Source organism: Anabas testudineus, chromosome 2 (genome assembly GCF_900324465.2).
Source record: "Anabas testudineus chromosome 2, fAnaTes1.2, whole genome shotgun sequence".
Taxonomy (NCBI): Eukaryota; Metazoa; Chordata; class Actinopteri; order Anabantiformes; family Anabantidae; genus Anabas; species Anabas testudineus.
The window spans coordinates 31,212,599-31,282,215 of NC_046611.1; the positions used below are offsets into that span (position 1 = coordinate 31,212,599).

Sequence of the window (69,617 nt, forward strand, 5' to 3'; positions counted from 1 at the left end):
ATCTCCTATACTTGGACATGTATGCTCAGTATTGTCTAAAATACATTGTACTGTTTTTTACAATGTGGAGTATATATACTTTTTAGTGTATGTATGTATGTGTATGTGCTGTGACTTGTTCAAGTTGGAGCTGAGAAGGCCTCAGTACTGTGGGGACTTCTGCTGCCTGCAGCACAGCCTTAATTAATGGCCCATCGAGGGGAGGCCACGCCCCCTCGCACCTGCTCGGTGTCCAGCTCACTGTGTCTGACTGAGCAGAGTCGAGTGGAGCACATGGAGAAGAGACTGGAGCGATTTAAACAGCGACTGGAGCGATTGAAAAGCGACTGGAGCGATTGAAAAGTCACCACAACAGGTGTGAACAGCGTTTTTCTCTACAGGTAAGGCTATTAAAAATGTTCTATTTTTTCATTTGAGCTGTCTGTGAAATAATTATATTTAGCCATGCTAAATTTTGCACTTTAGACTATTGTCAGGAATAGTTAAAGTTATAGGAACTAAATGCATTCTAATTTTAAAGTAGTATTATAGCCCTGCATTTTGCACGACCAAGTGTCTTTAATATAATACTAACAAATGCAGTGTTTGTGTTAAAGGTCAAGCTAACGTTACGTTAGCCGTTAGCTAAATTCGTACGGGTGGGGCACTATAGGTAGGAGACGTGTCAATGTTAATCACAAACGGTTAATAAAGTTATTCTGGAGCTTTACACTAGAACTACTGACTTTTCTGGCAGTGTGGTCAAATGACCAGCTCACTGTAGCTGGTCCCTGTAAACAGCTGCTTTTATTATGTAAAGGTCGTGTGCCGGTAACGACCGTCTTTACATAATAAAAGCAGCTGTTTACAGGGGCCAGGTGGTCATTTGACCACACTACTGCTAGTGTTAAAAGTTTTACATAACTTTTACACAGTGTCATCCATTTTGTGTAAAAAGCAGCCGAGGCTGCATCAGGTGTTCAGGGAAAGGAAAGAAGGAAGGAAGGTGTTTGTTGTTGTTTTTTTGTTAGAGCGGCCATCTCCAAGTGAGGGTATGATTCTGTCAAATGTAACTGTTTGTGAATGTAAAAGTCAAAGAAAGCTAAAGCAGGTTAGACTGCAGTAAAGCCTTCCTATCTAAGTAGATAGATGGAATTGGTCAATGTATTTTTCCTCATCTGCTCTGTGCATGAAACATCAATCAGATTAAATACCTAAATACCAATATATAACCATGGCAATCAAGTTATTATAGCTAATACTTTGTAACCAGATTAATATTATGAACTATTTCAGCAGTTTTAACTGGTAAAATATCTACTATAAAATGTATGTTAAATGTAGATGTTCGCCTTGTCAAATTGAAATTTGCTGTAATTAATCAATAATTTTGCAAGGAGAAAACATTACCAGTTATACCGGTAAAGTAGCATTATTTCTACTATTATATAGTAGTTACTGTTATATACATACTGCTGTGAAGTTGGGTGCCCACTTTACACATAACCAGAAGTCCATGGTCTGGTAAAAACACAAATTAAAGTATTACCTGTAAATCTATTTTAGTGGACTTGCAGGGGTATAACTAAAAATGACTGAATGCTTCATACAAGTCAAAGAGCAGGAAAAGATTGTACACTTTTTTTCTAATGAATGCAAAATAGATCATTATCTTTATTTTCTCTGGATGAGAATTAAATGTAATATAAAATGTTTAAAAGTATACTTCTCTTTATAGTGTTGAAGACATAACGTGGAATTATTTCTTTGTGGTGTCAGGTCCAGGAAGAGATGGATTTGAGGCTAACGCAGGTATGTGCCTTTGTGCAAAGTTTATACTGTCATGCCTTTTAAAATTTGATAGTAGTTATAACGAAGGATTAATGCAGAATTTTGTGAAATCGAAATGTTAATGGATTGGTTTAATTGCAAGTTGCATGTAGGTTCAAATGCATGTGCACTATAGCTAGAGTATGTCGAGGTGAGTTACACTCAAGTAGACATGAAACGGTAGTTTTAGACCTTAAATAGAACGAAATTATAGCCATGATGATTTGTTTGTTTATAAATATGTTTTGGCTCAACTAAAGACCTATATTTGAGTTGAATTTAAATTTAAGAAAGGACATGCTTTCTTAGTTCTATGATCAAGACTGTTGTTCACAGCATTACCATTCACATTAAATTTAAATTAGTATTTTATAGTACAGAACATGACAAATCGATAACGTGTAACTAATTTCCCTTGCAGAAAAAGCTTGCATTAAAAAAAACGCTTACAGGTGTATAAAGTTCACATTAATCAAGTGCAAATGCCTAGAAAAAACACTCCACTACAAGTATCGTACATTTTATACTCAAGTACTTAATTTTACTTAAAATACAAAAGTAGAAGTACTCTAAACAGTGTAGAATTTGCTGCTGTCGATAACATAAATGTAGAGTCTGTTCCAGATCAGTTAAAATGTTACAGTAACTAGTAACTATTGATGGTAAAATGTGATGTTACTTACAGACAGGAACAGGAACAGCAGTGAGTAACTGTGGAGCTGATGTAGTGACAGTTAATCCATAAATGATACATTTATATTGTACATTATAGTGCTTAGTAGCTTTTAGTACTTTACGAAGCTTTTATACCTGCAAAAAAGTACCTATTAACTAATGCTGTATAAGTAATGTAATGGGGTTAAAGTAACATAAAATGGCAATAGCTTAAGTACAAGTACCTTAAAATTGCATTTCACTATTGTACTTGAATAAATATACCACCTGCCACATGATGCGTCTTTGGTAAAACAGTTATCAGTTTCTTACAAGAATATAACGGTGTTTTGGAATGTACAGTAAACTTATGTAAAAATGTAAATGTATATTAACGTTATTAACTTGCTATACAACTTTCATTTGACTTGAGTTTCTTTTAAAAAGTATTAGTTTAAAGTGTCTCACAGCTTTGCATGATTATGCTTTGTTTACAGATGGACAACATCTTTCAGGATTCTGATAGTTCTGAAATTAGCAGCAATTCAGGATCAGATGGTTTATACATTCCACTTGAAACTTATACAGTCTCAAGTGATGAATATGTAGAAACCTCAGATGCACAGGAAAGTAACAGTGAAGATGAACATCAAGAAATTTTAAGTGAAAATAATCACAAAAACAAAGGCATGTCTATTGGTAGCAAAAGAAAGAAGCTGACAACGTATTCATTATTTACCTTGCAGATATTGTTTTGGAATGTTTGCAAAGAGAAATTTGTGGAGACATCAATCTTCATGTAAAAAATTGTGTGTGGCAGATGACAATGTAAAGTCTAGATCATCAGTTCAGAGTTGTGCTGTGCGGCTGCTTTCAATAGCAGCTTCTTCCAGTGGATGTCAGGATATCATAAACAACATGAGACAGTATGGCGTGGCCTTGTACATCAGAACTGATTCTTTGATTCTTCATTTCAGAGTCCAGGAGTGAACTTGGGCAAGAGACCTTTGCAGAAAAAGAAAACTGGAAAACAGTTGAAAATGATGAAAGCAGGAGGTAAGTTATGACAATGACTCTTTAATATCAGTACTTTACTGTCTCTGTGTGGGCACAGTTACATGCTACGAATATGTTTTCCTTTTGGGGGGGAGATCCTCCCTCAAGTGGAGGAGTTTAAGTATCTCGGGGTCTTGTTCACGAGTGAGGGAAATAGGGAGCGTGAGATTGACAGACGGATTGGTGCATCGGCAGCAGTAATACGGTCGGTGTACCGGTCCGTCGTGGTGAAAAAGGAGCTGAGCCGAAAGGCAAAGCTCTCGATTTACCGGTCAGTCTACGTTCCTACCCTCACCTCTGGTCATGAGCTTTGGGTCATGACCGAAAGGACAAGGTCGCGGATACAAGCGGCCGAAATGAGTTTCCTCCGCAGAGTGGCTGGGCGCACCCTTAGAGATAGGGTGAGGAGCTCAGTCACCCGGGAGGAGCTCGGAGTAGAGCCGCTGCTCCTCTGCATCGAGAGGGGCCAGTTGAGGTGGCTTGGGCATCTGTTTCGGATGCCCCCGGGACGCCTCGTAGGGGAGGTTTTCCGGTCCTGTCCCACCGGGAGGAGGCCCCGGGGAAGACCCAGGACACGTTGGAGGGACTATGTCTCTCGGCTGGCCTGGGAACGCCTCGGTGTCCCCCCGGAAGAGCTGGAGGAGGTGTCTAGGGAGAGGGAAGTCTGGGCATCTCTGCTAAAGCTGCTCCCCCCGCGACCCGGCCCCGGATAAGCGGAAGAAAATGGATGGATGGATGTTTTTCTTTTGTACACAATATATGTTTGTCAGATTTGTTTTGGTTCTTGTTTTTCAGATGAGGGTTCTGATCTCTGCTCCCCCAAAAGCAAATCTCACGGCCATGGTGATGGCATTTATGATGCAGATGGTTAGTTTTGTTGTGTTTTATATTTTACATAATCGCTTGTCTTTTGGTAAATGACTATACATTTTCATACCACTACCAATCAGTCAAACATACAGTACTACTTAACTCTGAAGTGTGTACATTATAATAAAGGTTAAAATCATTTCCTTTTCTTATAGTACAATGTGAGCAGTTTGAATATGTTTTTCTTTTGTACACAATATATGTTTGTGTGTCACATTTGTTTTGGTTCTTGTTTTTCAGATCAGGGTTCTGATCTCTGCTCCCCCAAAAACAAATCTCACCGTCAAGATGATGATGATGGCATGATGGGACCATCTGATACAGATGGTTAGTAAATGTTTTGTTTTTGCATTTGAATTTTATAGAATCTCCTGTCTTAAGCACAGTACTAGTAACTTTCATGTGTGTACATTATAGTAAAGGTAAAAATCACTACCTTTTCTTATAGTACACTGTGAGCAGTTCAGACTGCTTTTGAGATACTGATATTTGTGTCTTTTGCTATTGTAGACCAGAGTCCAGAAGTAAAATTGGGCAAGAGACCCTTGCAGAAAAAGAAAACTGGAAAACGGATGAAAATGATGAAAGCAGGAGGTAAATTATGACAATAACTCTGAAGTATCAGTACTTTACTGTGGGCAGAGTTACATGCTTTGAATATGTTTTTCTTTTGTACACAATATATGTTTGTGTGTCATATTTGTTTTGGTTCTTTTTTTTCAGATGAGGGTTCTGATCTCTGCTCCCCCAAAAGCAAATCTCACGGCCATAATGCTGGGACTTATGATACAGATGGTTAGTTTTGTTGTGTTTTTATATTTTACATATTTTACATAATTGCTTGTCTTTTGGTAAATTACTATACTATTTCATACCACTACCACTACTACTATCAGTTAAACGTACAGTACTACTCAACTCTGAAGTGTGTACATTATAATAAAGGTTAAAATCATTTCCTTTTCTTATAGTAAAATGTGAGCAGTTCAAAATGCTTTTGAGACACTAATATTGGTTTCTTTTTTAGACCAGAGTCCAGGAATGGTGGAGAGACACTTGCTGAAAAAGAAAAAAAAAATTGGAAAGCAGTCGAAAATGGCGAAATCAGAAGGTAAGGTTGTTAACTCTATAAGGCCAATGGTATCATATTTGATACACAAAAATCTTTTGATTAAATAATTATCATAAACTTCTGATGTATCAAACATAATACATGAAAAATCTTACATTTTGAAATAATGTCATAAAATGTTTTTTCAACAAAGTGTGCAATACACACTCCATTTAAAAAAAAAAAAATAGGATGTTGTAACTACTATTTACTGGACTGGGCTTTAAAGGGTTTACACACTATATCTCTCATAAAACCCATGCAGTCATCTCCTTAAGTACTGGAAAGACGAGGCTGATTTGTTAGTTTACTGTTATACACTGAAGACATTTGGGTTTAAGATGGATGTCAGATGGTAGTTCTAAATTTCTTCTCCTTCATTTTTCTCAAATGTTAAACTCTCTCTCTCTCACTTCTCCTCCAGTGTGACTTTTAACATTAGTTTAATGGCACTAGTCAGGTTGACTTCACTAACTGTGTGCCTGAAGTACTTTTCCTGATTGGCTGCACAAAGACCACAAAGTATGAATGCCAGAAATGTAAAATAAGTCTTCTCTCTCATTTATAGAGAAAAAATCATCAGCAAAGGGTAAAAGACCGTGGACTGAACCTGAAAGAAGAGCGGTTAAGAAGCACCTTGGAAGATTTATTGCTGAGGGAAGGGTACCAGGAAAGGAGCAGTGCATAACATGCCTAACTGAAGAAGAGGTGTTGGGGCAACGATCGTGGAAGGATGTGAAAAACTTTGTCAATAATAGAATTGTCACCCTAAATAAAAGGTCTGCTTCACAGCAATTGCAGTTATAAGTTAGCAGCTCTAGGAAGTGCGCAGCTTAGCAGTTCCAGGAATCATGAAACTTCCCAGTTTGAGGAGGCGCGCAGCTTCGCAGTTTCAGAAAGCACCTGCATCGTTACAGTTTCAAGAAAAATATGCGGTGTAGCACCAGAAAAGCAAACATTTGGTTGCAGTCAGGACAGTTACAGAAAAATTGCTTTGCAATTACACTATTTGTAAAAGGGGCAGTGTAAATAAAGGTATTTGTGGATACTATTTGCACTCTCATGCAGTTTTGTGTTTGGCTAAAGTGTACATTTATTAGGTGCATTTATTACAAACACTGTGGTGACCTGGACTTGTAGTCAACAAAATATACACAAGCAAAAAAGATAATAAAATTGATAGTGTGAAAGCTCACCTGCAAGCTAATGAAAATAGGAACAGTAGTCAAAATTATCTAGCCAGAAATGTGCTCGATGGATTGCTTTCAAAAAGGTCCTCACTAAAGTGGTGAAATTCAAACTTAAATGCTGTGAATTTTCCAAAAGCTGAGGTGACAACTGAAATTAGGGAGCCACCTAGTGTTGTAATATAATATGCATTTGTTTCAAAGTGCAGCAGAAATGGTGGCCCTCACTTCCAATGCACAGTGTCCTGGAGCTCACTCTGCTGGCCATACAGGAATGTGTGTGTGTGTGTGTGTGTGTGTGCGCGTGTGTGCGTGCGCGTGCAGAACGTGCATGTGCTACCACGTCCAACATAACAATGTTTCTTAGGTGTGACTTCAGCGCATAGGTGAGAAAAGTGTTTAGTACGGATAAATGGGCAGAGCAGAGGAATGCTGACCGTCCTGCTGATCAGCATTGCTGTGGCAAATGTTAGAAATGTAATACCTCAAACGCATTACAGTAGAGCACAGTAAGACTGGGTGTGTGCTTGTTAAATGTCATTCCTTTAAGAGGAAGTATTTATTGACATTTTATTGATGAGATGCTATTAGTTTTTGCAATCTTATAACAATAAAATGAAGCAAATTTTAGTTTACTTGTTTATAGTGTTTTTAGCTTGTTCATTCTAATGCAAGTAAATTCTTGACTTTTGAAACCTAACACTTTCAATTTGTCCCCAACAAACCAGTATCACTAATCTTTTTCCTTATCTCAGTATCAGACATTGCACAAATCACCACTTTGTGTTTATTTAATGATTCCCAAACAAGTAAAGGGTCCACTGCATATCACTAAGAGTATTGGAAACATATCTATTCTACATTGCCATTTCTGATGTTCATAACACACCCAGCAATAACAACAGTATTGCATACTTATACAGTAATTTAATTTGTAACTAATATGTAATCAAAGAGGTTCTATAGTCATTAGATCATAATTCATACTGTATGTTGGGTAACTGTAATTTAATTGCGCAGCCTGAAGTTCAGTCTATAGTTAAATGTAATCCAAACTAGTTCCTAATGGTTTTTGTGTCTTCTCTCTGTTTTGCCAGTTTTATTGAACCACAGGGAGGTGAGACTGAGGACAGCAGTTGTCAGGTAAGGACCATGATCCTTTCTTAATTGTATTAATTGAAGTGGGACACTGGTGTACAATGTAAAAAATATGCCTAATTTAAGGCAGCCGCTTCAGAGCCACTGATACTCCTTGGGAACCACTTAAACCATCACAACATAGCATGTGACACTGCATACTCTTGATTATCGTTTTAAGAGGTAGATAGGAACAGGGTGTGTGTGTCCTTGGAAATATCTTGTGCCTTTCCAAATAACCAGTTTTTCAAGGCTATAGTCTCTTATATAGACACACCATGGGAACTAAAGCTTTAGCAAAGCTCTGGTTTCTACAAGCGAACCATTCATAATTTTGATAGCAGGATGCCACTGTTGCATAGTTGGTGTAAAAGCCAGGAAGTATTTTACTTTGCTGTGCATAGAATTTGCATTGGTGTGATGCAATTGGCTGAATTGAGTTATGCTTTAATTATGTTGACTGTAGAGTGTAACAGTACTGACCTCCATCTGGTTATTAATTATTACAAAGCAAGTGTTTATAAATTCTAAAAATGAAATGTACATTTATTTTATTTCAAATCAATATGTGTAACTTGTTGCAGTTGCTAATTAGTATACATCATCTGATTGTCTGCAGTAATTTTTCTTCTTGTAACAGTTCAACAGAAAAACATCACCATATGACATCTCTGTAGAAACAGCAAGTGCCTATCCCGAATCAGAGAGATTACCATTTCAAACCAAGAAAGAACAAGACATTATTGCAGTTGTTTGCAATGAATTGGAGACAACCGGGGACTTAAGTATAAATCCCATCTTCTCAAATGGTGATTTGGGATCTCACCAGTTCAATGGCCTGAAAAGAATTCAATGTGGGTCAAAAAGAAATAGCTCTGGATCAGTAGCGTTGGAAGAGGATATAACGGACAGTAACGAGCTTGGGAAACATAACAATCTTGATGAACTGACTAATCCTAACCCTACTGTAACCATGTTGTCTTCCACTGTGGTAACAGTTCTTGCTCCGAACTGGAGTGGCCGTTTGCGACGGAACAAAAGATGTGAGGGAACTAGCACTTCAGAAGCCCAAGGGAATCCACATGATGTGTCCAACACGGCACTAAACCATGCAGAATACTTTCAGGAGACTCAAAACCAACATCATGTTGAGAGGCTGTTAACAGATAGACCACAAGCCCAACTGAGGGGCCCATTTCTGGGAACCAGGAGCAATACAGTGGACTGGTCAAGTAAGAGTGGCCCTGCGAGCTTGGACTATGAATATAAGAGGAAAATGATACAGACTATCTCTTTGGATGTAAACTCTGGAAGGCTGGACAAGAAGAGAGTTGAGGCAAGAGATATAAGCCCAGTAGACACATCATCTCCATTGTCTTCCCTGTCCCTTAACCCAAATGAACAAAGAACTCCTCAAACTGTTCGCCAAGGACTCTCAGCTCTGAGCTCTCAACCAACAGCCAGCAGTATGCTCCTGTCTTTGAGAAGAATGAACTCTAATAGCAGGAGTTCTAATGCAACTTCCACCCTCACTGAGGGAAAGCATTTTCCTCCCAGCAGTGATGGAGATGGAAAATTATCCACAACACACCTCTCTCAAACCTTTTTTAATAATGAACAAGAGAAGTCAAAATCCCTCTCTCTATCTTCAATTTCTTACAGGACACCTGAAACCAGGCCGGTCCTGTCTGCATTATCCTCCAGTCAGAGAGAAATGTACATATCTGAAAAACCTTTTTTTACTTCTGCTCCCATAAACAATGATGCAGAAGACAGACTAGTTACTCAACAACCTCAAACAGTAACTAGGAGCCAGTCCAGTCTTACATGTTCCAAACATTCATTTCTAAGTAGAAAACCATCTGAGATGCAACACACAAATACAAACCTATTCTCAGCTAACTCGGTCTCCTCTCCCACACATTCTAGATATGATCACTCTGCCCTTGTAAAAACCCACTCCTTTCCTGTAAGGACCACCAGATCCTTGTGTAACCAAGTTACCCAGGAAACCAGTTCCCCTCTAACCACCAATGAAAGAACCAACATCAAGGAGAAGCAAGACACACTCATAGTTCAACCCTGTGATGATTATAGCTACTTGGACTCTCCATGTTCAACTGACAAGAAAAGATTTAGCAGTCAAACCTCCAATAACAGAGACAACAATAACATAGCAGGGTCAGTTTGCAAAGGTAATACGAACCTTGCTGTTAAGACACAGGCAGGAACTCACAATGTCAGTCAAAAAAATACAGAGGATTCACCTGATCACGAGTCAGACAAGCTTGAACTGTGGTATGGCTCCAATTTAAACAACTGTACAGAACCACTAGAGCGTCATAGTTTGCCCAGTACATTGTCTTGCTCTAAAATTAGTACAACTACAGTGCAAACAACACTGAGTCACCCTAAAGATCTCAACAAGCTTGTTGAAAGTAATGGTTCCTTTACAGAAAATGTACCACCTACTTTACTTAACCCCAGGAGCTCAAATACACCCACTGAGAGCAGCAGCAAATTTAATAATAGTTATTGCTCAGCCAGATCTAACAGCATCCCCACATCACCTTACAACAAGGATTTTGAAAAGTTAGCTAAACAGCCTCTTTCACATGCTACCACTATGACTGTCAGTAGTCAAACTCTTGCCTCTAAAACTACCTCTGTTCTTCCCCCAACCCCTAACACCAAAACTAGTTTCTCTTTTCATTCCCATCCAGTTCCGTCTCAGACTAATTTGCATACTTCATCAAATACTGGCTCTTTTTTCCAAACACCCAAATTCATCAACACGGCCAATCCCACACCTCTTGGCTTTGAGAGGAGTTATGCCTCTGTTCCTAAACCTTTCTGCAATAAAACAGTGTCTACCCTGATTCCCACACTCAGTTGTTCCTCTAAAACAAACTGCAGCTCTGTATCCACTGCATCCATCTCATTATCTACCACTGGCAGCCATCCCGCAGCTACAGCAGTCTCCAGTCTATACTTCACTTCAACTCCTCCTGTCCCTTCTGCCATTAAATCTTCTCCCACCACTGTCATTATCTCCTCTCTCCTAACCCCTCCTGCAACCCCAGTCATCACCAGCCACAGTTACTCAGAAACTTCCAGCCCTAATGAAGTGTCAAAGCTTTCTGGCAGTCCAGAAAGAGACTCAAAGAAACTGTGGGTAGAGGGAAAGAGAGTCAGACGAGTAACATGGAAGGACTCTGTGGATAGGCAGTGTTTAGAGCCCATCACAGTAGAGAAACTGAATCCATCTCAAGTCCAAACAAACCCTCTATCTCCCTCCAGGTCCCCCCGAAGCATTAGAACACCATCCATCTTCAATTTTCTAAGATCAAACAGTCCAACCAAAAGTGCATCTCCTGTTTGCTCACCTACCCCCAAAATCTCCAGCATTCAGGTAGGGAATGGAGGGAAGCTTCGATCCTTATCATCGGATTCTGCTGATTTGAAATTCAGGGAGCAAGTAAGACATAGTGACACTATGATATCTGATCAGGGAAGACGGGCCTTAACTACATCTAGGCAAGAGAGGACACAGTCAGTGGAGTCTGCCATAGTCCAGTCCCGTTCTTCTGCCCCTCTGTCCCTCCCTCCTGATTTTTCAAATGGTTATAAGCTTCGTTACAGCTCACCACCTTACTCCAGTCTTATGTCTAGCAGATCAACACAAGAAGAAACGAAGCCAAGGACACTGAGATCACCCCTCTTCAAACAAACCTCTCAGTCAGTTTATAACCTACACCCTTCTGAAAATACAGACTCAGCTGCTGTGAAGAACTTAACCACTTCCAAATCTCATGCTTTATATTTACCTTTCGAAAACAAAACTGCCAAGTGTGAGGTTTCCCAAACCGATCAAATCAACAATAATCACCGAAAAAATAGCAGCCACAGTCTCCAGAATGGTCAGATATTACTTGTTGATAACAGAATTAATATCAGCTCACAGTCTCTGCAGGGTGATAGAGCACACAGCTCCTTATCTACATGTGTAACTGAGACACTGGTTTACAGCATCAAATCTAAAGTAGCTACAGCTTCACTTGCCCCAGTGAACACCACACCCAAACCTTTGCAACATTCAGCAAACACAACAGTTTCGGTGAAGACCAAGTTAAGTGAACAGCCATACACAGTGCAAAGTAAGGAAAAGGCAGGTAAGCCACATAGCCATTTGGATCAGAACTCTAGTGGAAGCAGCTCAACAGAAAGTCAGTCGTGGGCTGAAGATGGCAGCAACAGAAAAATTAAGGCTAGTGTGCTGAGTAAAAGCAGCTTTTTTTCAGTGGAGAGCCCAAATGTACAAATGCCAAAGAGAAGCCGGTTTGCACTGAAGAAAAGTGTCAGTACCCCAAACCCCAGTTTATCAAGGTCAAACTCAGAGCGGACCAACAAGACCAACAACAAAATGGACCAGGTCCTTAATAAACTGAAACAAAAATTCAGCAATAAACGGTCTGATGAGGATCCATCGTTTCCATGGAAATGGAAAAGAGCCTCCCATACACCTTCTGTTAGTGGATCAAGTGATGTAAGCAGTGTTAGTGATAACACTGTGGAGAGCACCAAAACACTAGATGAGCAAGAGACAGGGGTGGAGCTGACGGACAAAGGAACAGAGGCATCAAATAGATGGACACAAAACAAATATACTATCACACCAGTTTCACCTGACAGAAGACCAGCGGCAGGAGATCAATTCTCAGTTTGGTCAGATGAGTCAACTCATGAGACTGATGAGCACGAGGATGAGCACAATGCTTTTGGAGAGAACACATCTGATTGTAACCCCCAAGTTCATCTGACAGTAAACACTCCAAGAGTGCACCAGTTGGACATTTACAAAGACAGTAGGACAGATTATAAACCAACAAACCAGTTTCTCTTTTGTAGAGATTTAAGTCCTGAAAGAAGCCCTAACAAATCTGGTGGTTATATTACTCAGCCCAGGAAGTCCACGCCCAGTCCCAGGAGTCCCTTCTCCCCCTTTTCCTCTCTTTCACCACTTTCACCATTTTCCTCACCTGATGTAACAGATGACAGCGTCTTTTACAGCCCAAAGTTGCAGCGTCACAGGGAATCCTCTTCACCATGTGAACCAGGGGAGGGAATCAGCCTGGGGGCTTCAAGAAGAAGCCGTGCATCCACAGGTCTTCCAAGAGCAGGTCCAATACAAGACAAGGAGTGCTTAGCATCTTCCTATGCAGACTTAAAGTATGGCATTGAGCCTGGGAAGTCATTTTCTGTGAGTTCAGTACTTTCAAGCCGACCCTCTGGGCCTGGGCGCATCTCAACTGGATCCAGATTCATGAGTGTTGGTGACCTCTCTGAATCTTCCTTGGCTTGTGGAGGTACTAGCACAAACTTGGATCCATGGTCTCTCACACCTGATTGGACCACATGGCATGATTGCAGGCCCACAGTCAAGTGTAAAGAGTCATATTTCCCCAGTGACCCTGGTAAAATTAGATCAAGATCACTTCCTCGATCACTAACCTTGGCAAATTGGAGCTCAGGTGTATCCATTTCTCAAACTGAAACAACCACAACTTCAACACCAGCCTGCCGTTGGAGCCCTAACATGAACACTTGTCACTTTACATGGGATGCAGAGGGTCCCCCAACACCTCCTCCAACACCTCCACTGTCTCCAGTGTCCAGACGCATGTCCAAACCTTCTAGCCTGTCCTCCCCTACCTTTCCCACCTCACCAGGATCGCCACAGACAGTGGACAGCCAGTCATCCAGAGGACACTTGCCCTCTAGAGGTTATGTCTCCAGTCTTAGCACCTTTGAGGAGTCTTCAGACAGTAGCTCAGATACAACAACTGATGATGAGTATTACTTAGAGACAGGTGAAGCTGAAGAAAAAGAGACAGAGTTGTGATAGCATAACAACAAATGCTTGTAAAGCCTACTTTTTCTCTCAAGTCTTTAACCCTGGACTTCATAATATAAAAAGGAGAAACATCCACAAGTATCATCATGTACAGTGATCTCCTCTGATTGTCTCCTGTATTGGATATCCTAATTTAATCTGTTAATGTGAGAAAGGAGGCCTGGTAGTAGAGACAGTTGATTGCATGCTTGATTCGCTTTTCAAAAGTGGTGGTTGTTGTCATGTCAAAAATACGTGAAAAGAGCAAGCATGATGTTACTGGCTTAGTTTTAAATATTTAAGTAAGATCAAATGTATGTACAGTATATTACAGTATATGACAGCAGATTTGCAGTGCAGGGATAACAAATAAGCAGTTTTCAGCATTTACAGCTTGGACTGTTTCATGGCTATAGTAAGGGATGTACTTCTGTGTAGTTCTGGACAGAAGTCTAATTTTTAGGTTTGCATTTCATCCTGCTATTTAACAGTAAGTGCTGAGGTAATGTGGATAAATGTGCTTTCAGATATTTCATCATCTGTGTTCTTCTGTGTGAAGATTGAAAATAATTGTGGTAAATGGTGTCCGCACAATGCAGATACAGTACAAGTTATTATCTTTTTTATGTCTACTTTTTGTAAAGGAGTGTTGCTCAAAAAGTTTTTTCCTACTGTGGGAAGAAATACTTTCATGTTATGATTAACATTTGTTATCAGAACATTGTAAAGTGCTCTATACAGTGCCTGCTCTTATTTGCTATATTTGCACAATGATAAAGTCTTAATATATGTATTTTCATAAATAAATGTAATATTTCCCCCCAAAAATAGTGTTTGTGGACTTTGACTGATGTGGTTACGTTAAATTATCCAGCCTTATACAGCGTGATTTGTGAATGTGTAATTTATTGTACTGTTTTTCCCACCACAGTATTTACATGCCATAATAAGCTAAAAGGTATGTTGAGTATTGGCAAGACAAACAAGATTTAGAGCCTGAGGCTACCTTCTAGTCTGAGGGGAGTTTTTCAGTGGCCATATTAGTCACACCACTTGGGTGGATGTTATCTACTTTAAATAGTGTCTGGTGTAGGTGGAGGTGATAGCAATATCACATAATTCAAGTGGGTGTTTCCTTTTGGTTCTGTGGTAACAGTCAGACTGTTATGGTGATGATTAGATAGAACATCCATTAGCCTGGGTGTAAAATTGTTCCTTTTTGTGCTTGTATGCTGCAAATGTCTTCATGTGCTTTCGCTCTCTGACTTTCACTTCTATGTGTAATTTTCGAGAGAGTCATTCACAGTGACACGGTACAATCTGCATCACATTATTACCCATGACATCATCTGGGAAAGGCATGGGTGCTTCACAATATGCGTCATAGTCACAGCAGTGACTTTGAATCTGTTTTTTCCATCTTACATCATTATAAGATGGAATGCTCACACAATGCTCTATGCTAATGCTCAGTTAACTGAACAACTAAAATCAACAGGGCTTCAAATCAAAGGAGAACTGGCCCTGGACTCAATGATGGAGCCCCGTTATTTGAAAAACAGAAAATTAGAAAGAAAAACAAATTTGCTTTTCCTGGCATGAGTCAAAAAAGAAATTCTGATATGTGTCTGCTTCCACATGTCCAATGCACAGACATATAAGGATTAGGTGAAAAATAAAGTAAGATTCTTATAATCCCTCTGTCTTGACTGGTTGGGGTGAGTGGAAAAAGAAGAGAGAAATGAAGAGCAACAAGACGTAAGAGACAAATAATTGTGATCAGGAGCATCTCAAACAACTGCACATACTGTAACAGCAGGACCACATAACCTCCTTTCCACTATGAAGATGTGGAAAAAGGACAGAATACTTAAGGGAGAGGGTAGAAGAGAGGAAGAGGCACAGCCGAGATGCTTATGGGCTTGTGAGAGAAAAGGGAGGGTTCGAGAGATTTTCAGAACAGGACCAACAACATGAATGAGATCATGTGAGAGGATTGTTCCAGATTGTTTGGATGTTGTCCTTTGCATGAAGCATGTTTCAGCTCTTTGAACATTCACTTCTATGGTCCAGTGCAGACTTAACGTTGTGGTAAACAACTAGTTTGATCCAGCTAACTATTCTGGGCTTAACTGGACAAGGCTCAAAGCAAAACTGAAAATCAAGCACTATTCTGGTTCTGTGTAAAGCACTGCCTGAGATATGAATGTTAGTGTTTTTTTATTTTTCAATTTATTTTGAAAAGTCTCTGTTTACTTACATAAGACCTAAACTCCAAATTAACTGTGGAACAAATTATAACTGTTCAGTGCATCCCAGCATTACGTTGCTGTTGCCAACCACCTACAGATGAAGGAAAAAACATCAGATATCAGATCCTTTGCCAGCAACACCTTTTTTTAGCGTCTAGCTCAGATCCCATGCTAACACACCAAACTGTTAGATACCCACTATTGTTACTGTAAAAGCATTTCCCAGATTTCTTCTTCGACTCAGAGATCCAACTTTGATAAAGTAGGCCTGATATGTGTTGTCCCTCCAGACTCCAGTTCTTTTTATTGTGTATATGTTTGTAACATATCAGTGTTATCCATAAGTGTGAGAGTGTTCCTCTCCTAAGCAGAAACTTAATCCTGTATATAATTGTACGTACCCCCAGTAGGCAGCAGGACTATTGTAACACTTTTCTTTCTGGTTGCTATTGTTGAGTTACAGATTGTACAGAACACAGCAGCATGTGTTGTGACAAAGACCAAACAGATGTCACGCTACTGGAGGTGTTACTGTTACTGTATTTGTTCTTGTTTAAATGCCATCATTCTTTTATTTTATGTCAACCTCTTTGTGTTGCCTCTCCTTCATGTGCTAACGAAATACAGTTAATTATTTAATATTGCATAAATGTGTTACACTGCAGGTTTTACAGCATGCGTGGTAAAAATCACCTTTCACCCAACAAACAGCCTTTTTTTTCTTGAAGAGCTGCATCACAGCCTGGGAGGTGATCACTCTGTATGTTTATAAAGAGAGGTTTCATTTGTGTATTTCAAATAATATTTGAGTTTATTTGCACATCTTGTGCTTTGTAAGCATAAAACAATGTGTAATTATTTCCCTTAAATCTAGATTCAGTAACACATGGTAAACATGTAAAAACGTGTATTAAAACATTTTATATATTTCTTATCTAAAACTGAACATTTTGAATCCATTTGCAAACATGTTTAAACTGTTTTGTTTTCACTTGACTCTAATAGCAAAATGAATTTGACCCATGTACACAGTGTTTGTGCGTGCGTTTGTACGTTAAAAGCAGAAAATTCAATCAGTGTTTTCCAGTCTTCTCTCCTGTCCACGTTGTTGCTTCATACAGCTCACGTGCAGATCACGCTCGGACATGTTTCTGAACTGACTTTTCCACTTTTGCATGAATGATTTTTCAACCACCACTCAACATGTTAGTGTTACATTTTTGTCTGAGTTGTAGGTAAGACTGACCACGATTGTCCACATAGTAAATGCTTGATCTTTTGTATCCATGGTGACAAATAAACATAGTTTCTTCCATCTTCAGAAGTTCTCTAATGACTGTTGTAGGATGTATTCAGGGTTGAGACGTCACAGAGTACCAGAGAGTGGTGCACAGTTTGTGGACTGGTGTGGACTAAACCATCTTCAACTCAGCATTACTATAACAAAGGAGCTGGTGATGGAGTTTAGGAAACGTGGGAGTCCTGTCATCCCTCTCTCTATACAGGTGGAGGAGGTGGAGTACAAATACCTGGGAGTGTACTTTGACAAAAAACTGGACTGGACTAAGAATTTAGCAGCACTGTACAAAAAGGCTCAGAGGAATATCTACTTCCTGAGGAGACTCAGGTCCTTCAACAGTCTGCAGCACCATGCTGAGGATGTTTTATGAGTCTGTGGTTCCAGTGTCATCTTCTATGCTGTGGTCTGCAGGGCAGCAACATGAAGGTGTCAGACACTAACAGACTGAACAAACTGATTAGGAGGGCTGGCTCTGTTCTGGGGGTGGAGCTGGACCCTCTACATGTTGTAGCTGAAAGGAGGATGCTGTCTAAACTCTTCTCAATCCTGGACAATCCCTCCCACCCACTACACAGTGTGTTGACTGGACAGAGGAGCACGTTCAGCCAAAGATTTATTAACATTAAATGTTCCACAGAGAACCACAGGAGGTCCTTTCTACCTGTGGTCATCAATCTTTCCAATTCCTCCCCCTCTGTAAGGGGAGGGGCAACTGACAATTTCTTGTCTTGTTTCTTATGATTCATACACATTAACTTTTTCTTTGGTTGTTTAAAGCTACTTTGTGACAATGTCAATTGTAAAAAGCGCTATACAAATAAAATTGAATTGAATTGTCATATATCTGTTGTTATTCCACCCTGGACTATAATTATTGACCTATTTTCATCCAGTTCACATATTGTATATATATATTTATACTCTATATAGAGATAATTTTCCGTATTGATGTTATTTTGTGTTTGTGTTGATGTGGGTCTTTTCTGGTCGTGGTTCCCTTTTCTGTCTGAGTTGAGAGCGTAACGACCCAAAACCACTTCCCACTGGGACTAATAAAATAATAAAATGAATAAAGTCTTTTGAATCCTGTGTCTCAAATTGAATCTTTTTTGAAGTTGAAGTTACACAAACTAAGCAAACAGTTGTTCATTATCTTGCTGACATCTTTACCTTGTAGCAGCCTCCCACAGAAGCCAGCAGTTCTTATTTCCAGCAGGGCTCTTTGGCCATCTAATGGTGGATAAGTGTAGTTCACTGATCTATACAGTCAGTCAACTAGTTTTGTATGCTGACATTCGCCTTTTCTATGCTATATTTACAGTATAAAGAACAATATTAACAGACTAACGGACATTAGTGAGATTAACTTTATACAGTGAAATAATGTCAGGAGCTTCTTCTAGTCAGATGAGAGCTAATAACTACTATTCTGCCTGGTTGGACCTTTTCCAACACAGAACCTTTATTGCTACGTTAGTGAGTCATCACGCTGTATAATGAGTTTCATCAGTGGCTGTTGGAGCTTGACCTTTCGTTTTTCAGAATTTATATTCAGCCAACCAAGGAGCAAAGGTTGAACTCTCCTGTTCTCGTGTCAAAACACAAAAGCATCTGCGTTGCCAGTTTATGGTTGGATACTGTTGTCAGGAGGAGCTGTGTGAGTGTTCATTACAGTTCATTTTCTCTACTCTTAATTAGTCTTTGTGGTGTAGTGATTCACCTCTTAGTCACCGTTCGAAGTCTTTACTCCAGGTCTGATTGTGTAAAAGACGGGACAGAGAATAGTGGTGTATTTGAAACTCATTTATTCTTCATTCCACTCATGTTGCATGGAGAATAAAGAAACTAAAATACTACAGGTGTCTACTTCATTCTTGAAGATCCAGTAAAGGCCTCACTCTTCTTCTTTCTGTACAAACAAAATGAAAAGGTAAAAAAAAGAATCCAATACTGCTTAAATGTAGCACTGTTCTGCATCATTACTGACCTTAGCGCTGGAGTCTCGGCTCTTTGCCCTCATCTTGTTCACCTGGGACTCTGCGATATCAGCCCGCTCCTCTGCTTCCTCAAGCTCGTGCTGCAACTTGCGCAACTTGCCTAGATTTGAATTGGACTGTTCCTCCTAAAAAAACAAGGTTAGTGTATTAAAAACTGTTTGTCTTTAAGTCTTGAAAAGACAAATAAACCCCATTATATGAAATTAATGTGCAGTTTTCTAGCGTACAGCCTCTTCTGCAGCCCTCTTATAGGCCTTGACTTTGAGTTGAAGTTTATCCACCAGGTCCTGCAGTCGGTTCAGATTCTTTTTGTCCTCCTCTGTCTGTTCAATAAATTTACAGGATATTCTTATTTGCTCATCAACACATAAACTTTGTGTCTTCTGCTGAGTTGTTATCACAGTAAATGTGCATATTAATATGTATACCTGGTAAGTGAGCTCTTTGATGCGCCTCTCATACTTGCGGATGCCTTTCACAGATTCACTGCTTTTCCTTTGCTCCATATCCACCTCATTCTCCAGCTCTCTCACCTTGACAACAACACATGTGGATGCAGCTTTTTAAATTGTATTAAAGCCAGAGAACCCTGTATTGTACAACAGTCACTTAATGCAACATAGTGGGAATTAGAAGTACCCTGGCCTCCAGCTTCTGGACCTGCTTCTTGCCACCTTTCATGGCTATTTGCTCGGCTTCATCCAGACGGTGCTGCAGGTCTTTGATGGTTTGCTCCATGTTCTTCTTCATACGCTCCAGGTGAGCGCTGGTGTCTTGCTCTTTCTTCAGCTCCTCTGCCATCATAGCAGCATCAGTAATGGCCTTCTTCGCTTTCTCCTCAGCATTTCTGCACTCCTGCACGGCCTCCTCCACTTCATTCTGCAGCTGGGCAGTGTCTCCCTCCAGCTTCTTCTTCTGGTTCAGGAGGCTGGTGTTCTGTATGGGTAGGGGGTGGGGGACATTAGAGTGAAATATTACCTCACTTGGCTACATTGACAACCTGTGACCTGGGCATTTTGGCAGTTTTTAACATACCTGGGAGTGCAACAGCTGAACTCTCTCACTGACATCCAGCAGTTCCTGCTCAGCCAGTTTGCGACCTCTCTCCGTCTGCTCCACCAGAGACCTGAGCTCATCCAGTTCAGCCTGCAGCAGGTTGTTACGTCTCTCCACAATAGCAGTGTTTTCCTTCAGATCATCATTGGCACGGAGAGCATCATCCAGCTGCAGCTGTGCATCCTGTTAGGAAAGAAAAACAAAATCTTTCAGTGATTAATAGGACAATGATAACAATTAAATACATCATTTGAACTTGTGGACTTTCCTTCAGATGAGCATGGACTCCCTTGAGCTGCTTCTGAGCTTCTGCTGCCTGCCTGTTGGCCTGGCTCAGCTGGATCTCCATCTCATTGAGATCCCCTTCCATCTTTTTCTTGAGCCTGAGAGCTTCATTCCTGCTGCGAGTCTCAGCCTCCAGGGAGCTCTGTAGAGTGTCCACCACTCTCTGATGGTTTCGCTTGGCCTGCTCCATCTCCTCGTCCTTCTCCGTCAGCTTGCGCTCGATGTCGGCCTTCATCTGGTTGAACTCAAGCTGAGCTCGGAGGATCTTGCCCTCCTCATGCTCGAGGGAGCCCTGTTCAAAACACCAGAAAGATGCAGTAAATCAGAAAATATAATGATCAATAAAAAAATGGCATATACATGAAACCACATTGATTTTGTTTACCTCGGCTTCTTCCAGAGCAGTTTGTATCTCTGCCTTCTCCTGATCCAGCTGTTTACGGATCTTCTCCAGCTCATGGATACTCTTTCCTGCCTCACCAAGTTGCTCAGTCAGGTCAGAAATTTCCTCTGTCATGAAAAGAACGTCATATATGTTAAAATGATAAGATATTAGCCCAACAATGGACACATCTGGATCACAAAATCCACGAGAGACATGATTTGTCCCCACAAACCTTGGAGATTCTTGTTCTCTCTCTTCATGTTCTCCAGGTGATCCAGAGATTCTTCATAGGAGTTCTTCAGTTTGAAGAGCTCCGTGCTGAGAGAACGAGCCTCTTTCTGGGAACTTTCCAGCTCCGTCTGGGACTCCTCATACTTCTGTTTCCACTCAGCAAGAACCTGTTTATATATAGAAATATTCATGATCAGATTGCTCTGCATTACTTAAAGCATTCCCAATCCTTTCAAATTCAGTTTTCTCTTTCTCTCATCACCTTGTCAAAGTTTCTTTGCTTCTTGTCAAGTGCTGCAGCAGCAGCATTAGATCTCTCCACATCCACCATGAGATCTTCAATCTCACCCTGGAGCCTGTGTTTGGTTTTCTCCAGGGAGGAACATTTAGCATTAGCAGCCTCAACAGCTTCTTCAGCGTCCTGCAGACGCTGAGCCAGCTTTTTCCTGAGGGCCAAAGTGAAACATATAAAATGAGAATAACAGAATAGAAGAGACGGAGTACTCCTATGTTGCTCGACAAATCCCTGAGTCCTTACTTCGCTTCTTCCAGCTCTTCTGTTCTATGGATGGCATCAGTTTCATACTTAGTTCTCCACTGAGCCACCTCAGAGTTGGCCTTGGACATGCTGCGCTGGAGCTCGGCTTTGGCCTCCTGCTCCTCCTCAAACTGCTCCCTCAATAAATCACAGTCATGGCGAAGAGACTGCACTGCATGGGCAAGTGCATTCTTGGCCTACAAAGTGATAAAGTACAAGATGTGATAAACACACTGTCTATCTACAAATGAATGAATCTATGGAGATTGAAGATACCTTGACTTCCTCCTCTAGCTGTCTCTTTAGGTCTTCAATCTGTTGAGTGTAAGACTGCTTCCCTCTGGTCAACTGGGAGACCAAGGAGTCCTTCTCCTCCAGTAGCCTGGTTAGCTCACCTGAAAGAAAGAAAGAAAGAAAGAAAGAAAGAAAGAAAGAAAGAAAAGGGTTCTTAAGCTGCCACCTCAACCAGTGATTGACTATTAAAATATATGGGCACTTGTGAGTGATACAGTGATTACCATTTTCAGTTTGAAACTTTGCTTTTTGCATGGTGAAGTCATTGATGGTACGTTGGGCCTCCTCTGATTGCGTCCTGTGTTCCATTAATTGATCCTCCAGGGTGCGGCACATTTTTTCCAGGTTGGTCTGAATAAAATGGTGCAATAATATTTCAGCTACATAATGTGTGTGTGTGTGTGTGTGTGTGTGTGTGTGTGTGTGTGTGCGTGCGTGTGAAAATATTTGACTATGGAAAGTGCCTAAAGATGGGACTGCTGGTATTAATCTTAATAGCTAACGCTCAGCAAGGGGATGGTTGTATTTTCTAAATGAGATCTTCTATATGTTCAAACATGTTTAGTTCTTCTTACTTTAACTTTGAAGGTGTGTTCCATGTTGGAGACCACATCGTCCAGCTCCAGCCTCAGCTCGCTTTTCTCTTTCTCCAGCTTCTGTTTGACTCTTTGCAGGTTGTCGATCTGCTCTCCGAGTTCGGCCACGCTGTCTGCATGCTTTTTTCTCAGCGCAGCAGCAGTGGCTTCATGCTGCAGAGTGGCCTCTTCAAGGTCTCTGCGCATCTTCTGAAACTCGGCCTCCCTCTTCTTGTTCATCTCAATCTGAGCGGTGGTGGCTCCTCCGGCCTCCTCCAGCCTCTCACTGATCTCCTCCAGCTCTCTGGCTAAGTCGGCCCTTTGTTTCTCCACTTTGGCTCGGGCAGCTCGCTCGGCCTCCAGCTCTTCCTCTAGCTCTTCAATGCGGGCCTTCGTGAAATTCAGTAGATGATTGTACATTTTAAATAGGAAAAGACATAATAAAGAAACAGAAAGATAAACTTATTTGTGCTGTACCTGTAACTCCTTCAGTTTTTTCTGGAGTTGGGCACTCATAGACTGCTCATCCTCAATTTTACTGAGTTGCTGGCTTATTTCAAAGTCTTTCCTACATTTAATGAGAAAATGGTTCACCTTAGTAACTTGTCATAATAAATATTCTGTTTATTGTAAAAGATTAGTTTTACTTTTTGAGTTTCTCCTCCAGCTGCTGCTTGTCGTTCTCCAGATCCATCACATTTTCTTGAGTTAGCTTTAAGTCCCCTTCTAACTTTCGCTTGGCTCTTTCCAGATCCATCCTCACTTTCTTCTCTTGCTCTAACGATCCTTCGAGCTAAAAGACATCGATCCAGACACTTACAGTATTCCATAAACTGTGTCCCCACAACTTAAGATTTAGTGAGAAGTAACAATATACTGTATACTAACATCGTCGACTTGTTGCTCCAGCTTGACTTTGGCCTTTGTTAGAGTGTTGACTTTGTCCTCCTCACTCTGCAGGTCATCCAGCGTTTGCTGATGAGCCTCCTGAAGAGCTTTCTTCTCTTTGGTCAGCTTGGCAATGATTTCATCCAAAGCTGCCATCTCTTCAGTCAGGTTTTTAACCTTGGTCAGTCAATCACAAAGTTAATGACAAGTCTATTTAGATAAATTTTTCATAAATACATATACAAAAAGCATACATATGATGTAAGAGGTATTTAAATTGCTCAGCAAACAATAGAGTAACAGTTGTATTTATCTGGAGTCATATCCCTGCTACCTGAGTTTCTCTCTTTTAGCTCAGTTTTTGGTCTTCACCAACTCCTAGGGCAAATATCTGGATCCTCAGATGTTAAATAATCCACAGCACTCACCAACTGCGTGTACAATGTTTACCTGGGTATGTGTACTGCTTGCTGCTGAGCAGGTAGCTTATGGTACACTTATTGCTGAAAACAGCTGTTTTCTGTAACTGCATGGTAAAGATACTATAAGAGCAGTGGATGTGACAATAAAGCAGCAGATCATAAAACATTGAGTTGAAAGATGCTAAAAGGTTCCATGGAGCTTGCACATTATAAATGTGTAATGTATTTTTTTTTTAATTAATTGTCAATTAAAGCCTTTACCTTGTTTTCTGTGGCATGCTTTTCCTTTTCCACTTTAGCCAGAGTCAGCTCCAGATCATCAATGTCCTTCTTGAGTTCTGAACACTCATCTTCCAGCTTTCTCTTCTTGGCAGTCAGCTCTGCATTCATCTCCTCTTCATCCTCTAGTCTCTCTGTCAGCTCTTTAGCTTTAGCCTCAAGCTGGATCTTACTCTTGATCAGACCCTCACAGCGCTCCTCAGCATCTGCAAGATTGTCTTGTTCCTGCAGAGATCAGATTAAACTAATTTAGTTATTCATCACATTTTGAAATGAATATTTGTTTCAACTAAATGACTGATCTTACAGACTGGACTTGAAGCTGCAGGTCATTCTTCTCTTGGAGAAGGGTGACCATTTTTTCCTCTAGCTCTTTCTTGCGGGCCTCCGATTTGGCATAAGCTTCTTTGAGCTTTGTAAACTCCTCCTTCATGTTTGCCATCTCCTTCTCTGTCTCAGCTGATTTCAGCAGAGGTTTGATCTTGAAGAACATCTTCATCCAGGGCCAATTTTTGACTCCCATGAAGGCACGCACGTTCCACTGGATCACCAGTAAGGCATCCCTGAGGATTAAGACAGTAAGCTCAAGTGATTCTTTTTTAAATTCCTTGTTTTACTGTGAATGTTGGAGGGTTAAGACTGACCTGCGTTCAACAATTTTCTGGAACTCTATCCTGGCGAGCAATCCTCTGGATCTCGCCTGGATTCCAGTGATGATGAGAGCAAGACGATCGTCTCTCATTTCCTCCAGAACACCCAGCAGACCAGCTTTGAAGAACACCTGATATTGACAGCATTGACAGTCTTCCATAAGTGCATCCCAGCATAATTATTCAAAAATGATTCTTTTTGTTAATGTAGAAATAAAGTGCACCTTGGTGTGTCCCAGTTTATACTGCTCATGGTCAATATCCAAAGAGCCCAAAAGCTTTTCTGCTGCTTTCTTGTTGTCAATGAACTGTCCCTCGGGGATGGCATTAGGGTTCAGGATGCGGTATCTGAAATTGCACAACCATAACATAACAATCATTTAATAAATTGACAAAGAAATTCTACGGAAATCAAATGCAGATCCAGGTCCAGAACTAGTGGCTGTACTATTTTGTTTTTCTTTAACTCCAGTCCAACGTTTTGCTGGAAATGGCAGACACGTCACTGTGGAAGAAGATTCCTGGATGATGCATGGCCAGTTGCCATAGCACATATCATCTGCAGAGAAGATCAGCAGTAGACAACTGCACCCAAAGAGGAAATCAACTGTTGCTTTATGCCACGGCTCAGGACTGGAATCTAAGGCCTGACTTAAGAAGGCACCTCAAGTTTCCAGTGGCAGAGACCACATTCAGGCCTGACATGGTCTTAAAATCCAAAACTACAAAACAAGCAGTCCTGCTGGGATTCACTGTGAATAGTCTCTACACTGGCTGGTACTTTAGGCAAGCCAAGAGTGGTTTGCTACAGATATTTCACCAGACAGTCCCCTTGCAAGACACAAGGTGGTCCGGGTCTGTTAAACAACTAACAGTGAGGCACACTTAGCTCACACCATCCTCAGCCATCAAGATGGGAAGATGTGTGAAATATCTTTGAAAGTATATGAAAATATCTTTTCTTGCCTTTGTTTAAAGTCACCATACTGGATCCTGTTAGGGAATCCTTTCCTGCAGATCCTGATGCCTTCCAGCACACCGTTACAGCGCAGTTGGTGCATGACCAGAGGATTCTCCATTGCCCCAGGAGTCTTGGTTTCATTGGGGATGAGGCAGCGTACAAAGTGGGGGTGAGTTGACCGAAGGTTGGTCATCAGTTTGTTCAGGTTCTCCTTTAAATGTAGATTGGAAAACATTAAATATCAGTGTTCAAAACAAATCTAACTTAGACTTATACAGTCTACCAATTATTATTTTACCCTGTGAAGTGCAGAGACAGTCTGGAAGGAAGAGCCTTTCTTCTTTCCTCCTTTTCCTTTACCTCCATCAGGGGCTGTGCAGAAAGGAAATATATGCACGAATGAGCCACAGAAATCGATATCATCTGTTAGTTTTATTGTTATGGTGGACATGAAGTAGTGATCCACTACCTGAATCTGCACCAGCGTAACCAGCAAACAGCACAGACAGTAACTTCAGGGTCGACTTCTGATAAAGTCCCACCACAGTCTCATTCAGGGGGTCCTTGTTTTTCTCCAGCCAGTTACTGATGTTGTAATCAACAGTACCAGCGTAGTGGACGAGGGAGAAATGGGCCTCTGCTTTCCCTTTAACAACCCTGGGCTTCTGGAAGTTGGGACTTTTACCCAGATGGTTGTCATACAGCTTGGCTTTAAATGTTGCATCACTGGCTTTGGGGAACATGCACTCCTCTTCGAGGATGGACATGATTCCCATGGGCTGGAAGAGGGAATTGAGTAGAAAATCTAAATTCATCAAACCTTTGGTTTTATTACATACTTCTGATTGTCTGTGATGTTAAATTTAACTCTGTACCAACCTTCTCAATTAGTTCAATGCAGGCTGCCAAGTCCATACCAAAGTCAATGAACTCCCACACTATGCCCTCTTTCTTGTACTCCTCTTGCTCCAACACAAACATGTGGTGGTTGAAGAACTGCTGCAGCTTCTCATTAGTATAGTTGATGCACAATTGCTCAAAGGTGTTGAACTACAAAGTGTAAGCAAAGACAAAAATAAGACGAGGTAGATTGACTTTTTTAAATTCATATGTAATATGTCCATAAAACTGTTCTGTACTCACATCGAAGATCTCAAATCCAGCGATATCCAGCACACCAATAAAGTACTGCCGTGGTTGTTTAGTATCCAGCGACTGGTTGATTCTCACCACCATCCACAAGAACATTTTCTCATACACTGACTTGGCCAGTGCACCAATAGAGTAGTACACCTAGATAATTCCATATAAGAAATTAGATCAATATTTATACTAATTTTAATTCCTAGCAATGGAGCACACGCTTTTCAACTTACCTGCTGTACATTCTGACCTTTGGTGACCCACTCATTGCCTACTTTTACTCTTGGGTGACACAGGCCCTTGATGAGATCAGCAGAGTTCAGGCCCATGAGATATGCAACTTTGTCGACATCTGAAAGTGGATTTTGTGTAGTTACTTATTATAGTGACTCCATAGCATAGTGGTGACATCGCTGCCCTTCATGTTGGAGCCGGGGGTTCAAATCCTGGCTGTGGTCTACCTCTAATAGGGGTCCTTATAAGACCTCCTTACTCTGCCTTTGCCCTTTACCTTTGGATTAGTGTCTACTAAATGTAAATGTGGTGACAATTGTAAAATATGTTTAGTATCTAAAAGTCACAGGTTTTTGTGTACATCTTTTATGTCGTTACAAGATTTAACTGAGAGAAGATATTTAAGGTAGTCTGGGAGATGTAACAGTTTAACTTATTATTAGTGATGAAGCATTAAAACCAGTTTCAGCTTCCACCTAGGTCTGCATAAAAACGTAGGTGGAACATACATTATATACAGTAAAGGTGATTTGAATCTAATTATCCTTTACCCTCTGTGCCATCAGGCTCTGCTTGTTCTTCCCTCTGCTTCTGCTTAAACTTCATGTTTCCATAATGCATGATAGCACCGGTGAGCTTGTAAATGCCATTCTTCTCCTCTTGGGTGAAGCCCAGGACATCAAAAGCTTCCTGAAATAAGAAAATGACATTTGAATGAATTTGAAAAGTGTGTGTTTGAGGATTCTGTGGTATTTTAAGTAGCCCTCTGTTTCATTTACATCTGTAGCCATCAGCTCTTCTGCATCATTGATGGAGGCTACGGTGGTCTCTCCTTGGGAGATGTAGGAGTAATCATAGGGGTTGTTGGTGATCAGCAGCATTTCTGTTAAAGAAAATATTTGTTCAGTCTTTGTGTATATGATGTTTTTTAAGGTTTAACTATATTATATGTTTTATTCAGCTCACCCAGCAGTTCTGGTTTCTTTTGGGACAGAATCTGGTAGAAGATGTGATAGTCTCTCTCAGCCTTTAGCTGATAAGTGACACGAGATTTCTCAAGAAGATCTAAAATAATATAAGAGTCACATTATGTGTAAAATTTGTGGTTTATTCCCCCGGATTATTGTACCATACAGTGAAGTGAGTTCATGTCACCCTCTGCTTACATGTCTCAATGTCAGCTGAAGCCAATTTTCCACTCACACCAAAATGGATTCGAATGAATTTACCCTGTATTGAGAAAGTCTTATTTAGATTTTGTGAACCTGAAACAGTCTGAGTGACACTGGGGCTGAAATTACTAAACTTACAAATCTGGAGGAGTTGTCATTCCTGATGGTCTTGGCATTTCCAAAAGCTTCCAGAGCAGGGTTGGCCTGGATGATTTGATCCTCCAGGGTTCCCTTTAGATTTAACAAATGCAAAATGTCAGGCAATAAACTTCTAAACTTAATCTTTTTCGCTGATCATTATGTGTACAAACCTTCTTCTCCTGATTAGCATCTTTCTTGCCAGAAACGGCTGCAATGCTGGCGAAGTACTGGATAACTCTCTTGGTGTTCACAGTCTTTCCTGCACCAGATTCTCCACTGGAGATAAAGAAAACTCATCATGTAAACTGAATATTTTGACAACTGGAAACACGTGTTGTTCATAAATTACTTACGTGATAAGTATAGACTGGTTTTCTCTGTCTGCAAGATTTAACACAATGTGTTTACATTATGACTGAGAAGCTGTAACTGTTTCCCAAAGGAAATAGATGTCACGTTATACAAAGTTGAACATACCTGACAGCATGTACTGGTAAGCATTGTCAGAGATGGAGTAGATGTGAGGAGGAGCTTCACTCCTCTTCTTTCCTCTGTAGGCATTGACCACCGCCTGATCGTAGACTGGCAGCCACTTGTAGGGGTTCACAGTCACGCAGAACAGGCCCGAGTAGGTCTGTGGACCAATATACACCACAGGACGAAGTCTTATCACTGGTCTGAAGGTGTTAGACAGTGGAGAGATCTGCAACTTTCTGGTCATTACTCACGTAGATCATCCACGCTGCATAACGCTCCTTTAGGTTAAACAGCACAGCAGGTTCATGAAGGAAGGTGAACATGGCCATGTCCTCAATTTTATCAAACTTAGGTGGGTTCTGAGGGTGGATGTCTGCCTCTTTAAGAGTTACAGTCTGAAAGGAATGGAAACAGGATGCATAATGTATCATTTATGTATAATTTAATAATCTGGTTTGACAGTTTGAGACTTACTTTCCCAGACTCAGTTTCAACAGTGACTTTGTCACCATCTCTGCTGGTGACTGTGGCTTTAACATACTCCACCTCGGGGTCTGGCACAAAACATGCCCTCTTCATGTCAAAAGGTCGAGTCTGGGCCTCCAGACGCTCCCTCTCTGACTTCCTCAGGAAGGGAGCTGCGGACCCAAACTCCGCCATAATGGCATCACTTGACATCTTGAAAGCTGTGGACACAGTTTGAAAGTATTTTAGTTTCATGATTCTAAATTTAATAAAATAATTTGTTTCTGACTTGATATATTTCTATACAAAGTAAATGTGTTACAATTAAGTCATTTAAATCAGTAAATAAGAAACTGATCCATCCAGTTACCAGGGGACAATCCTAACCAAACAATGCAAAAACATCATCCTTCCTAGTTTAGAAGTTAAGTTAAATAGTTTATTATTTATATTATTAGTTAAGTTAGTATATTATTTTAATACACTCCAAATATACTAAATAATACCAAACAGCAAACAGCATAGAGCCTTTTACCTGTTCCCTCGTCCCCTCAGTTTGGTAGATGTGGTCTCTAGATGACAGAAAGTAACACTTTGGTTTTGAACATCTTTAGTGAAGTTATCATAAAATGTACACACACGTACCTGCAGGTGCTGTGTTCCATCCTTACTCGTCTTCGTGAAGCCCTTTTTATACACATCCAGACATCCAAGAGGCAGTGCTTCAACAAAGAGCTGCCCTATTAGGAAAGAGCGAGAAAACAAAGGACACAAATCAAAAAAGGAACATCTGTATTTAGAAATAAAGGTGTGAACAGCCACAAGTATCATGTAACAATTGTCCATTGAAACTGAAACTGATCAGCTGGCGTTAGATCAGCGTCTATTTTGGTGTTCTCCTTTGAGAACAGTAAAATGAGTGAAAAGCCAGAAAAAAAAGATAAAAGATGGAAATATCTTCACTCACATAGAAAGATGTCTAAATAGTTTTGGTCTTTCACTATGACCATAAGCACTGTCCGCAGACTATAGCATTGTCTCGTTGTCTGTCATGTGCTATTCTAAAGGACAAAGATAAACTTGTGAATTTCAGGATTCCGTCTCCTGGTCCTGGTTTGCCTCCCAGTGGACATCAGCTGACCCGCGTCCATCTATAATAAAAGATGGGGTGTGACAGCTGCCTGCTTTCAAAGGTTTCCGCGCCCACACTGTAGGTGCATACATGTAGATCATATAGAACACTTATCACCTCCCACACGGGCGCATTATTAGTTACAGCAGGTCAGAGTTGAACTGTCGCGCTAACAGAAGAGATCCTTAAAGCACGTGTTTATTGGCTGGCCACCTGAAGGCCTCCTCAAGAAGCACTGACTTTAACAAGTTCACACTTCAGGGTTCACCGTGACCTTGTCAGCTGGCTGTCTGCACCCAACGTAGCATTCCTCAGCACATCAAGGGCAGCGCTGAGGCTCTCATTCCCAGCTGTCTTGTGTCCTTCTGCATTCAACACTTCATGAACCTTCCTATATGCAGCAGGGGCCCCGGTCTCTATCGTCCAACATGGTACCTGAACAGTCGCACTCTGGGTCATACAGTAACAACACTACTTTGGACATTACTCTGGTGTCATATTTTCAAAATGTTATTTTTGATTGAATGTTTTAAATCAAATATTTAATACCACGTGCACATATTGTATGACACCCTCCTTCTTCCTGGGAGTTAATAACACTCAGCCAGACGTTTCCCCAGCACAATGTCTTGAAAACAAAGCAGGGTGGTGTAAGAGGTGTTCATGGCACATTGTTTCCTGCCTTTTGTCCTTGAGCCCTGAGATATGACGTTCATAAAAGCTACAACAAATGTCTTTGGCACACCGACCGACACGGCAACAGACTCACACCCTCACAGTCAGCCGGCTCTGTCCCACAATCACACATTCCCCAACCCAAGCGTTTCCTCAACCAAATAAGAAACTGTTTCAGTAAAACAGTTTGACCTCCAACACATGCACATTAAATAAAAGAAGAAGAAGAAAGGAACTGATTTGTAAAGTTTGCGATTTGTTCTTTGGCCACAAAAGGCTACAGCTGAATGGACGGCTCGTCATGTAATGACTGAATACTTCACATACATTAGTTTTATGTTTTCTTCCTTTGCCTGCGCTGTTGAAAGCTGAGTGTGAGCATCATCGGAGTAGCAGCTGTTGTCTTGCAAGGCCAGATCATCACCCTATATACTGGCACATGCCGTAACTCCACACTCCATCTTGTGGGCCCAGCATTGTTTCTCTCATTTGCCCTTGAGGACAAAGATAAACCTGTGAAATAGTTTCAGGGTTTCTTCTGCTGAGCTTAAGTGAAAGGAAGCGGCTCTCTGTCCCGCTCAGCAGAGATGACCCTGTGTTTGCTATTGAAACCTCCAGCTTCGTTTAGCCTCTTGGGTCTGACAGCAGCTGTCTCCAGTTATTGCTGTCGTTCATTTGCATGTAGTTCTTGAGGTAAACTTGATGTGCTGCTGTAATGAATACAAGTCATCGTAACCATCGATGCTCTTAAGGTAATGTGATGTCCACTGAAGTGTCTGCAGTCAGCGAGAGGATCAAGGCAGCTATTTCTGAACATTGCAGAAGTGTAAGGCTGTCTACAAAGTGATAATTCATCTCAGACATGTAATAGCTCAGAAACAATCCTCTCCTCCAAGACCTCTGCACTGCATAACAAGAACCTTTCAACACTTGACACCATTCAGGTCCAAACCTTGAGTGTAGCCTGATAAGCCTTCACACACAGGCTCACTTTCCCTGTCTGCAGCCTCAGTCTCAGCTGTTGTTGCGGTGAGGAAGCTTTTGGCGTTAACTGTTCTCCCGCTGCTCTTTGTGTTGTGCTGTAGGGTCACATGCCCTACAGCAGAAAACTGGCTCATTTCATGACAACCAGTCGTGACAGACTTAACAGGGCGCTGTGCTCAGCGCTGCAGGGCTCCCCTGTATTACTGATTACAGAAAGGTCAAGTATAATGTGCTTCAGGGAAACTGTGCAATCTCTCTACAAGGTGATAACAAAGTATTAAGATGCGTGCGCCATCTTCCTGTGCATTCCTCATAAATCACCTTTTTCTGGCTGCTCACATTACGTCTCCAGTGCTGCTCTAACCTTGAGCCCATGTTGAACTGCCGGAGAGGAACACACTCATCTGAGTCGCTGTCAGCTGCTTCATACTGATCACTGGAGGTAGTAGGAGAACAGAAACTCACTACACAAGTACAAGTGCAAGTACATGCTTAAAACAATACTCCAGTACAAGTAGAAGTACCACTTCATCCATAACAATACTTCACTCTTTATTAGGTGAAGAATCTACATCTGCCAAAAGTAACTAGTAACTAAAACTGTCAAATAGATGTAGTTAAAGTTGAATATTTCCCTCTGTATTGTAATGTAGTAAAAGTAAAATGGGAATACTCCAGTAGACTAAAGCACCTTAAAAATGATACTTGAAGCCTTTAAGTAAATGTAATCAGTTACTTTCTCTGTGACAGGGTCTCCTCTGTGGGGGCCCTTTGTCTACAGACACGTTACATGACCTCTGCACTGCGCTGTATTGAACTGTATGTTTGGAAGAATAATATTATTAAAATGTTACATGACTCTTCCATAAAGACATGGCAGAGCTCTTGATGCATCATGCGGCTGATGAGCTCTAACCGTGTCTACTGGCTTGTTGTGCATCATTCACAATGAGTTCAGACTCTGCATCCGTCACCTGAGAAACTCTGAGAAGAACCAGCTGGCTGCACCTCTTCCTGTTGCTGAGTACAAAGAAATATCCATGTTTAGCTGTGCTTTTTGTCATAGTCACCATGAATTAGAGGAACTAATACAGTATAATACACTAGTTGAGAAACCACCATAGCACCAAACATAAAACTACTGCACAGGGTTTCTCACATACCTTCAGTGTTTGAGAACTTGCTGTCGATGTGGACTTGTCTGACCACGGAGCACGTTTCCACTCTTTGAGTCCATCTGACATCAGCGTGGACTCACAGAATTAAGGTTTTGTCTTCCTCCTTGCCTAGTAGGGTTGCAGGTTGCATTTCTGGATGCAATAGCAGACTCTACAGTAGAGTATGACGTACATGATCGTTTCTTCTTTAGTGCTGCCTGAGGGTTCAAAGGTCACAAACATTCAGCAGTCTCTCAATATACAATATTAAAAACTGTAGATTAAAATTTTCTTTTAACTTTTATTTTTGTCTCACAAACTCAAAGTAAGCTGCTTTGGTGTTAATGAAATTAACAACAGGTGAACTAGAGGGGCAACAATAAGACGACCTCCAAAACAGGAAGGGTTTTACAGGTGGAGGTCACTGACATGTTTCCTCCTGATCTGACTTTTTTTTCACTGGTTTTGCATTTGGCTCGTGTCAGTGCCACTACTGGTAGCATGAGGTGATACCTGGAACCTAGAGAGGTTGCACAGGCAGTTCAACTCCTTCAAGATGGCACAGAAATATGTGCCTGACGCTCTGACCAATATAATCAAGTGGACCCTGTGTTTACCGTGGAGCTTGACATTTGCCATAGAAGACCAGAATGAGCAGGTCTGCCACTGGGCCCCTGTGCTTTTCACACATGAGAGCAGGTTCACCCAGAGCCTATGTGACAGATGTGAAAGGTCTGGAGAAGCCGTGGAAAAAGCTAAGCTGCCTGTAACATAGTTCAGCATGACCGGCTTGGTGGTGGGTCAGTGATGGTCTAGGGAGGCAAATCCATGGAGGGTTGCACAGACCTCTACAGGTTGGACAACAGCACCCTGAGCGCCATTAGGATCAACAATAAAACCTTGGATCCACTCTCAAACTGGGTTCCTCCTGGTGTCAGCATCCTTTTTGCTCCTTACACATTACCCAGTCCATATCAGTATAAATATCCAGCAGGATGTATTTTCCCCCATTGAGATCTGATGTGTTTTCAAAGTATTCCTTTAATTTTTTTGGGAGGTGTATATAGAAGAGAATGTATAATGAAGATGTTCAATGAAAACACTGAGAACTGAGTTTGTATATGAAAAGTCCTAGAACATGTGGGAACATTTTCCTGTTTCCAGCCTCAAGAAGAGTTTCACCTCCAGACCAGCTGGCAGATCATATTTTCTTGATACTTTCAAACACTTCATTTCACTTCAACATTTCATAATTCATACTGTAACAAGTCTTAAAAAGTAGAAAAATGTCCACATCTCGTTTATTCAAAGTGTTTTATTTGACATGAGAGATTAACTGCATCATACTTATCACTGAACAGGTCGTCAGTGTTGTCAGACATAATATCACTCAAGCCGAGTTAATAATAGTGATAATAATCATTGTGTAAATTCTAGGACTTGTTAAGTGCAACATACAGGGAACGTAAAAACTACCAAAGGCTGACAAAGAAGAAGTCGTCAGCAAAGGTTTAGTGTCCTTCATATTTCCTTTAAAAACCCTGAAAATCAGAGAAAAAGAATGACCTCAGCTCACCGTCACACATAAAACTTCTGAAGACTTGCTTTGGTACTTGACGCATCATGTCCGCCAAACACACTCAACATCCAGAACAACTGTCCTTGAAGTGTGGATGACGACCAGTCGGGAGTTCCATTGTCTTGGAGCTCTGGGGCCCTCTTCAGCTCCCTATTTAGGCAGCATAGTCATCGGGCCCTTTTTCCCCCATCACTATTTTCAGCTAAAACAGAGGCTCTCAACCCTACTCTTCTTGTTTCCCTATCCCTGTGTTTTCCAGCTTCTGACTGACTGAACACACCTGATTCAGGTAACTAGCTGGCAGGGACAGCTGAACTCAAGCAGGCCAGTGATCTTTAAGGACCAATGTTCGGAACCTCAGAAAAAAATCTAATGCTCTAATCACCTCAAAGGTTTCAAGGCCTGACAAAAATGCGTGGACTAGGTTTACACAAATCACCATTTCATCTTGTTTGTTCATACATGTCTGTTCTCTGCTCATCTACAGAGGTACTGAAGAACTAGTAGTTTCTGAGGAAACCAAGAAAAAAACAAGCCCTTCAAGTTGTTCCGAACATGCACATAGGAATGTTTTGGCTGTTTGATCATAGAGAATAGAAAGTTGACTCCATGCCGCGTCATCTCAACCCAATGTAACTCTACATAGCTTAATACTTCAAAATGGCAGGCATCTGGGTAATTTACTGATTATGCACACTAACACCATAAATAAGACATAAATAAAGCTGGCTCCAGGCCAGATTCATACAGTTTGAACATTAACACCTGTCTAAGTCTTTTTGTTTTGTTTTTGTCTCTGATTCCAATATTGATTATAGATTACTGAGTTTTTCTGTATAAACCACGATTTAGAGCATCTCATGAATTCTGTTTCTTGATTCCAGTCACAGGGTTTGCTATAACAAAACTCAGATTTGCCAGGAAGTTAAAGAAACTAGGTCTAGGTTATTTACAGCAGCATACGGCACCCACAAGCCCATTGGTCTGAGAACTGTGCCCCATCCCTGCCAGAGTGCCAGATGCAAAAGTGTCACTTCACTTATATGTCACACCAAAGTACAGAAAAATCTATTTTCGTGTAGTGTTCGTACACTTTTGAGCACTTCATCATGTTGTACACAGCAGAGGCAACAAAACAAAACAATAAAAAATTTCTATGCGAGTTTAGACAAACGCTAAGAATACTTCAAGATGAGTGTCGGTGTGTCAGTGGTGAGCAGCTAACATCTTTAGGACAGCCTGGGGGTCTGCGTGCAGCAGTGTATGCTGGTGTGTGACGTGTGGGGAACGTCTGTCAGGATGAGATGGTACAAAAGATAGAGCAGCGTGTGTTTGAATAGAATGATAAAGAAAAATGGCAGTCTGTGCTTGGAATGACTAGAGCATGATATGTTAGGAAGCTTAGACACTTGTCTGTCTACAATCTGCTGAGCAGCCCTTTTCTTCAAGCCTTCTCCTCATGACCATGATAGATGAGAATGTTCTGACTGTGCACTGTTTTAGCACTGTCTGTCCCTCACTTTGTAGGTCTTTTAGGTCTCTGGGTTAGGGGTGGCAAGCAGCGGTACGTTGTCCCTCCTCCTCCTGCCCAGTGGGGGGCGTCTGTACTGCTCCCCGTCGGCCAGCGTCTGGGGCAGCGGCTTCCTCTTGCTCTCGGGCAGCAGCAGGATGGACAGCACAGCCAGCAGGGCCAGAGACGAATAGACCACGTGGTGCAGGAAGTAGCCGTAGTGGTTCCTCAGGTCCATGAGCGGTGAGCTGAGGCGGCCCACACAACCCAGGGCGAGTACAGCACCCACACCAGTGCCCCTATGCAGACACAGAATCAGATTCTTTTTAGCGCTGAGTTTGCTCAGCTTTACATATCGTACAAGTGTAAAAATGCTAATAGGTGAGGTGCTTTCTTGCTGTTTCCTCAGTTTCCCTGGATTTCTCTCACCGGGAGGCTTAATCTTGTTGTACGATGTTGCAGTGGCAATAAAATCATAACAATCTTATCTTGTTATGCCGTCACTTCCAAAAGACAGAAGAAGCCATTAAGAGTCAAGAGTGATTAAGAGTGAACGCAGTTGGTTGATATGATGTTGATGTTTTGAAATCTTCTCTTTATTTCTAATTGATGGAAATGTCTTTTCTTGTTATTTATCATTTTCATCTGATTCGTTTCGACAGCGCTTGCAGTTTGAGCAGGCTGACAGAACACCATAGTTTAAGAGATGTTTACCAAACTATATGAGAAATTATTTACTTTAACTTTTTTAAGTTTCTGACTGCACAGACTGTGCTTGTGTATGTGTGTGTGTGTGTGTGTGTGTGAGTGTATGTGTGTGTGTGTGCTGTCCTACCTGATGATGGTGGGCATAATCTCTGCAGTGAAGAGGATGCACAGGGAGGCGGTGGCCTGTGAGGAGAACAGACCCAGCACTGAGAAAACTGTGATGGCTGTCTCACTGAGATCTGGAGGGGAAGAATGGGACCTGCTTCAGTGATAATGGATTACCTTAACGAAGTGCAGCATGTCTGATTTTCAGTTTATGATAAGAAATTATGATGGCCCGTTTTATGTATTCTTCCCTAGACTTCCTTCAACAGCAACAGTCACAGAGTAAAACCCCAGTGCCTCTGCCCCTTAGCTTGTGATGCTTTGTCTTTGCTTCTACTGCAGTGTCCTACATTAACTCTGTGTCATTCTCATGTTCAGCCACATGAGGGAGACTGAGACTCAGACAAACACCTTGGAAAAACAACTCTAGATGATATTTTCTTCTAAATAGAGCTGAGTGTTTAGATTTTTATCTGTTTCATAATGCATGAAGCTCAACATGACACACCCAGTGAATATCCACCTAATATGAGCCCAGGTCTGAGGTCAAATTTGACTTTCATTCCAGTGAGACTTAAGGACCAAGGAATTTAATCCTAACATAAGGTTCACGCACTGGTTTTCTAACAACAGGGGAGTGTTTCTGGAGGGGCACTGTGAGCACATTTTAATAGAGTTCTTTATTTAACTCTAGGACAGAACCACTAAAACCTGCTTACACTCCATGAGTCCCAGGAGGATCAAAGAGGCCAGCCCCGTCATCGTCATGGAGAGAAGCAGGATGCCACGGCGACCGCACCTGTCTACAGTCGCCCAGAGCAACAGCCAGGCACCGCCCCCTGCACACACAGACAGCAGGTACGTCCAGTAGAAACTGGGGGCGGTGCCTCTGACGTCACCTCGAAAAGAGCTGTAACAGTGACTGATGCCGTGAGAGATGAATCTGAGGGAGAGCAGAGGGACACAGAGGAAAAGGGCATCTGTTTCCAAGCAGACAACAGGGTTTCAAGTACAACAGAAGGAGGAAAACATGAGACAAGGTAACTGTTGAAACAACAGCACAGCCTAAAAAAACAAAGATCTGCCTATAAACTGCTAAAGACGCTGAATTAATGTCAAAGTATGGGATGACTTACGAGGTGAAGCCCAGCACACACATGTTCTTCCAGATGTTCCTGCTGTGGAAGAGCTCGGGGAAGGACAGACGGGGACGTGAGGAGGGGGCCGGCTCCGAATCCAGCTCTGCAACAAACAAAGTTCAATGATGACTCAGTTCACAGTCAGTTGAGCATGAGCAACATGAGCTAAGATCAGTTCATACACCTCACATCGCCTTATTTTAGATCTTCTTCTACACTGTTGTCAAATTAAAGGTGAGTTTGTGGGAAAGAACACAGGAACCCCAAACTCAGCATCTGCTGAGTCAATCAATCACTGGGTGCCATTCTTTACATTTCTTTAGAACTCTGACAATATACGCTCATCACATACACACCTGTGAAGCTCTCGTCGTCCCTCACATCTCTGCTGGAGTTTCTTCTCTCACTGAAGGAGTTCATGTCTGCAGATCGCTCTGACAGGAGGAGCCAGCGAGGGGACTCTGGAAATACCCCAGGGATGCTGCAGGAGAGCAGAGGCAACAATGTCCAACTTACTCTTTACCGACATTAACACAGCACCAGCACTATTTTGATGTATTATAATTTTGTTCCTGTGACCCAGATTTGGTGCTTTGGAAAATGATCAGCGTGGGTCATGCAGTAGCAGAATTCTTTACTTCCTAATCCAGCTTTTATCCCATTCATAGTAAAACCTGCAATTGATTGCCAGTAATCCTTCCTAAATCTCTCTTAATTTGATTTTGACACTGAAATGAAAGCTTATCTTGTAACAGAGTTTTTAGAGAGACTGAGGATCTTAAACAAAGTGGCCCTGATGTGTTCTGACGAGCTAAAAGGCTCTGAGTGACGAGGGGATTGAAATCAATATGATGCAACAAAGGCTGGCATCAACTTCATCATCATCATGTTATCAGGTTCCTGTCCCTACCCTGAACATGTTCAGGTACACAAACAAAAAAAATCTAAATGAAAATATGTCGATTTCTGTTGGGAAGAAGTAGAAACTGAAATAAAAACCAGTAACACCAGAAGCTTAGAAACAATGCAAACAAATGCAGAAACACACATACCCATAACTGAGAAACAGCGTTAATGGTGCAGCCCCGGCTCCCAGCAGACCCCTCCACGACTGGCAGCCCAGGGCGACAGCCAGCAGCACAAGCTCTCCAGCTACAGTCATAAGCCCAGAGAGCATGGTGGCCACCAGGCGCAGAGACGGCTCGCACAGCTCCAGACCTGACACACGAACACATCAATCCTCACAAATCCTGTTCGTTTTTTTGCAGTGCCTCCTGAAGCAACCTGGAACACACTCTAACCTTTCAGTAAAACATCTGCTTCAGTCTGTGTGTTTAGTTTTTTTCAATACTCACGGGTGATGTACAGAGTGAGGTAGACGCCTGTACTAGCAGCCGCCAGACAGAAACGCATGACGATGAAGATGGAGGGGTACGGAGAGACGCACACTAGCACCCCAAACACCACCGACAGGGTGAGGGAGGTCAGCAGAGTCTTAGACCTGCCCAGCCTGCACACACACAGCAGAGATGTGCGCATACACTGAAACAACTGCAACAATGTTCTGCAGAGACACTGCAGGGAACACGTTTAGATACATTTGGACATTTAACCCACAAAGACAAAATTAAGCTGTACAACACAACAGCACTGTTATAATGTAAGTGCTGACAGCGCAAGAACAAAGATGTTACTCCATATAATATTAACAACGAGGGAGGGATAAGAGAAGGAAATAGAACAACAGACTACTGTGAATACATAGAATACAGAGTTAAAATGCAGCATCATTTCACCAACCATAACGGCTGTTACCACATTCCTAGTTTGGTTTTCCGGGCACTTTTGTTTCCAAGCTGTAGATATGTGCTGTTCCCTCCTTCTTTGTACTGTCACAAGAAAAGGTGTGTGGTTTTCTGCATTAATTTGTAAAAGAATATTATCCAATCTTCATCTAAGTCAAGAATATTAACAAATATAATGTTTCTAAAATAATAACACAAAACAAATTCAGGTATTTAATGTCTTTACTGAGAACAACCACAGAAACCTGATAGTGCTTGTGGAAAAAGTATATATGACCACACTGACACTGCACAACAGTATTGGCAAAATTGTGGATTGATGAAACTCCGATTGAACTATTTGGAAAGAACTCACAGCACTACATCTGGCACAAAAAGGCTACTGCATATCATCATGAAAACATCATCCCAACTGTAAGGTATAGTTGAGGAAACAGCATGATTTGGGTCTGCTTTGCTGCATCAGGGCCTGGCCCTCAAAACATTTTTTAGGATAATGTGAGAATGTCTGTACGTCACCTGAAACTCTGTAGAATAGAACAATGACCCAAACACACAACAGAATGGCTTAAGAAAAACAAAATCAGCCTTTTGGAGTGAAGTCAGAGCCCAGATCTCAATGATATGGAACAACACACTGTGAGGTTTTTATGGTTGTTCTCAATAAAGACATGAAAGATACGATTTTTTTGTGTGTTATTCGTTAATAGTCTTGACTTAGATGAAGATCAGATCATTTTTATGACAAATTAATGCAGAAAACCTTGAAATTCCCACATAGTTTTTCTTGCCACTGTATGTTCCCAGCAGGCAGCAGCAAATCACAGCTCTATACCAAGACGCTGTGCTCAATTGGACGGCAAATTAATGAAGGCTGTTAGCTGATTAAACTGGCATCATCTCCCCACAAAGCCCCAAAACTGCACCTTCCCTTCTGTGATTATCTGACAGTCAAGCAGACTTAACATGTGCCTACTGTCCTGAGATTCAGCACAATGACATAAATGCTTTGTTGAGCATTATTTTCCATGTCATTAATTTCTGGTGTATAGGAGCCTTTGATTTAGTAAACTGCAGTATTTCTGCCACACTGTGATTTCTTACTGAGATACAAAGGCCAGTAAAATGCCATTTGGCCCACTTGATGCTAAATCTCTGTTTCTGTCAGCTGGTGGCCACAGGCTACTGATATTGTAAATCTACTGTGCAGCACTGTGCATTTCACTTGAACATTAACAGCTAAGCTACTTTGTTGTGTATGTGTGTATGTAGGTGTGTACATGTCTGTGAGTTCCATGAAATAATGTGAGGTAGTGAAACTGCAAAGTCAACTTAAGAAAGTGAAGAATGAAGAACAAACAAATGTGATTTTACAGCACAGACTTCTGCATACAGACAGATATGTTCTAGTACTGAAACATCTAAACGTGTGTGTGTGTGTGTGCGTGTGTGTGTGTGTGTGTGTTGTATTACCTGTCGGCAGCATAGCCCAGACCCAGACAGCCAGTCAGGATGCCCAGGATGAAACACACTTCCTCTACTGGGACCAGCCAGTACTGACCACACACCAGATCCCACTGCACAGCACAGACACAAAGAGGGAGGAGGGTATGTAAGTCATATTCTGCTCAGGTTAGTAGAACATGTTAGAAACCACTGTTTTTCAGGTAGACAGCAAGTGCACATCAGAAAGCAAGGACACATCAGGCAGATAGCAAGGACACATCAGCAAGGATACATCAGGTAAACAGCAAGGATACATCAGAAAGCAAGGACACATCAGGCAGATAGCAAGGACACATCAGCAAGGATACATCAGGTAAACAGCAAGGAGACATCAGGAAGCAAGGACACATCAGAGAGATAGCAAGGACACAACAGGTAGGCAGCAAGGACACATCAGGCAGATAGCAAGGACACATCAGCAAGGATACATCAGGAAGCAAGGATTCATCAGGCAGATAGCAAGGATACAAGGACACATCAGGTAGACAGCAAGGACACATCAGGGAGCAAGGACACATCAGGCAGATAGCAAGGATACATCAGGTAGACAGCAAGGACACATCAGGTAGACAGCAAGGACACATCAGGGAGCAAGGACACATCAGGCAGATAGCAAGGACACATCAGGACACACAGACACATCAGGTAGACAGCGGGGACACATCAGAAAGCAAGGACACATCAGGTAGACAGCAAGGACACATCAGGAAGCAAGGACACATCAGGTAGACAGCGGGGACAAATCAGGTGGACAATAAGGACACATCAGGAAGCAAGGACACATCCAGTAGGCAGCCATGACACATCAGGACACAAAGACACATGAGGTAGACAGCAAGGACATATCAGGTGGACAACTAGGAGAGGCTGGCAGACACACGTCACAGAAGCTTGTTAAAATGTTTCGTTGACACACTGGAATGATGTGTCATTTATGTTGTAACAACTTAAACCTGTGTCATAGAAGCTCAGCCTCAGCATCTACACAGCTACAACTAACGTGGACATTATTTCTCAATATTTCTGTTACATGTAATAGGAACGTGCTGAAAAGTGAGTATTATTACAACTCTTCACGGTGTGAGATGATGGACAAAACCCAGTGATTTGAACCTTTTGTCGATTGCTACAAAATAAAACACAGTAGATGCTTATAATAGATGAAGAATAACCACAGAATAAATAAACCCAGACTCTTTTCTTTTTGTGTGATATCCCTCCATATGTAACCATATAACTATAAGACATTTTTTATCGTCTCTTTTTGATGTAAAAATGTCCTTCATTGTTTACGTGTGTTTTATGGACAGATAAATGATGTGTACGGATGGATTAGGGTTAGATCCAATGACTTGCAGTACAAGCACAGAAAGATGTAAGCATGTGCTTTTATTCTGTGTGTGAGTGTGTGTGGTCATGATAGTCCACCGACAGTGGGTGTGTTAGTGGGTGAGTATTAGTAGTACTAGTAGCAGTAATAATATTAGTATTACACCAGAAGCAGTGCAGTCACATCTGTTGAATAAACAGATATCTGTCCTCAGATCTGAGTTTTAATCACATTAAGGCGTCCCACTGATTTGCACTAACAGCTGAGCTCTCAGGCTGCTGCTGATTTTACTGATGTAAAGAGAGAGCGCGAGCAGAGGGCCGCTCTTAAAAAGGCCTTGCATAATTGGAGGCCCTGTGCACAGAAACATAAAAGCCTGTCACGTAATATCAGCCATCCTACTGGTGCATACACAAGCTGGGTAAAGGGCAGCATAGCAAACTCTGTAGTGTTTATGTGGTGTGAAACTCTTGGACAAAATGCACACAAACGGGTTCAGAAACTGCCCAGACCTGTTTTGAGAATGCAGCTTAAACAACAATCGGGTTTGTGCCTCTGGGAAGGACTGAAAGCTGCAGCCATGTGAAAAGGAGCCCTGCCTCGCTGCCAGTGCAGGACTAACTCAACCCACAATTTGCTCATTGATATTTTGTTGGAATTTCTGCTCAGTTTCGTCAGTCAGGCCCAGAACCAGTGAGGTTTCAGATGAACACTAACAGATGACAACTAGAAAAGAGACAATGTCATATATGTTTTTTAAATGTATCTAATTATATCAGTTTAGATGATGATATACATCATTATACTGATAAAAAGTGAAGTGACAGTATTAATTCTGTGGCAGAGGTGAAGCTGAGCAGAAGCCACCATACTGCTGGCTCATCACTACAACAACAAACACTTTCTGAGCTCAACTGGACAGATATGTCAGTCTTCTTGTCTATCTTTCATTTCCAAAGTAGAGGAGCCTCTAAGCTCTTACCTACTTCTACACAGCTCCATCAGAAAACATGCTCCTGCTAAATGCTTCCCCCAGCAGAGTCAGTCTATGTTCAACTTGCTGCAGTGGTGTGGGAATATTACCAGAGCGAATGGCCCTAATACCGCAGGCTGAGGGCCTGGGTGTGGCTCACACACCAAAATGAAAACAGACTCAGAGGCCACAGAGCCACCACCCTGAGTGGAAAACTGCCTGGTTTCTAATACAGACCAATCTAGTGGTCTCACTGTGAAATCCAGCTCTGAAACGCAATATAGGTTTTCCCGTGAGCTTCGGGTAGTCTAAAAAGAGGCACAGTAGTGCTCCAACACTGTGTTTATCATGTGGCCAGTATGAACTGCAGGGCAAATCCAGGATCAACTTACAAATGTGAACCAGAATTCTGTCTTTTCACTAAACCCGAACAGATGAGTTTACTCTTGAATTTGTGTCATCTTCCAAGAACAATTTATTGTGTATTTTTATAAATTTAGATAAAGAATCTACCTGAAATTTGCTGATGCAGACTTTATTTTTCAAACCTGTCAATATCCCTGGTGGGATATATGATGCTATTTAAAGCAAAGATAATATCATGTTCACAAAATGTTCCAGCTTCTGTTTCAGTTACTGTTTCTGCCAAACAGTGACTTACAAGATGCAAATTGTGGCCTGGAGCTTCAATGAGGCAAATAATTCATCCTCCCCAGTCAGTGCTTTAAAACAGTTACTCTGGTACCATCCACCGAGTCATTTAAATGAATGCTGGACTTCTGTGTGTTTTATTCCATTAAGAACAAACTGTGACTGATCAATGCCAGAGCAAAGGCTTGGAAATATTTGGTTTCCACCTTTTTTTATAGCCTCTCTCTTTCTGGCTCAGAAATAAATGGTGACATCTAAACTTTCAGACATGTTTCAGATATTTCTGAAACCTCTCTCACAGAGCTCAGTTCACACATAAAGAAACGTTACACCTGATACAGTAAAAGAGACCAGCAGCAGGACCCTCAGCCTGAGCCGTACCTCAGTGACAATGTTATTCCTCAGCCCCTCTGTGACGTTGTAGTCCCAGCCGTCCTCGCAGTCCACCACGGCTGACTGGCTGATGTTAACATACTGTTTACACTGGGACAGACCCCCACTGTCACCGGGCCTCTTTCCCTTCTCCCAGGGCAAAGAGGCATTCAGTACCTCTGGTGATGGCAGGGGCCCTGGAAGGTGGCAGCGGTGAGGTGGGGAGAGGGTGATGAGAGGGTCGGAAGATAGGAGGAAGGCCAGGAAGAGGTTGGGCAGGATGGAGAGAGCAATCAGCACCCTTTGCTTCTTCCTGCCCAGAGCCAGGACCATCACTTCTCCCGTGGGAGGCAGTGAGGGCGGGGCAGGCAGAGAGGAGGAGGAGGGAGCTGGGGAGGAGGGCACCGATGAGGAGGGGAGAGACGGAGGGGGAGCGGGGCACGGGGATGGGGACACCAGCGGGGGAGAGTCTGGAGACGTCATCCTTTGCAAGTTAAAGGCTGTAGTGATGGTTGTTCCCCAAGTATAGAGGGAGGGAGCACTCTGGAAAAAAAGAGTTACACAAAATGAGCTCACAGCTTCAAACTGTTTATAGTACACGTAGTTAACTCAACTCAATGCCCAATTCTAACTTTTACTTAAATCTTTTTTGTGTTGATGGTTTACTTTCATGTCTGTAATGGAAGTGACATGTATTCAGCTCTGACCTGTGAACACTGTTGCTGACTTAAACTGACACAAAAGCACTAAAGAGTGAGCCCCATGTGAACAAGAATAACAACAGGAAGGTAAATTGTGCCAAAGGCGAACTGTGCAGGGTCCTTAAACATTGCTTGGTAACAGACAGGCACCAGCTTGACTCAAACTAAACCTTCTCGATAAATGTCCGACTGCTCCGTTCTCCATTCACCATCGTCCCTGTTGCTGCTCTCCTCTGTGCAAATGCTCACTGACGAAAGTCAACATGCACATGCGCACACAAGTGGGATGCTGCACATGAATTCCAATCTGAGCGTAGTTGTTGTCAGAGATTAGATGTGACTCAGATCCAGGACCACATGCGAACATGAGCAGGAATTTACTATTGCAGCAACACATCATCAGTAGGGTAAAGAGTGAGTGTCAAAAAACAAACTCTTCTGTGTCACTATTTCGTCCACTTCAGCACACAGTGTTAACACAGCCTTACTGGGCGTCCTGAAAGAACCTGTTACTTTTCTACCATCTGTCTGATGTGATCTTTATCTTTACTATAAGGAACAACAGTTTAAATGGTAAATGGTCTGCACTTATATAGCGCTTTTCTACCTAGCTGGTACTCAAAGCACTTTACACTGCTTCTCATTCACCCATTCACACGCACAAGCACACACACATTCACACACCGATGGCAGAGCTGCTATGCAGCTGACCTGACTCACCGGGGGCAACTAGGGGTTCAGTATCTTGCCCAAGGACACTTTGGCATGTGACGTGGCAGCTGGGAATCGAACCACCAATCCTGCGATTGGCAGTCAACTGCTCTACCTATAAATTAGAAAAATCTATTTCAAGTGTCTCTTTACATTCTTTTCTGACATCTTTTACCAAATTCTACCTTTAAAACTTGTAAACCCATGTTCACCACAGATGTGGCCACATGCTCTTTGTCCATTTTGTGTGTATGTTATACTATTTTAAACAGGGATCACATGAAGAAAGTAATGAATAAAAAACATCATTGAATCACTTGTCATTCAGTCATAAAATGAAATGACATTGTGTGGCTCCTTCTTCTAACTTTTGTTGCCTTGTCTTCAGTAAACTGAAGGTCTCTTGAGGTTTTGGACTGTTGTCATTTACTTCAATGACTTGCTAAACAAAGCTAATGCTAGCTGTAGAGCTCATGTCATCTCAGGACCTTGTTGGTTCGAAGGAGTCCAAGTTAGACCGTAACAGTACCGGGGAGCTGTCAGTGGCCTTAAAAGGTCCAAGTGGACAGAGAGGAATAGCAGCTAAAGTTTGACCTGCACTCCCCGACAGACGGGGGCCGGTGCTGGGTGTTTTCCCTCCTCCGCAGCCCTCTCTGTCCGCTCACATGGAGCTCGTCCAGCAGCGTCTGCTTTCCACTCACAGGAAGTCCGACAGAACAGGGTTACATAAGACTTTCACAGAGGGGGGCAAAGCCTAGACCTGGAGGAATGTAACGTGCACCAACACTGGCAGCCACTGGTGTAAAGTCACGGGACCCCTCAATAAAATGATAACAACTGGGAAGTCGTGTGAGCGCAGCCGGGGCCCGGTGTCCGGCCGCACTGACGGGACTCGCACCTGCCCCGTCTCCCGGCCGACTGCCGTGACTTACCCTTCAAATGTGGCTCGACGTGTAACAGGATCCTACTGTTGGTTTTCTCCTCCACCAAACATCCAGACATTCACCGAAACGTTATCTCCTCTGCGCCGCGACGCCAGGCTGCTTTGTCCGTTGTGAGAGCAGACATGTCCGTCCCGGGGAACATCCACCGGTTCTGCCTCAGACACGGAGGACGGCGAGCGGCTGTCAGGCGCTGACCCTCCGCCGCTCCGAGCCGGGGATGCTACACTCCTCCCCTGCTGTCGCTGCTCTATAACGTTAGCGCCGAGTCCAAGTTGGTGCTCACCGACATTACACAAATAATGAAATAACGCAGAACAGTGTCCGACATCATCTTAAAGGCGAACGCATCGTCGGTGTGGCGGCGGACAAAGAGCGGCTGAGAGGAGCCTGTTTAAAGGGTCGAGCAGCTCCGGAGCACTTCGACAAAACTCGGTTCAACTCGTTCACGCTGCGTCCCTATGGCCGAGTGCTGCCAAAGATCGTTTATTGTGAGTTGGTTAATCACTCAACGCCAAGTAATACAGCCTTATTGTTTATTACCCTCTCCACTGTTGCCTAAAGCTTGCTCAAATGGGATTGTTGGGTTTTCTATATCATTTTTGTATAATTATTCTCTGTAAGGTCTTAAACCTTGCACTGTAAAGTGCCTTGAGATAACTTCTGTTGTGGATTGAAATGATTTCAAACTGAACGGGTAGATAGGACACTGAACATCCAGATTCTATTTGATGTATTGTCATTACTATTGTATAGATTCATTTCATATATGCCTCTTACCTTGTGCTGTTTACACGCTACATATTAGCTGCTGTGCTTAAGAACAGTAATGAAACTATTTGCTAGAAAAAAAATAACTCTTTTGAGTCATATTCATGTAAAATTCCCTACTAATAGCAGAGTGGTATTTCAATGATAATACACATTTTTGTGATTGAAATGTTTTATCACGTTAGAACTAAATAGTTATCTGGAAGTTGAGTCATGGCAACTGGACTTCCTTTAGTTAGGTTTAAACATTTTGATATTCATCCAAGTAGCTTCTTCAGTCTGAAGATAGTTGGTCAGAGGCCACTAATTTATGCTCCAGGTTTGGTTCCACTCCACCCCTTGGCCTGAATAGTCTCGTTAGGTAAAACAAAGGATGGGGAGGATGTGAAGGATGTAATAGTCACACCTCTGCCAACCCCTCTTAACACCTAAAATGGGACATTAAGCGTGTACAACCTGGTGCAGGTGTGAATTGGGCCTGCTCTTTTTGGAGAAAAAAGTGAAACCCCGCCATGTAAGGAATGACCAGGTTTTTGCTCCAACTGTTGTTCTTTTTCTGCAACAGGTTGCTGCCTTGTTGAAGGTCCACTTGGGGGATCCACAGGTCTTGAAAGCTGTCTTCAGATGCCTGTCTTCCTTCTTTTGTGCTTCTGCAGAGGTGGGGATGTTTTGTGCTCTATGGTTCAGGGACCTAGTGGCTCCTATTTTGTGTTGTAGTGGGTGATGTGAGTCAAACACCAGGTACTGGTCAGTGTGGGTGGGTTTCCTGTAAACCTCTATTTCTAGTCTGCCATCTGTCCTTCCCTGTATAGGTTGTGCAAATCAACACCCCCTCACTCAACAGAGGTGGAGGACTTAGACACAACCTGTCTTTTATTTATCATGCTGCCCTTTCATTCATCCCCAAAAAGAGCAGGCCCAATTCACACATGCACCAGGTTGGACACACCTAACGACGCCTTTTAGGTGTTAAGAGGGGTTGAGCAGAGGTGTTTTTTTTTTCACCTAACAAGTCTATTCAGGCCAAGGGGTGGAGTGAAACCAAACCTGGAGCATAAATTTGTGGCCTCTAACCAACTATCTTCAGACTGAAGAAGCTACTTGGATAAGTAGTGAAACATTTCAACCTAACTAAAGGAAGTCAAGTTGCCATGACTCAACTTCCAGATAACTTTATCTGGACAACTGAGAATATTCACCGACAACTAAATAGTTATTACAATAAACTCTGACAGAGTGAATCCTGAATTTGGGGTTTAATGAAGTTTATCATATCTTATCTTATCTGCATTTCTCTTGTCAAAATCTTGCATCACACCAATGTGGTCAAAATTGTGCATGGCAGCTTTCTTCCACACACTGTGAGTGGAGCAGCTGGGTGCCGGAGGTGGTGTTCAAGCTTTTACCAGTTGAAAACCATCCAACAGTACAAATGAGTCAGTAATTAGTTTATTTGGCCATTTTTCCTTAAAGCCTGACATGCTGCACTCCCTGTACCCTGTCTGATGCGCGAGTAGATACATTATTTTACTCCCTAAATAGAGGGAAGGCAGACAAGGTTTCAAACGTCTGTTTTTCTCATTGCTTCACTCCAGCTCTGCACCTCCATCTCCTCAGTTCCTGGTGAACACAAATTTGATGTTGTGTAATTTATTGTGCTTTTGTGTGTTGTTATAATTAAACTGTGCAAAGAAAGAGAAATGTGTGTTCAGTGATAGTTTTGTTTTAGTTGACTCATAACAGTGACAAAGGAAGTAAAGCAAGCTGTTTAATTCACGTAGTTGTCTTATCGGGTTTTTCAAAGATATGACAACATTAGGAGTAGTTCACAGAATCCGTAGCGGAGTGGGATATCTGTTCTCTGTGTGCTCTATGGGACTCTCGGGGGACCGCCACGACAAAGACTGCGCTCAGGCAGGCTTGACCCGGGTTAGTGCACAGTTAAACAAACTATGATTATTTTAATCTGCCATTAATCTTATTCACCTCATTGATAAATATTCACTCGATTAATATGATAATGATACAACGACTACAGTGCTTATAAGCCTTATAAAATATTATCTGACCCACTTTTAATTTGTATTTTTGAACAACGATGTCCTGTGGAGTGCCAAAAACAATAATAAAGATCTATGAAGATGAAATTTAACCAGTAAAAAGTCTGTAATTATCAGTAACAAAGCTGTCTTCATCGATCACGTGACTAAGCAGCTGCACGTCGTACGGGTCCGTGAAGTCTCTCCCTCGGAGCCGTGAAGCAGCCTCTAGCACGGTGCACTGACTGTGTCCAGTCTGCTGTGGGCTTGATCTTTTTCACGGTTTCCTCTAATAATAATTGAAAAGTAATCAGTATAGAAGGCGACACGTTGTGTGCTCATGCATCTCTGGTGGTGTTTAGCCATTAGCAGAGAGCAGCTACTGTCCTACAGCAGGGCAGATGGTGGAGTCAGTGTGGTCTATTTATGATGTTACAGCACTTACTACAGAGTAGTTCAGCTTAATCTAAGTGCTGCTTTTCTGCTTTTCCTCTAGTCCTGAACACAACGAAACACTGTGTACTGTATGTTTCTAAGCACCAAACACGGCCACGTGAAGCTGATGAGTGTGCAGAACAAACACCACAACAAACCACTGGATCAGAGTAGTAGGTGGTCGTCTGACTGCTGCCCTGAAAGTCACAGAGGACACATTACACTGCAGTATTCAGACTGTGGCTACTTCATGAGTTTTTCATGAACAAACACCCCCCACTGGTGGTTACAGCAGAACACTTCTTTAGTGACTGCTAAGCTACACTTGATGGCACCAGCACAGTTTGCTCTCCTGGAGCCACTTTGTGCAGGACTCTTGAAGTAACTTCAAACGCCACGGAGCGTCTAACACCAACAGTCAAGCAGGGAGAAAAGTCCCATGACATCACGGATTTCTTGTTATTGTCACAATGACTGCGTTTGTGTGAGTCACTGAACAAATCGACAATGGCCGCCACTTCCTCTCTAAACACTATGATAAGTGCGTGATCCAGCAGATAATGGATGTTTGTGGTAAAACCCTGAGCCTTTAAATCACTTCAAATCGCTTCTACCATGAAAACACCGCTGCAGGAACTCCTTCTTACTGAATCTCTTGGCTCTGTCGAGCTCACTGACTGCAGACTAACCACTGGGCAGATTGTGAGAAAATGAGCCCCTGGATGCGGACGGGCACATAGTTTGTGTCTTATAAATAAAACTTTTCTGTCTCTTTGTGTCGCTTCTTCTTCTTCTTCTTTTGTATATTTTTGGATTGTGTATCTCTTATTGGTCATGTGCACTTCTAACTCATCAGTTTTTGTGTCTTTTTGCTTTGTTTTTTGTTCTTTGTCGTCATTTTGGACCTTTTAAAACAAGACAAAAAATGTCTGTGGCCTGCTTGACCTTTCAGGCCTACAAGCCTGTGCCCCAGTAGGTTTGTTCCATGATCTATCTATGGTACTAGATGCCTGTATTGTGAATGTGTGAGCGGAAGTGTTGAAATAGAGGTTAAACTGTAGTTTCTCATGTGTGAACTGGGCATGGTATAGTTTGTATGTTCACGTTTGATCGGTCTCAGCTCTCGGGGACCAAACAGCTCAGTTGTACTGACTGAGCGGTGCTGCTTTAGCGGGGTTGTGCTGGAGTTCATATGGTCTGCTGATGTTGAGTAACTTGGTAGGGATTCAGCGAAACACAGTCTTTCTTCACTCTGTGGAGATGTTGCAGTCCTGGGACCACAGATTGCCCCACACGACGCTGCGGGACATTTCAACAGACACGGTCACACAACAAGTCATTATCTGCCTCTTAAGGCAAAGCAGGCTGTAAGAAACCTGTGTGACACTCTCCTTTCTAAATGAGGAGTTAATTACCCCAGTGATGCGTGGCTAAAAAATATTATCTGATAATCATAACAGCAGGAAGTGTTTCAGCATTTTGTTTGTGTAGAGTGTTGTGTTTTCTGATGTCTTTAAACGCCTCAGATAACATATTAGGTCCCAAAGAACCACGTGTACTATGCAGAATCTAAGAGGGGAAAAATACATCATTCTAACAATGTGTGTGTTGAAATGATACAACTTTTGGTTTGTTATGTTAGGTAAAAATTACAAAAAAAAAAACAGTGGGGTCTGGCTTGCTGCCCCTGCCCCCTCCCCTGTGTCTCCTATCTCTGTGTCCCTTCACTACCATCACAGCCACAGGAAGGCCCTGGCAGCCCAAAACACTGATACTATCTCTGCGCTCCTCATCTCCGTCCTCCACTGTGTTGAAATCTTGCCCATCCCACAAAGGGAAACTGCTGGTGCGCAACGGTCCATGGCATGACGTCCGTTTCTGTGGGTAGGCAGCTTATGGTAAATAATGTGGCAGGTGCACAACATGTTCACTGATGGAGGATGCACTGGTGAATCAGTGAGAGAATTAATGTCCATAGTTGATGCTCTATGAGGAAGCACTGAAGCCATGTTCTGACCATTCTTAAAGATCACACACAAAAGTTTATGGTTTTGTAAGGCCACAAGCAATTATTTATTTATTTATCACAGTATTTAACACAATATTTAACACAGTATTGCCACAATATAACATGACTATGACTTTTTAAAACACCTTCAGGTAACTTCTTTACATATTTAACACTGCGTCAAAATCATTTCAAGTAATCCCACACTCACTTAGAGTAATATAAAGAGAGAGGCTCTTAGATTTCATTGAACCACAGTTTGTTGTGTAACCGTCTTGGGCAACAACACTTACAATCATCTCTGACTATAACAAGAACTATCAGGTAGATGATTAGGCAATGTTTTGTTAAATCAGATCATAGAACAACTTATAGTGCCCCTCTTACAACGAGTATCCATGTGTGGACACGTTGCCTGAATGGCTTCCTGAAATCAGCATCTTTAAACAGGAATACTCCCTTTTTGATCATTCCTCCTATAATCAGTCTTCACAACCTAATCTGCTTCTGCATTCATTGAATGTTGCTCTCAACTTTATAATGTACAAAGGTCTACATTTAAAACTACCACACACCTTCCAACAGTAAATACAGCACAATAGTAACAGTATTCTTAAAATGTTCAGAGCTCTGGTAGCGGGCAGCGTCATGGCAACATGAAAACATTTTATTTCTTCAACTAACTGTTACATTATCTGTAAATGTCATAAAACACCACATACAAGCAGTATCATTGCTTAGCACCTGTAAGTAGAAATGATTCTGCACATTGAAGGAGGGAGTATGGGCCTTAAATCGAAAGAAACCAGAAACACATGAGCAAATGCATAAGGCATGGCTTAAACTGCACCCAGAGTACGTTTTACAAACTGAACCTATAATGAAATTGTTACATCAGACTTTAGATGCCGACTAAATGTTTTATTCTTCTCCTCTGAAAGACTTTAGTCAAATAATCACAAAATGTAATCAGGCTGAGTGTTAGACACTGACAATGAATGTCATGCCTACAAGTGGATGTTAATGGCAGCTACTAATCAGATGCTGGACTCCCCTACTGCTCCGCTCTCTGCTCCCTGCAGGTGTCGCTGAGACAGGATGTGTTTGAGAGTGTCCAGCTCCTGCGTCAGCTGCCCTATCCTCATCTGCAGCTTCTGGTTCTCATCCTGCAGCTGCACAGCTCTCTGCTGGGTCAGCAGGATCCTCCTGCGGGCCTTGTCCCGGCTCTTCCTCACAGCGATGTTGTTCCTCTCTCGCCTCTGACGGTACTCTGCGCTGTCTTTGCTGATGCTCCTCTTGGGCACAGGACCCCTCATGCTTGGCAAGAGGAAGGGGGAGAAGTCCTGGAGGTCCCCGAACACAAACAAATAGAGGTTAGCAGGATGAGAGTGGTGACTGAGCATTATTAGCTACTGATGAATTATTACACATGAGAAGTGTCACCTGCTGAGTGCTGCCGTGGCTCTGGTGGTGGTTGGTGCTCCCCGCATTCGAGGTGTTGCCGACACAGGATGTGGAGTAAGGCAGATACGAAAGTCCCATCATCTGCTCTGCCACTCTGTCGTCAGCGCCCCCCCTCATCATTCCCTGAGACTGGCTGTACGGTATCATGTCCATCTGCGTCAGCTGACCGGTGGACCCAGCCTGGCTGGAGGTGACAGCGTTTAGGGAGTGGGCCTGACTCGGATACGCACTGGCCCACTCCTGGATGACAGAGGACACCCTGGAATCAGACATCTGGAGGGGTCGGTGGTCAGGATGTATGGAATAGTATAGTTTTAGTTGAAAAAGTAACACAAAGAATCAACTCTGGCAGCAACAAAACAACATTTAGGGAAAAATACAAATAAAACAGGAACACAAGACACGGACACAGACATTTTCTACTACTTTCTACTTCAATACCACTTCATTTGAATGATTGATATTATATTTGACTACTAATCACAATTAAACAAATAACAACAATTAAAAATGTACATACGTGATGTAAGCTTGTTCAATTATCTCCAATTTAGTGGCAAAAAATACATTAAATACTGTAGATGTTAATGAGCTGGTACATCATATTTCAACTCTGATGTTATCTTGTGTACACTAATACCGACCTTACTGATAATACATTGCATTAAATTAAAAAAAAAAGTAAATGGAGACTTTTTAATGTTATGTTTTAACCAATTCACAGATGTAAAGTCATTTAAAAATAGTTACCTTTAACATATGAGGATTGTCGAGTGTGACAATGGTAGATCAGATGTTTCCGTTTTTATTATCATTATTATTTTAAGTAATTTCTAAGCAGATATTTTATAAAAGTGCATTTTTCATTGTTGGCTTAAGGGTTTATCAGCAAAATTTATAAATCTATTACCTCTTTTTCATTGTTTTACAAAAAAAGTTTTTACTACTGTAACCCATTAAAATAAACCAAAAAATGTAGACAAAATAAAAATAAGCTGCAGACTATATATGAAAATACTTTTTGGAGCTTTATCATTTGTCAGTAGTTCTGTGTGTGACCTATTCTATTTTGATTATCCATTTACACTTTAAATCCATATGTGCCTAATAAAACAGACTTTGTAATTAACATTTAGTTCTATCAAAAAGACACTTTAAAATAACTTTCTATTCAGAGAGGTGAGAGATGACTTTAAGGTTAAGGTTAATGCCGTTATAACAAGTATAACTGTACAAGAACTGTCTAATATGAGCCCAACTTTGAATTCTTCAGACAGTTTCTTTAGGAAGCAACATTTGAACATCTCTCACAAACACTGAGAAAGTTGTCATCTGACTTACCATGACTCTTCAGGTTGATCAGACAGAGGAATACAGAGACTGAGACAGGTGCTCCTGTGATGTTCCCTCCATCACTTCCCTCTCTCTCTCTCTCTCTCTCTCTCTCTCTCTCTCTCTCTCTCTCTCTCTCTCACGCACACACACACACACACACACACACACACAGAGAAAGAGAGAGGGGGGGAGAGGATTCAATTACAAAAGGAAAAGCAAAGCGGTTAAGTTAAGAGTCTATAGATTATATACACTTATATAGGCTGCTATTGTTAAAGTTGATAATTTTAACTTTTAATGAAGTTTTTCTTTTTATTTCAAGTTGAAACTCTTTCCGCTTTCTAATGAACAGCGTTAGAGCAGGATGTTAGTCCCTCTGCGGCTTCCGTAGAGGAATAGCAACTTAAAATGGCTGCTCCTGTTGACAACGTGAGTAAAAGCCTGCTACATGCTACTTATTAGAAACAAGCATTTATCTTTTCATTCTTGTTGTTTGCATTTAAAATCATGCGGACGACATAAAGACTGTTTTCAAATGTATTATAAAGATGTCCGTGTTTATAGAGACGGAGCTAGTTGAACTAGCTAGCTAGTTACCAGCTGAATGACTGCTAACATAATTTACTGACTGTTGGACTGTATGTTTATTGTACTTTACTTTACTTTGCTTCTAGGATTTAATTGAAAGTGATCTACCCAAAGCGGTCCAGCTGTTGAATACTCTCACAGAACAGGTACGAGAATAACATGTAATGCCCCCTGTATATGTAGATGGTGCGTGTGTGTTGACATACATGTAACAGGAGAATATTGTCTTGTCCTGTTGTTTAGTCCCAGCCTTGTCTACTGTCATTAATTTTGGTGAGAATGTTTCTTTGTAGATAACTCAGCAGGTGTAAATTAAAGTCTCTGTAGGAGACTCATGATGTGCAGATATGAGTCTCTCTGAAACTGTTGTTTCTCCTCAGGTGGCCTCAGTCACGAGTCATGTCCGTGAGCTGCTGACTAAAGTAAAGGATGGGACATTTAACACATCAAAGGTGAGCAGCGAGACTCTAGAGAAAGTTTGTGCATTAAAACTCACAGAACGTGTAGGTTATAGTTCAAACTGTTAACTTTTGACTGATTTCAAATTGATAAATGTATTGTATGTATTGTAATAAAAGCTTAGACTCCATGTTAAAAAGCTTAGTATCAGCATAGGACTACCACTGTCCACAGTGTTAAGACACTTGTCCTGTCTGACTCACTATCTGTCCTCTCTCCAGGGTTTGTCTTTCTTGGACCTTCGGTATCACCTGCTGCTCTTCTACCTGCAGGACCTCACTCACATGATCAGCATCAAGACAGAGGGAAGCAAAATAAAAGACAGCGAAGCTCTGAACAGAATCGTCACAATCAGAACGGTAAGTTGTCACAAAAATAAAATGGTTTATTCCCATCTGTTGAGCTGACGTAGTATTTCATCAAGTCTTCTGTCTTCCAACATAAGGTCTTGGAAAAGATGCGACCCTTGGACCACAAACTGAAGTACCAGATTGATAAACTGGTGCGCACAGCTGTTACTGGCAGTTTAGGTAAGACGGTCAGACAACACAAGTATGTGCTTGAAAGGTTTTTCTCACACATTGCTACAAGTCTGGTGTGTCTAATATGTGAATTGTTGATTTGTAGCTGAAAATGATCCGATGCAGCTGCGTCCTAATCCTGAGAATCTCATCAGCAAAGTAAGTCACACAGTCATATTGTTTTTTTGTTCGTTCGTTCTGTTCGATGTGTATTTCTTTTCCTGCCTTATTCCTGTTATCATTTTCGTGTGTATCTACAATATGTTTCTCTGTGTAATAGCTACTTCAACACATGAATTCCCTTCTGGGATTAAGTACCTATCTATCTACATCTATCTATTTTTTCATCTTTCCATTTTTGATCAACCAGCTGAATGAATCAGAGGACTCTGACGATGAAGCCGAGGCGAACGCAGCCTCAAATAAGAAAGCAGCCCACTCTAGTGGCAAGAAATATGTACCGCCAAAGATCGCCCCAGTGCATTATGGTAAAGTTGTGGTTCATTTTCCAGTGTCATTGCTTGTCATAGAAAAATGTCTCTTTTCAATAGGATGTATTTTTCTTCCTTTTGTTGCTTATTCGGATCAAGTTAGAGTAGTTTAAATACTACTAACACACTTCATCTTTGACATGTAGACGATGATGTGACCGAGGCAGACCGGAAGAAGGCTCAGGCAGAACGTCAGCGACGAGCAGCTCTGAGAAGCTCTGTGATCCAGGAGCTGAGACAGCAGTACAGCGACGCTCCCGAAGAGATCAGGGACAGGCGAGACTTCCAGAGCGACCGGCAGAGCCGCGAGGAGATACACAGGTAGACAGAGAAAGGCTGGTCACCGATTAGGTGAGGTGCAGGAAGAAAGATTTGTCAAATGGGAAAGAATAAGACGGTGAGATTATATCCATCACCTCCTAGGATATGAAACCTTCTGAGTGGAATGTTTTAGAGATTTCAGAAGAGATGGTCTAAAGAGAGAAAGGACAAGACAATGAACCTGCACATACATACAGTATATGTAGGCACATCTAAAATCAGAAGACAATAAAACATACTTAATAGATTAATTCATCATTTAAACACATTTTCACATACATAGAGCCAGACTCAGCAAAGACTGCAAACTGAGTGGAATGGCTGGATGGAGGCTCCTCATAATAAATAGCAGTGTGATTTTAAACTAGAACTAACACCACGTAACCTGTAGAAAACTAAATGAAGTGGTTTCCTCCTGAACATTGGTTCATTTAAGAACAAAGCAGCATCTTCTGTTACCGTAGTTGAAACCTAAGCCACGCTTCCAGACTAAGTGATCAGTGATCTGCTATATGTAATCATGGATCTACGATAACCAGGTCACACAGTCATGTTTCTTTGTCACCTCTTTACTTCATAGGAAAAATTATGAGGAGTCGATGATGGTGCGCCTCAACATGCCGAAGCATCAGAAGAGTGCCAGGAAGAGGGGGATGATGGCCATGTCTGGCCAGCTGAGCGGTATTGCACACTTCAGTGATATCACGGCGCTGACAGGCGGCGAGGGGGGCCAGGTGAGCTGCTCTGCACTGTTCATTTGGCTCAGTTAGAGTTGATAACGCTGCTGCTACACTTGGGACTTGTGGATGGATTTTCAAAGAGAACAGTTGACAGCTTGTGCTAACACTTAGATTCTTTTGGTCCAGGATGGAGAGACCAGCCGCCCCAAGAAAAAGAAGAAACTCATGAAGAAGAAAACCAAGAGAAGAGGTGAGGACACCACATCCACATAAAAATCGGGATCATTTATATTGAAACTCTTACTTTCTAAAGTTGCTGCTGCAGCAGCATTGTATCTGCTCCTTTACTCTGCTCTCTAAACTACATCTGTCATTTTCCAGTTTAGTTTCAATTTGGAACCAAAGGTGATAAAATGTCTCTCAGGTCTTCAGTCTGCCTTAATAATGAAACCAGTAACCTGATGAGTTAATCTTCATGCTGACGCTAAATGCAGCCAGCAAAGAATCTTTTGCGTGGTAATCCTGTTTCATTGCAATAATCTAACTTCTTTTCCTTCCAGCTTTCAGAAAGCACAGATAGACGTGAAACGTGATGTTCAGTCACGACCAGATGACAACCTGAAGAGGATTTCTTACAGTTTGAATAACTACACTGTGCAGAGGACTGTATAACCATCAAAATAAACTTTCCACTACTTTTAGATCAAGTGTTGGGACTTTTTCATTTGGACTGTGGAATAAATGTTTGCTGTCATGTTTTTTCTTTTCTCCATTAGAGGGCAGCTTTGTCCGAGCTAACAGACGAGCATAAGGACATGAACACTGCAAGTTTTGTCCTTCACAATGATGCCTGGGCTCATTGTGACATGTGCGTCAAGTTCTAAACTAGTTTGAAAGTGATCAAGGCTTCATCAAAATTCACACAGAAGTCAAATTTAAGCTGCATTTAAAGTAGTAGAGTGAATATCCTGGCTGCTTGGAGACTAATGACAGTGGCAAGTATCTTGTACAAACATTATGTGCTTGTTTAGACATCATGATTTTACTTAACCTTTACTTTGCTATATTTGACAACTTTAGTTACTTTTAATCAAATTAATACAAAATTAAGTACTCAAATTAAAATTAAATCAAATGAATCTAGTGCTATATTGACTGTGTAATTTTGCATAAAGATGATGCAAGTATACTTTGAGCCAGTAGTTTTTTGGAATCCTACTTTTGAGTCCTACTCTGTGGTACTGCTACTTTTACTTAAGTACATGAAATGAAATAACAGCGTCACCATTCAGGACAAACTCACACTGACAGTCTTATTTTTACACAATGTCTTTATTTTTTTTTTTCCCTAATTACAGACTCATGGGTTAAAAATAAAAATAAAAAAGCAAAACATTTGTTCAACCCCACTCCCCCCTTTTTTCAAAAACAAACCAAAACAAATGAAAAAGAAACATTTCCCCGCACAAACCCCTCCCCTACCTTTCCCCACCCTAAAGCAACAGTTTCTCTCCTCTCCTTTTATTAAATTAATGTCGTTAGCTCATCAGCCCTCCTCAGACAAGCCATGACTGCACTGCTCCAAGTCAGAGAAGGGGGGCACCCTAAGGTTCGTGCTTTACACCCAAAAAAAAAAAACCCCTCCCCCCTCCCCCCTGCTCTCTGGTCCTGCCCTCCTCACTCAGCTGTGTTAGCTCCAACTCTGGATAGAAATCATGTGGTAGGTTGGCTGCCGGTTACGTGCCGTCTGTACTGCGCTGTGTGTGTGTGTGTGTGTGTGTGTGTGTATTTGTGAGACATAGTGTGAAAAGGACTAAAAGCATCATCAGCGCTTGCTGTTGTAGTAAATGCCCCCTGCCGTGGGCCTGTGGTCACCCTGCCCCCCGCCCCCGCCCCCCCACACGGACAGGATGGGGTGAGTGTGCATAGTGGGAGCAGAGAGAGAGATAGACGCTGCAGAGACAGTGGGGGGGGGCCGGCGCCACCTGGGGAGGGGTCGTCAGCCTCCACTGGTCCTGAAACCTGAAACGACAAGAAGTGGTCTAATATACAGAGAGAGGAGGGGGAGGGGGGGGAGAAGGATGAGAGATGCAACACAAGGAACACAAAGGGTGGCAGAGGGTAGGTAGGAGTGGGGGGTATTTGCTGCACGACGAAGCCCATCCACGAGTAAAAAAAAAAAAAAAAAGAAAAAAAAAAAGAAAAGATAATATGCATGTACAATCCAACTGAACACTGAAGTGTGACTCCATGGTGGGCGGGGAGTCAGCATGACTAATAAAATGCAGGGAAGAAAGGGGTGAGGTTAGGGGTGAGAGCAGAGAACAGCAGGTATAGGAGGGATAGAGGAGGGAGGGGGTGATACATTCTCAAACAAACTTAAAACAGTGGCTACTGGAAGTTTCACATGTGAACGGTACATTAAGAACAAAAGAAATGAACACAGCATCTTTTCTTGTTGCCCCCCTCCCCCTCGTTGTTTTTTTTTTTTTTTTTTTTTTTGCTGGTGGAGGGTGAGTGGGTGGGCTGTATTGGTGGTGATGGTGTGAAAGCAGGAGGTCACAGCCAGACCAAGGACACACATCTGCAGCCTGAGATACCATACCATTTTCTCTCTCCCCCTGCCCCATCCCTCCCCCTCCCCAAACAACCAACAAAAACATCTGCTACTGTACTGCCCCCCCAGTGGCCAACTGATACCTTACCAGGGCTGACTGCATCAACCTCGGCACACGCACGCTCACACACAATCTCACACTGCGGCAGTCAGTCTCTGTCCACGACAGGTTTTTTTTTTGTTTTTTGTTTTTTCCTTTTTTGTCTGTTTTCTCTCTCTTCTGGGGTTCTCTTCTTTTATTGTTAAGGAGGGGAAGGGTAGGGGGAGGGAGGGGGCTTTTTTTGTCATCATGTGTGTTTTCTAAATATGAACAGAGAGGGTTGATAGTAAGGGGAGGGGGAGGGGGGAATGGGAGGGGTGTTTAGTAAGGGGAATACCACGATGTTGTTCGCCCTCGGCCCCTGGAAAAGAGAGAGAAAAAGAGGGTGAGTTTTTTTTTCCCTGACGGCACCAATTTCCTGGTGTGATGTCATAGAATAGGTGTGTATGTGTGCGTTCGTGGGCAGAAAAGGGTCTGCTGAAATTTCAGTACCGGAAGTGAGGTGAAAGGAGGTGGGGGACGACAAAATATGCTAATATAGAATGATCAAAATGAATAACAAAGAGGTCCACAGGTCACTAAAATAGACACACTGTGCCTTTGATCAGTCTGGAAAAATGAGACTGAAAGAAGCTGAGAGCAGCTTTGTGAAGACAAAAACTGTTGGATTTCTACATATTAGGAGGAAATGATCAGTGTGTGGGTGTGAGGGGAACAGCAAAGACACTCTCTCCCTCTTTCTCTCTCTCTGCGTGTGTGTGTCTCTCTGAGTGAGAGCCGCCTCTGGGGTCACTGTGGGGGAAGACTGAGGACAAACAGCACCACACATGTACCCCCCCCCACCCACCCAGAAGCAGGGCACACATTCGTGAACACACACACACACACACAGCCGTGTCACAGGCATCATCTCTCTCACTCTCTCAGAAACACACAGAGTTCAGTGGCGACAAACACAGACGGGTCACACTGGGACTGAAACCAGTGGTCAGGCTGCAGTAATGAACCCTCGTATCTGGGAGTGAATGCTGGAAAAGGCGAATCAAACAATGTGTGTGACCTCGTGTACATGCAAGGACACACACACACATACACACACACAGACAGACAGACACGCTACCCTAAGCGCGGGGACAACAGAAAGCTTCTGCCACATCATGAGTCCAGCATTTGTGTCTCCTGGCTCACATCCACAATGACATTACTGGATGTAACGGCAGAGGAGATACTTGCACTCTGCTTGTTTGGAGTTTAATGCCATTACACTCTGGCAGATGACTCTACTTTAGCCTCTTATAAAAGACAGCCAATCACTTTGATGCTTTAATGAAACTCATCACACAGTCAGAGCCAAGCACTGTGAAATCCTCCCAAACTCACAGAGTCCATGTCAAAGATTTCCAGCAGGCTGTGCAGTTTGCTCACCACAGATGTTCCCACAACAAGACAAGGCCCCAGTGAACTGTGCTACTAGGTTGGAGTGAACACTATATTAAGTCTTTCAGCTTTTACCTTCGGTACTTTCAGTTTCTGGAGATTTGATTTAATATCCAATCTCTATCAGCTTCTCCACAAGTCTTCGTGCCTTGTCCTGCGCCTTGGGCAAAATCCCAGTGAGCCAACAGGCAGGGTTAGTGTTTCTTGGTATGTGTGGGAGTACACAGAGTGATTAGAGAGATTCTGACCTTGAGTTGCAGACACTTTCTCACACAGAGCAGTGAGCAGGAATGGAAGCCTTCCTTGTGGTTACTTAAAGGCGGCCTCGCTGAAGTGAGAATTCATTGCACAAATAACTTAAGTAGAGAGCCAGGGCACAAATGTAGCAAGAGAAACAAATGAGATAAAATGGACTAAGTAGGGGCCCGTGAGGACGACTTGGCAAACTGTTTATAGCCGAAATAAAGGGCCCTTGCATGAGTGGGTTTAGGCTCTGCTGGGAAATGATAAATATTAAACAAGAGCAGAACCCGAAAGGATCCAGATGACAACCAAATCAGAATCTCTCACTGTCAAAGCTCAGTGCATGTGTCAGGAACCAAGCATGCTGATGTTATGCACCACACGTCCCATCTCAGTCTCAACAATAAAGCAAGATGGCTCCACAGACAGAGCTCCACCATGGGCCTAATATTTGTAACTTTGATTTCTCAGCGCCTACAGAGCTAGCCACAGTTTGCACAGAGAGTAATTTAGCTTGTGTTGATCATTACAACCAAAGCCACCTGATTTTGCATCATGCCATTTACAGAAACTGTGCAGCTCCAGTTACTCACATGCTGTAAAAACCATAGTCTTGCAGACAAGTCTACAAAGACTCCAAGGGCCCCATAGCAGAGCTCTGAAGTAAATGCATCACATGGACAGATTCATGTAATTTCAGAAATACTGTATGAAGAAGGCCTCCAATCCCAGTGCACAACACTGATCAACACCAGGTCCTTCCTGTGGTTCATTCTGGATATCACAGTAATGTAAAACCAAATGCCATCTGAGGATTTAACAGCCTTATAGAAGGAAAAACAAAAAACAAAAACAAATCCACACGCCACAGAGCAGAGGGGGTACTCCAGAAAGCAGATTTAGTGACAACTCTGACTTCAAACCTGAGTTTTCAGTTCAAAAAATTTAACACTTAACTCAGAGTTGGTTACAGAATTCACACAGATCCGATCATTTATCTCCACAAGATTATATTGGGAGTAGAAGAGGAGAATCCTGGATATTAGTTTGACATTTGATTGGAATTTTCTACATGGTGGATTCAGCTCAGAATGAAATTTAGTCCTTTCCAACATTGTGACTCTGTGGACATTAGTAAGTTCTTCTGTACTTAAATGTGTACTGTAAACACTGTAAGTCAAGAACCGTGTGAAGCTTTGCCCACATGAAGAGTTGTTTTTCATGTTGCAACTGGTCGCACTGATCTAACTTTCTTAGTATAGTTACTGATCGTATTGGAGATGATGTGAAGATTTCTGAGTGAGAATAACTGGTCTGTAGAAGAAAACACTTCAAAAAGAATTTAACTAAAGCTTTAAAGATGAGTTTTTCAGTATAGGCTATAACTTCTTTTAACGTATTTCAGTGACTGTTTTTTGATCAAATAGACATTGAAACATACATAGCTACTAAATGCTGTTGAGATTTGAGTTTGAAATCTCTAAATATTTAACCTCAACCCCATCAGGTTACAGTTAAAGAGATTTAATATATTCATGTAACAATCAGTAGGACTGCTGAACCTTCATCAACCAATCATTTACAAAGTTAAATAATGAATGGCTACAAACAACATAAGCATCATTTTTATTCACTCTCCGTTGGGATTTGGTTTTAAAGACAAATTGCCATTATGTCATATCTATAATTCATGCCACCATTCTATTGATAATGAATTTTTATAATCCTCACATGCGTGCTTAAGCTTACTCAACTCAGAGTTCAAGGTTAGATTCAGAGTTTGTTTAAGCAGCTTTCTGGAGGAGGCCCCTGGGTAGAACAGACTGATGTGCACCAAGTCTGTTGGCCTCCAATGAAATGGCTGTACGATGTGGCATGCAATGAGCCCCTCACTTCCACAATTGTGTGTGATGTGATCTCTAACCTGACTGCATAGCACCTGTGTTTCTGTAACATACACCTACGCAACCTGTCCCTGTGACAGATCCCTCTGATGTTCTCTGAGTACACGGCCATTTATTCTACGATAACTGATATTAAGTCTAAATCATGATGAAATGAAACTCACTGGTTACAATACTAAAATAAAACTATGTGTACAGAGCTGTACCAATGCTCAAATTGTTTTTCCAGACCATGTAGTAGAAAACTTATATAATATATTAATATAAAGAGATTGGCAAACGGTGCACATGTTGAACTACAGAACTACATATTCCTCATAGGCACACAGCTAAGGCAAGAAGTACCACTAAAATACTACTGATTTCCGAAGTACTGTTAAAAACAAGGTCATTTTTGTTTTCTGGTAAATTAACATTTTGATTTAGTGTTCAGTCTGAATTTTAAAAGATAAGAAGATTTTAAATCAATATCCACTTCACTTTATCAGTATGTTTTATGCAGTGAAGGAAGTACTAAAAATGACATACTTTAATAATGCCCATAGGTTTTTTCTGTGTCTTGTCCGGGGACACCTCGACAAACGGCCAGGAGGGACTTGGAGTTAAACAACTGACCCTGATGTTAATAGACAACTGCTCTATTAACTGATCTACTCTCACCCAGAATCAGTACTCTTTCTTTAATTTAGCAAAAGTGCAAACAGGCTGCACTGTTTTGCATCAATAATAAAAGTCCAGTCCAGTCACTAAGCATTAGCAGCAAGTTGGGATAATGTACTGTGGGTATCTAAAGTATTAGATTAGTTAGTCTAGCTGCAACTAGTGAGTATTTAAAACATGGATTGATCTGCCGATTATGCGATTTATAGTTTGGTTTGTAGAGAAATGTGAAAATTGTCAGTATCTGTTCTGTCTGAACCAATCGTCAGTGTTCTTACAATTATAGAAAAACAGAAAACTGTAGGATGAGAAAAGCTGCGCTGCAGCTGTAAAGTTTGGGGCAATATTTTGATCCCTAGGACTAAAGTTACTGTATGGACAGAGAGCTCAGATAATGTGGCTTCGGTTGATAAATGCATCTGGACACAGATTTATCTAAAACCACCTTATCTGGGTTTGTTAGGTAGAACCCTGTATATTGTGCACCATTTACCAATCTGTGGGCTCAGTTTATTAATGCTCGTCGTATTAATGCTCGTCATAGTGATACGATTTCACTACAGCTAGTCTAGATCCTGATTTATTGACTCATCCCTCATTTTGTATAAAATACATCAAAATCGTTAATTCGTTGTCCTCTTCCCTTTTGTGGTGAAACACAAAAGATCCACTAGACCTCAAGGTGCTATGAGGTAGTTGATCAACTGTCCAAGTCTACTCCTCTCTAGCTTCATATTTAGTGCAGTGCTGTGTCAGGTAGGACGTGTCTCAACGTCAGCTCACCTGAAGGCCCGTCCTCTGCCTCTGGGTGGTGTGTAGCCACTGTAGTAGCGTGCGCGCGACGAGAAACTTCCTCCCCGTGATCGGAAGCGAGCCCGTGGAAAGCCGCGGTCTGTGGTGCTGATACCGGGTCTGTTCGTTCTTTTAGCTCCCACCTGAGGACAGAGCATCAAACAGGTGCCAGTTGCAGACAGAATGACAAAGCAGTGTCCACCCTCTTCTTTTAGTTCCAGATTTGAGTAGGTTTTACCCATGTCACTTCTTCTGTTTTGTTGCTTTTCTAACTTTGATTTCTTAATCCAGTATAGTGCCTTTTAAAGAATGAAAATCTCACCTTTATCTGCCTTCCTCTGAAAAGGGACTCATCCAAAGCCATGGCTGTCCTCACAGACTCTTTGTCTGCAAACTCAATATAGGCAAACCTGCAGAAAAAACAAACAAACAAAAAAAAAAAAAGATAAGCCCCAAAATACTCAAAAGAAGAGAGAAAAACAACAATAACATGCAGAGAACAGCAATAGTATGACACCTCATCTGACTGATGTAAGAAGTCTTGTTTAACAATAAACCCCGTGCCTTTAACACTGGAGGTGAGTTTAAGCAGCACATCCCCAGAACTCTGGATTGAACAGTGGCCTGATCCAGCCAGCTACTCTGTATCCACACATGTAAACAGACTGTAAGGCTATTATGATCATGGTATACAGTATTCTACTGTAATAACAAGTAAACATAAACAATTGGTATTCAAACATGTTAAAATAGTTGAACAATGAAGTTGAATAGTGATGGATTAAAAAAAAAAAAAAATTAAATATGTTTTTAATATGATTTTAAAAGTTAAAACTGTTGATTTTATTGCAAATTTTGTTTTTTAAAGTCTAGAGCTCGATCTCTGCATATGTGCCTGTTCTCAGGCTAAACATGTTCATTACTTGTAGCGATGCCTCAGAAAATCTGTCCACCCACAGTGAGTCTGTGGTTTATTTGCCACATAAGATGATGATGACTTGACATCCACCCACTCATCTGCTACAAAGTGGAAAAGGCATTATGTTGGTTATTACCCTTTGGGATGCCCTGTGTATTTGTCACATAGGATGGTGACTCTGTTTACTGAACCACAGCCATGAAAGTGAGCCTCAAGCTCTTCTGCTGTGGCACCATAGTCCACCTAAAGACACAAAAGACACAGTTTAACTGGGTTAAATCACAACCTGTGCAAAGTGGATGCATTTCAAATCTGACCAAACCAAACCAAACTGAATACAAATCTTTCAAATTGTTCTAAATCAAATTTAAGCATAAAGATACAAACAGCTCTGTGTCATTTATCATCAAAGGAGTAGGAAGTGGTTTAATAAAATAAAAAAATAAAAGTCAGCAACTACTGTACTAAACTAAAAATTATTGTGAAAAGTGTTGTGAAGCTCACAAAAACATATTCACTGTTTTATAGTGGCCTCTTTTTCAATTATTTTCTGGCAAAAAGCCATTTTGGCTCCATGCACGTCTTGTGGCCACCTCTGCAGCTGGAAGTGTGTAATCTCAGAAGAGAGCATCTCTCTCACAAGAGCATAAGGAGATGCCAACTTTCCTCCATTTTAATACTCAAAAAAAAAAAAAAAAAAAGAAAAAAGAAAAAAAAGAAATGTTCTTGATGTAGCCTAAATTGCAGCAGGGTAGACTAAAGAACGGGGTACGCTGTTATTTTGTACTGCTGCCATCCTTGGTTAAATTTTGACATGAAAAAAAGGATAATGGAATTTTTATATATCTTTCATCAGCAAGAAAGTTAATTAACAGACTTTTAAATCAAGTATTTATCTTTATATTCAACTGTTACAACATCACTAAAGGACCTCAAGTTGAATTTAACAGTTAATTAAATATGAGCCAGTGAGTAACTGTGCAATTCATAGCCGATTACTCGATAATCGATAGACTAATCCACATAGTCCTTAGTTGCAGCCATAAACTACAATGCGGTCAACATGTGAGCAATACAGTTTGACAAGTGGTCTTCCAGAGAAATATACCAGTTAAAACCTGTCCATTTCCTCAGCCACTTCAAGAGGACATTTAGACATTTCAATATATTTTTTAAAAACATGAGACCAACACTTGTAACAGTCATCTGTCTACAGTGGAAGCTGAAACAAGTGTCTGTGAGAGAAAGAACACTAGTGGAGGAGACTAATAACAGACAACCCTGGAGCACCAACAGGACTTAATGACTAAGCATTCACCACAATGCTTTATAGACATAATTCACCACAAGGCACACAAGACCGAGACAAAGTAGAAAACTCTGTTCTCTGCAAGGTATGTTTTGTGCATGTCTGCACTCTGAATACTTCAAAGTAACAATATTTAAGTCCTGAAGTGACCAAGACCTAAATCCAATCAAGAAGATGGACATTGTTTTTTGCTTATTATCACTGTTGGTTCACAAAGCTTGAGTGGTTTTGCTAAGAAGAACAGGAGAAAGCGCACAAAGCTCACACCAAGCCACAGATACAGAATAGAAGACATCATCAATAGGTTTAACTCTGCAACCTAAAAAGATCACAGATGTGAGTTTTTATAGCCACTGTATATCGTGATTTAGTGTCTAATTGGTTTAGAAAAAAATATTTAGTTTGACGTCATCAACAGTTGCAAGAAGACCAAGTATGATACAAAGAGACAGTTACTCACATTTCCGACATAAATAGATCTGCCATCTGCTTCCATCTTCTCCTCGATTGACATAATGACGGGCCCGACTACACAAAGCAGAGAAAAACAAGGAAAAAATACTTCTACTAAATATTTGTATTAAACATCAAATTTTCATAACTGCTGTTTGCCAAACTTCGTGTTGTGAAGCAAAGTGTATAACAACAGCAAAGTCCATTAATTACAGGCACAGATGAGTGGCGCATCATGTGCAGGTCTGAGGGCAAAGTTACATTTGGCAGTGGACGTAGGGGCTGTAAAAAAGTGGAAGGCTTCTGTGACTGAGTGAAACTGGTTTTCTAATTATAAATTACATTTTGCAGTCCATTTCCTAAGTACTGCATTCTTAATTTCATCCATCAACATTTAATGATGAATGAACAAGAACCAGCATGGCCACTCTGACCAGTCCACAGCTCCACAGCCCTATATGCAGTAATCTGTTAAACATGGCCAGCATTCCATTTTTCCCATGCTCACCCTTGCCTGCTACAATATTAAGTATTTATATTGTGGCCGATCAGTTTATAAGAAGCATTATCTATAATAATACATACATAAAATATGGAAATACTGCAAGTACTTCTTAACTGTATTTGACTACAGTACTTGTAATTAGTAACGTTCCACTTGCAATTATGAACAGTTTGTCAAAGAGAATC

General features: G+C 41.7%; 6 protein-coding genes across 7 annotated transcripts in view; 2 read left to right on the forward strand and 4 right to left on the reverse strand.

The window, feature by feature from the left end:
• Window positions 1-357: 357 nt before the first annotated feature.
• LOC113162949 lies at window positions 358-7,778 on the forward strand. The gene is made up of 9 exons (XM_026361226.1): window positions 358-380; window positions 1,759-1,791; window positions 3,441-3,519; window positions 4,315-4,386; window positions 4,630-4,716; window positions 4,900-4,983; window positions 5,113-5,184; window positions 5,417-5,500; window positions 6,069-7,778. Exons 2-9 carry the CDS (start codon window positions 1,771-1,773, stop codon window positions 6,305-6,307), a joined length of 738 nt encoding a protein of 245 aa, XP_026217011.1. The 5' UTR covers window positions 358-380; window positions 1,759-1,770; the 3' UTR covers window positions 6,308-7,778.
• An 11,290-nt stretch (window positions 7,779-19,068) lies between these two features.
• Window positions 19,069-30,138, reverse strand: LOC113163761 (myosin-7-like). The gene is made up of 39 exons (XM_026362686.1): window positions 30,108-30,138; window positions 29,998-30,034; window positions 29,472-29,683; window positions 29,249-29,392; window positions 28,998-29,154; window positions 28,874-28,901; window positions 28,691-28,796; window positions 28,518-28,610; window positions 28,374-28,437; window positions 28,174-28,272; window positions 27,987-28,090; window positions 27,759-27,897; window positions 27,207-27,325; window positions 26,974-27,123; window positions 26,710-26,880; window positions 26,300-26,609; window positions 26,129-26,202; window positions 25,836-26,041; window positions 25,094-25,217; window positions 24,864-25,000; window positions 24,527-24,782; window positions 24,202-24,444; window positions 23,519-23,695; window positions 23,278-23,423; window positions 23,108-23,198; window positions 22,631-23,020; window positions 22,280-22,406; window positions 22,038-22,156; window positions 21,762-21,958; window positions 21,486-21,669; window positions 21,225-21,390; window positions 20,993-21,117; window positions 20,579-20,899; window positions 20,302-20,505; window positions 19,906-20,202; window positions 19,695-19,799; window positions 19,494-19,589; window positions 19,257-19,391; window positions 19,069-19,178 (listed from the first exon to the last, which is right to left on the reverse strand). The coding sequence occupies exons 3-39, from the start codon at window positions 29,673-29,675 to the stop codon at window positions 19,164-19,166; spliced, it is 5,823 nt and encodes a 1,940-aa protein (XP_026218471.1). The 5' UTR covers window positions 29,676-29,683; window positions 29,998-30,034; window positions 30,108-30,138; the 3' UTR covers window positions 19,069-19,163.
• A 4,569-nt stretch (window positions 30,139-34,707) lies between these two features.
• Window positions 34,708-47,895, reverse strand: slc22a17 (solute carrier family 22 member 17). The gene is made up of 10 exons (XM_026363127.1): window positions 47,433-47,895; window positions 45,098-45,631; window positions 41,730-41,833; window positions 39,807-39,961; window positions 39,504-39,669; window positions 38,808-38,932; window positions 38,449-38,554; window positions 38,032-38,255; window positions 37,335-37,446; window positions 34,708-36,798 (listed from the first exon to the last, which is right to left on the reverse strand). Exons 2-10 carry the CDS (start codon window positions 45,569-45,571, stop codon window positions 36,522-36,524), a joined length of 1,743 nt encoding a protein of 580 aa, XP_026218912.1. The 5' UTR covers window positions 45,572-45,631; window positions 47,433-47,895; the 3' UTR covers window positions 34,708-36,521.
• A 4,842-nt stretch (window positions 47,896-52,737) lies between these two features.
• On the reverse strand, window positions 52,738-55,572 carry cebp1 (CCAAT/enhancer binding protein (C/EBP) 1). The gene is made up of 3 exons (XM_026361105.1): window positions 55,500-55,572; window positions 54,138-54,431; window positions 52,738-54,037 (listed from the first exon to the last, which is right to left on the reverse strand). Exons 1-3 carry the CDS (start codon window positions 55,500-55,502, stop codon window positions 53,732-53,734), a joined length of 603 nt encoding a protein of 200 aa, XP_026216890.1. The 5' UTR covers window positions 55,503-55,572; the 3' UTR covers window positions 52,738-53,731.
• A 125-nt stretch (window positions 55,573-55,697) lies between these two features.
• ngdn (neuroguidin, EIF4E binding protein) lies at window positions 55,698-59,260 on the forward strand. Its single transcript, XM_026361827.1, has 11 exons — window positions 55,698-55,922; window positions 56,168-56,227; window positions 56,462-56,533; window positions 56,762-56,899; window positions 56,986-57,070; window positions 57,168-57,220; window positions 57,432-57,549; window positions 57,699-57,873; window positions 58,454-58,607; window positions 58,740-58,803; window positions 59,114-59,260. Exons 1-11 carry the CDS (start codon window positions 55,902-55,904, stop codon window positions 59,131-59,133), a joined length of 960 nt encoding a protein of 319 aa, XP_026217612.1. The 5' UTR covers window positions 55,698-55,901; the 3' UTR covers window positions 59,134-59,260.
• A 719-nt stretch (window positions 59,261-59,979) lies between these two features.
• pabpn1 (poly(A) binding protein, nuclear 1) overlaps window positions 59,980-69,617 on the reverse strand; it is a 12,871-nt gene continuing 3,233 nt past the window's right edge. The window contains exons 3-7 of one of the 2 annotated variants that reach the window (XM_026361829.2): window positions 68,935-69,002; window positions 67,302-67,408; window positions 66,569-66,656; window positions 66,238-66,389; window positions 59,980-60,575 (exon numbers count right to left, since the gene is read on the reverse strand). In XM_026361829.2, the coding sequence (XP_026217614.1) occupies window positions 60,425-60,575; window positions 66,238-66,389; window positions 66,569-66,656; window positions 67,302-67,408; window positions 68,935-69,002 (566 nt within the window). In that variant the 3' untranslated portion in view covers window positions 59,980-60,424. Of the gene's footprint in view, window positions 60,576-61,014; window positions 61,572-66,237; window positions 66,390-66,568; window positions 66,657-67,301; window positions 67,409-68,934; window positions 69,003-69,617 lie in introns of those variants that run through there. The other variant, XM_026361828.1, reaches the window with a different exon arrangement.

What these genes read in the sequence shown, in the direction of transcription:
- ngdn (XM_026361827.1), top strand. Translation starts at nt 55,902, where the DNA reads ATGGCTGCTCCTGTTGACAAC. An exon ending in AGCTGTTACTGGCAGTTTAG is followed by an intron (nt 57,071 to 57,167) that starts GTAAGACGGTCA and finishes GTTGATTTGTAG; the next exon opens with CTGAAAATGATCCGATGCAG. An exon ending in CAGGCGGCGAGGGGGGCCAG is followed by an intron (nt 58,608 to 58,739) that starts GTGAGCTGCTCT and finishes CTTTTGGTCCAG; the next exon opens with GATGGAGAGACCAGCCGCCC.
- LOC113162949 (XM_026361226.1), top strand. Translation starts at nt 1,771, where the DNA reads ATGGATTTGAGGCTAACGCAG. An exon ending in GAAAATGATGAAAGCAGGAG is followed by an intron (nt 3,520 to 4,314) that starts GTAAGTTATGAC and finishes CTTGTTTTTCAG; the next exon opens with ATGAGGGTTCTGATCTCTGC. An exon ending in GGGACCATCTGATACAGATG is followed by an intron (nt 4,717 to 4,899) that starts GTTAGTAAATGT and finishes TTGCTATTGTAG; the next exon opens with ACCAGAGTCCAGAAGTAAAA.
- cebp1 (XM_026361105.1), bottom strand. An exon ending in GCCACGGCAGCACTCAGCAG is followed by an intron (nt 54,038 to 54,137) that starts GTGACACTTCTC and finishes GGGGACCTCCAG; the next exon opens with GACTTCTCCCCCTTCCTCTT.
- slc22a17 (XM_026363127.1), bottom strand. Translation starts at nt 45,571, where the DNA reads ATGACGTCTCCAGACTCTCCCCCGCTGGTGTCCCCATCCCCGTGCCCC. An exon ending in GGACGACGAGAGCTTCACAG is followed by an intron (nt 38,555 to 38,807) that starts GTGTGTATGTGA and finishes TGTTTGTTGCAG; the next exon opens with AGCTGGATTCGGAGCCGGCC. An exon ending in ATTATGCCCACCATCATCAG is followed by an intron (nt 36,799 to 37,334) that starts GTAGGACAGCAC and finishes GTGTCTGCATAG; the next exon opens with GGGCACTGGTGTGGGTGCTG.
- LOC113163761 (XM_026362686.1), bottom strand. Translation starts at nt 29,675, where the DNA reads ATGTCAAGTGATGCCATTATGGCGGAGTTTGGGTCCGCAGCTCCCTTC. An exon ending in AGCATGCCACAGAAAACAAG is followed by an intron (nt 23,696 to 24,201) that starts GTAAAGGCTTTA and finishes TGACTGACCAAG; the next exon opens with GTTAAAAACCTGACTGAAGA. An exon ending in AAAGTTTCAAACTGAAAATG is followed by an intron (nt 22,157 to 22,279) that starts GTAATCACTGTA and finishes TCTTTCTTTCAG; the next exon opens with GTGAGCTAACCAGGCTACTG.